Genomic DNA, 71932 nt, shown 5'->3' with positions numbered 1-71932 from the left:
TTTTATTATTATTTATTTTGGTACGTTTTTAAACAACAAACATCTAGACGTCACAACAAGGACAGACATTAAGGGATATCAAATAACTCCATGAAGTAGAAAGAAAAATAAAGTAATTATAAGACAAAACACAACAGCAAACTAAAAAGACAATAAACAACAGCAAAGAGACAAAAACAACAACAAAAAATTACATATACCAGTAAACAAAAAGGTGTGTGCAATGGGGGAAGGTGGGGGGGGTCACGTGACTGGCGCAGAGCCCTGGCGGGCAAAACATAGTGGAAACTCCGTAGAACTTCAGCACTGACCTGTCATTTTCCCACCTGTTTCAAGCAACGATTATTTAGATCACCTCTCAAAAGAAGAAAAACAAACTACACATTTTGGACACTTGCGATCCATATACAGCACCCGCCGCAGTATTTTCATTCAATCACTAAAAACAGCGAAGTCGCTGCCAGAGCTCCAGTTCGGTGATGTTTACATATATCTTGTGGAGAATCCTTCCCCTCACACTGCCGCCAGGATGAAAGCGTAGAAAAAGTACAGACAGTTATCAATTTTTTTGATCTGGATGGGTCAATAATGCTAATGTTAGCTAGCTAGCTAAAGGACCTACACAACCAACTCCAAGCTGGTAGCGTCCACAAAAACAATCCATGTCAGAACGATTATGCAAAGATAACTAGGCTAGTCAAAAGCCCTGTCCGGACGGCATATAAATTACCTGAGGACCCCGGTAATATTTTTTTTACCTGGGGTAATTCGGTAATTTATATGCCGTCCGGACCGACCATGTCAGTGATTTACTCCAGGGACCCCAGTAATTATTCCGGCTGGAATTACCTACTGTGTTTCAGCAAACCCTAGGGTCCTCAGGTAATTTTATTACCGTCCGGATCGACATGTCAGTGTTGCATGATTTCGTGCGCGATATAAACACTAGCATTTCCGGTTTTGACGCTGCACATCATTACGGCTCTGCCTGCTTCACGTCGATCGTGACCTGGTACTAATTAGTTAGATCCCTACTAAAATATGGATGTGATTTGGGACTTTATTAATGACTCCCTTGAATCTTCACCATCTACACCTGTCATCCCCTCATGGCGACCAATAAGAAGAAGAAGAGTGATCAAATCGATCAGAAGAGCCAGGTCTTGCAAGCTGCAGAGATGGGCCACACTTATGACGGTTGCCGGTAAGCTCGTTGATGAACTGCTAATAATAGCTAGCTAGCCAAATAATGTTAGCCAACACAGCCCCACTGTTCTCTACTACAGTGCTACTGAAATAGTCACATGTTGCTCAAATCGGAGGGGAGGGGAATCCTTACCCGTTTCCTTACGTCGTACTCGTATCTCAAATATGAACGTTATCCATGGGTACCCCCATCAGTAGCACTGCAACTGTGGGACAGTTCGGACAGCCCAGCCGTGACTCTGGGCTTATATGTAATGTACATTTTTGTTTAGACAAACGAAGCGATGAAGAACCCACTCGATATCATATCCAACAGTTTTACATTCACTAAATACCTACATTTAGTTAGCAAAGTCGGGTGGGGGGTATTATTCGTTTTAGTGTGAGAGTGTGTGTAGCCACACCCACTCCAGCCGTATTTAAGTAGCCACCTGCGTTTGTTTACAAGTTTACAAGATGGAGGCTGAACCTCTCAAATGCTATCAACAGAATTTCATAAGCAGGCAGAAATATCGACAGTGGGCAATTAATGAACTCCTTCATATTGGACTATACATAATGGGAACTCCGAACGGGAACTCCGAACTCCGAATCTGACGATGACAGAAGACAACAGGATTTCAGACATTGATCTCCACATCAGTTCACTATTCTTGGGACAGTCGTCTGCAGACAGACCTTCTGCTGTGTTCTTGGGTACGTTTTAGTGAGTTACTAGGATTTTGTGTTGTTTACTTAGGATAGCCAAACAGTTATTTGTTGTTTTGTGAGTAAGGTAGCATCAGCCCCGTTGTTAGCATCAGTTAGCATCAGTTATCAGACATAATATGGGAGTTAGAACAGCTTCTTCTGTGAGGATAAATGGCATATCTTGTACCCGAAACGCAAACATGCATGGAGATCTTTTATTCCATCCGGATCGGTCATTAAAATCACTGGGGTCCTAGGGTAAACAAATATTACCGGGGTCCTCAGGTAATTTATATGCCGTCCGGACAGGGCTAAAGTCAGCTTTATTGTCAATCCAATATATGTACAGACATGGATTATATGTACAGTCAATCCAATATATGTACAGACACAAGATTAAAAAATAACTATATATACAAAAAATACTAGATACAGGGCTGCCAAGTTTCACCAAAAGTTTGGAGTGAGATTTTTTGGCGATGGAGCGACCCAAAACTGTGCACGTTTTGGCAGCGGCGGCCCCTCTCTCCCACCCAATTATTTGAATGAATGAATGAATGGTCTTTATTGTCATTGCTATAGTACAGGTACCAAACAACGAAATTTGGGAGGGGTGGCTCCCCTGGTGCTAGGAAAGAAAAGAAAAAAAAAGAAAAAGACAAGAAGGGAAAGGAGCTGGTTTACATAAATAAAGGCTATGTACACTATCCACTATACTATACTGTACAGATAAGACGACTAGGGTTGTCATATTGCACATAGTGTTATTGCACATTCATTTAAAGTGTCGCAGTTTGCAGGCTTGAAATGTACACATGTGTGCCTCAGCACTACACCTGATTTTTTCAATCCAGCAGCTGCCATCAATCCGTCCAGACTGTCCAGGGCCCAGAACCTAGGTCTTTGCTGTGTTCAGGGCCTGGATGGCCCTGGGGTAGAAGCTGAGCTTCAGTCTGTTTGTCCTTGCGGCCATGGTCCTGTACCGCCTTTTCGAGGGCAGCCGGGCAAAGTGTTCGTACCCAGGGTGGGTTGGGTCTCTGGAGATCTTGGAGGCCTTCCTGAGACAGCGTGTGTTGTACAGCTCTTCCAGAGAAGGGAGGGGGGCGCCGGTGATCTTCTGGGCTGTTCTCACGACTCTCTGTAGCGCATTTCTCTCCGCGGTTGTGCAGCTGGAGAACCAGTTGCAGATGCCGTAGGTGAGGATGCTCTCCACTGCGCCGCGGTAGAAGGTCACCAGTATCTCCTGCTTGCTGTGTTCCTTCCTGAGGACTCTCAGGATGTATAGCCGCTGTTGTGCCTTCTTGATGGTGGCTTTTGTGTTGTCCTTCCAGGTCAGGTCATCCTGCATGTGCACCCCCAGGAATCAGAGGGTTGAGACTCTCTCCACGCTCTCTCCGTCGATGAGCAGGGGCTGGATCTCGGACTTTTTCCTCCTGAAGTCTACGATGATTTCCTGGGTCTTTGACTTGTTCAGCAGCAGGTTGTTAACCTTGCACAGCTTGCTCAGTTGCTCTACCTCATCCCTGTACGCCGCCTCGTCCCCCCCCCGAGATGCATCCCACCACGGTGGTGTCGTCTGCAAACTTTACGATCTTTACGATCAATCACCTGATCTCAACCCAATCAAGCATGCATTTCACTTGCTGAAGACAAAACTAAAGGCAGAAAGACCCACGAACAAACAACAACTGAAGACTGCTGCAGTAAAGGCCTGACAAAGCATCACAAAGGAGGAAACCCAGCATTTGGTGATGTCCATGTGTTCCAGACTTCAGGCAGTCATTGCCTGCAAAGGATTCTCGACAAAGTATTAAAAATGAACATTTTACTTACTGTATGATTGTTAATTTGTCCAATTACTTTTGAGCTCCTGAAAATAGGGGACTGTGTATAAAAATGGTTGCAATTCCTAAATGTTTCATACAATATTTTTGTACAACCCCTTGAATTAAAGCTGAAAGTCTGCACTTCAATTACATCTTGATTGTTTCATTTCAAATCCTTTGTGGTGGCATACAGAGCCCAAATTATGGAAATTGTGTCACTGTCCAAATACTTCCAGACCTAACTGTATATAAATAAAAGAATGTCAATGACCCCAGGTGTGGGACTTTATTAGGTCAAACAGGTTTGAGGGGTCAGGCAAAGGACTTGGTGGAGTCAGGCAAGGGTCAGGCGATCATCGTTGTAATCCATGGAGCAGGGCAGGAACCGTGGTGCAAGGTGCTGGGCTGGAGGTGTCCATGGTGCTGAGTGCCCACTGATGAGCTAAATAAAACATTCTATTTCTGATGAGTCAACAGCACTAGGGCTCCTTCACAAAACCCTTACTGGAATCTTCATACACTCTGTGAATTAGTCTTTACTTTCTGATGAGTCAACAGCACTAACCCCATCCAGTGCGACATGTAGATAGCATATATTTAGAATATGTAAAATGCAAACACCAGAAATGCAAGAAAGTTTGAGGTATACCAAATGGAATTAATAACAAGTGTTACGACCCTTCTGTCTAGAGTAAAATAAGGGCCTAGGGTAGAGTGCACAATGTACAGGTGTGTTGCAACACAAATGCCCAAAAAAGTGTACAAGGGATCAAATCAATTCAAGTTTTATTTGTATAGCGCATTTCTTACAAGATGCGACTCAATGCGTTTCACGTAATGACAGATGTTCAGTGTCCAGTGTAGTGTAGTGTTCAGTGTTGTGTCCAGTGTCCAGTGTAGTGTAGTGTTCAGTGTTGTGTCCAGTGTCCAGTGTAGTGTTCGGTGTTGTGTCCAGTGTCCAGTAGTGTTCAGTGTTGTGTCCAGTGTCCAGTGTAGTGTAGTGTTCAGTGTTGTGTCCAGTGTAGTGTAGTGTTCAGTGTTGTGTCCAGTGTCCAGTGTAGTGTTCAGTGTTGTGTCCAGTGTCCAGTGTAGTGTAGTGTTCAGTGTTGTGTCCAGTGTCCAGTGTAGTGTTCAGTGTAGTGTCCAGTGTAGTGTAGTGTTCAGTGTTGTGTCCAGTATCCAGTGTTGTGTCCAGTGTCCAGTGTAGTGTACAGTGTTGTGTCCAGTGTAGTGTTCAGTGTTGTGTCCAGTGTCCAGTGTAGTGTAGTGTTCAGTGTTGTGTCCAGTGTCCAGTGTAGTGTTCAGTGTTGTGTCCAGTGTAGTGTAGTGTTCAGTGTTGTGTCCAGTGTAGTGTAGTGTTCAGTGTTGTGTCCAGTGTAGTGTAGTGTTCAGTGTTGTGTCCAACCCCCAGTGGTCAGACACGGACAGCTCCGTTGGTGGCCAGTCGTCCCTCTCCTCGGGACCACAGCTCGGCGCCTGCAAAAAGTCAGCTCTCAAAAACAAGAAAACAAGCAATAAAAATAGGGGGATAAGTAATCGGTAGACATCTGAGAATGTATCTATTGTGAACTTACAATAGTAATACTTAATTACATTAAGTGGTTGAAGACAACGCGGCGTTTTTTAGCCCTGCCAGCTGTACATCATTATCTTTGTTTTGTCACTATTTGCACTTCTGGTTATATGCATAACTGCATTTTGTTGTTGGTACTTGTACTCAGCAATGACAATAAAGTTGAATCTAATCTAATATCTCTCTAATATCTCTGATAACGCTAAACCACATAGGATTACCCAATTAGCCAAGCCAGATGAACAAAACTACGTGCGAAACAGCCGCGTAACACATGCAACAACCTAAATAATAAATACACATCTGAAAACTATAACATGTTCATTAATAATATTTCGAAATTCTCACCTGAGCTGCATTTGCCATTGTATTTGTAATTCTTCTTCTTCTTCTTCTTCTTATCAATTGCGTGTTCAAATTATTGTTCGGTTAATGTCCTATAAAATGTCGCCGTGTTTGTAAGATCCTTCAAAATCTCACGGTTTCTCGCGGTTACTTACCGACGCGCTTACGATGACGCGCTCCAACCAAATATGGTCCATCACGTTTCCGGGTGATAGATTTGATGTCTGCAGCTGGACCCTTCTCGCTTTTTGCGTTGCGTTGGATCCGGAAGTAAACCGGAAGTAGTTTCTTGCCCGGAGCTCTCGCCTCAGATTTTAAATCCTCAATTTTGGCCGCCATTGGCTAAAATCTGTAATTTGGCTCTACAAGTGTTAATATGTTTTTATATGTTTTCAGGCGAGAAAGTAACCATATATATTCACAAAATGTGTCCAGTTTATCAAAATAACCCGTTTATATATCTGATCTGACGTTTTTTTCCCCACTTCTGTGGGAAACTTCGCTAGCAACACGAGTAGAGTTGTTGCGTCTGCATCGCACGTTGAAGTACGTCAAGTCCATCCCAACAGGTTGCGCCAGAACGACGATGACAATGGCCCTGTGTGCACGCAGCGTTAGGGTTAGGGTTATAGACATGCCAGCATGTACCAAGTCGACGTAGCACCTAACCCTAACCGTAGTTTTCCCACATGTACCGTCTTCCCACATGTACCGTAACAGAGAAGAGGAGAGCATTCACATGCAGGGAGGGCTGTCGGCACAACGGTCCGTCGGCATAATTGATGGGTCACCGGGTCATCTCCTCGTCAGTTAGTGCACCCGATTGCACAGCAACTATCCAGCATTTTGTCAAACAAGTAATTACTTGGTAAAAATCATGTTGCCGTTCTCGTTTTTCTCAGGTAGGTTAATCAGTATATTGCGCCTCGAATGGTTTTCTAATATGTAATGCATTTTCGAGTTTTATTTCCAAAACCATTGCTGTGTCCTGATTATTTATTTGAATGCCCTGTTCGTGCAGGTCTGCACCGACCTTTTCCAACTTGTTGTCCAAGGATTCAATTGATTTTCCCATTGATTCAATTTTGCTTGAAAGTTGATCTATTTTATCCACTTTGGATGATAACCTGTTTAGCAAGCTGTTTATTGGATTCCAGCACTTCTTCCATCAATTCTTGAGGTCTTTCCATGTCTTAAGCAGTTTTGTTGCGCATCATTTAGAAAAGTTTGGTCTTGTCGGATTCAAATGAGAATAATCTCAAAACGCTAAACATTGCTGCCCAACATTGCTGTAACCAGAAAAAATAGATATAGCTCATTCCAAGAGTTTATTTTTCCCGAGACAGAGCCTCTCTTGTGCCCTCCCCTCAGCCATCTTTTTTAGGTGGCGTAGCGGGTTAAGCGTTGACCAGGGTCCCCGGTTCGATTCCGGCCGGGGACATATCCTGCATGTCATCCCTCCTCTCTCTCTCTCACCCATCCTTCCTGTCTAAATCTCTACTGTATCTGTCAATAAAAATGAAAAATACGAGTGGGACTGCCCCACTCAGAAAAAGAAAAGAAGAAGAGTAGCCCAAGAGCCAAGGACCACTCGAGCAGAGCTCCAGAAAGACCTGAAAGCAGCAGGTACAGTTGTAAGACTCCATTACTGAAGAAAAGCCATGTTGAAGCTACTTTGAACAAAAAACTTTTCGGCAACAATACGATGCACCATGTTTGGAGGAAAAATGGCTCTGCATATGATCCTCAAAATACCATACCTACAGTGAAGTTCGGAGTTGGAAGCATCATGGTATGGTGCTGTTTCTCTTCACATGGTACTGGTGGAATCCAATTTATCGAAGGGAAGATGAATGGAGCCATGCACCGGGAAATTCTTGAGAAAAATCTGTTGCCATCCACCAGGATGAGGATGAGGATGAGACGCAGGTGTATCTTTCACAGGAGACTCTCAATTGGTTCAAGAGGAAGATTCACCAGCGGGCCCCCCGGAATCTTCAAGATTTAAAAACTATCTGTGTTGAAGAATGGACCAAAATCCCACCTGATCACTGTGAGAGATTAGTCTTTTTGTACAGGAAGGGTCTCGAAGCTGTCATTGGAAACAAAACCTTCTCCACCAAATATTAATACATTTCAGTTAGCATGTTCAATACTTATTTTGTGTGTCATTCCCCTTTATTGCACATAACCTTTTTTATGGATTGGAGTGTTCCAATTTCTATAGAAGATTCTAGAGATGCACAGACTACACACCTGCTATCTTTCCAATTCATTGCATTTAAATTAGGGGAGTGCACCCTCTAGTGTTTATAACTGAATGGTTTGCATCCTCTTTGCCAAGGTCAAGGCTACAAGCCAAGGCCACAAGGCAACAGAGCCTTTTGGACATTGTTTCAATAACAGGACTGTTGTAACACCAGTGTCAAAATTTACGTTTTTCAAAATTCTTGGTCAATCAGTGAACCCCTGACTGCTCCAGAGTGTTTGGAGTCGTAGCCATCGACAACATCTATACTCACTCATCTGTACTCACTCATCTGTACTCATCCCTCGCCATGCCACAACGGACCCCATGTCTGGTCACAGGTCACATGACCCTCAACAGAAGGGAAGTGGAGGTGGAGACCAACACACATCTGCACCACACAGCTATGAGAACACACGCACACACACACTCACTCACACACACACACACACACACACACACACACACACACACACACACACACACACACACACACACACATCTGCAGCACACAGCATAGAGAGTTGGTCTCTCCACAGGAGTCGACCCACATGGACTCCAACTGCACAGTTGTGTCCTGGTTCCAGTCTGGCTTTGGTTATTTGAGTTAGACCGAGTCAAAGTTGTGTTGGGGGAAATACAGCTGGATCCACAAGTCTGCTTAGTGTTTGTCCAGCCTGGATCATGTTCTGTTTTTGAACTATGGAGCTCACTAGCGTTCTGTCTCCACCCTTTTTCATTTCCGTTCTGACAAGTTATACTATATACTCTATATGTCTACTATATACTCTATATGAAGTTCTACTATATCCTCTATATGTCTATATACTCTATATGTCAATGTGTTCATACCAACTGCCCAATTCAAAACACTCTAATATTTATAAAAACAGTAGGGTTGTATTTTAAAACAAAGTAAACTCAAATGATGTCATGTGATAGCAGAACCAGGGGGGGTATTCCATCAACGTCGCTAAAGGAAAATCCAGGCTTATTTTGACAAGACTTATAATAAATAAGCCTGGCTTTTCCTTTAGCGAAGTTGATGGAATACCCCCCAGAGCAATTAAGCTTCACTGAAGATGACCAATGAAAAATATAAGCAATATTGATTTGGCAAAAGTTTGGACTTTCCCTTTTACTGTCTATAAACTAATTCGAAATGTTTTACAAACCTCAAAGGTATACCTTAATATAAAGTGTTACAAACATGTATCCACAATAATAAACAGATGTTGTTGTTTTTGTTGTTGTGATGTTCACCAGAACACCCCCCCCCCCCAAGATAAGTCAGAAAAAGCTTTCAGAGTACAATCCCCATCAGGTCAAATAAGGAGTTTAATGGAGAATAATGAGAGAAACAGGGTTCATATGAATGACCCGGGCAGAGGGTTAGGGTTAGGGAGCTGCAGAGAGAGCAGAAGTCAAGTGCTAGTTCCCCAGCTGGGGGAAGATAAGGGGGATGAGTCTTTCCTCTGCCAGCGGGGCCCCTGATAGGAGCGGGCACTGGGCTTGGCAGCACATGATAAGCCCAGTCATGCCATCCTGTGGGCCTTATCACCCCAAGCAGCGCGCCTTGGCAGTTAGTCCTACGGCCAAGGAGTGTTTATGACATCGGCGTCAGTCTGTCTTGCTGTGCTTAAAAACTATGCCTATCAGTGTGTGTGTGTGCGTAACCTTTTATTGTAAACCAGTGTTCTGAAAAACGGCATATTTATAGTACACCGAGTTTGGCTATGAGGTTTTTTCGCACTGGTAGTAGGAATACTCACACACAGTATGTATTAAAGCTCACGTCGAGATGTAATCTGGGATGTGGATAGTGGAAAATCTGATGGGATCTGATATCATAGTTACCAGAGTGGAAATGAGGAGGAAATAAAGACATGACGCCTCTCCCTTGCTGTTGGTTGGTTATGTATTGAGTAAGAGGAGTGAGAGAGACATACATACATACAGACAGACAGACAGACAGACAGACAGACAGACCGATATAAACTGAGAAAGAAAGGGAGAGAGCTACATTTGTGTGAGATGTAAATACATCTTTGACAGTGGGAGCTATATCTGATCATCTGTCTGTCGAGACTATGGACAGTTAATTTAGTCTGAGCTGCTATCGTGCCCCATCATCATCTCTCTGGGGTGGGGAGACAGGAAGCTGAGGGAAATGCTGATGACCATTAGAGAAAAAAGGCTGCAAGCACAATCTGTTTGAAACTGTCCAAGAAACCAAGTTTAATCAGATGGATACATTTCTAAGTGACAATCTGAAATACAGCTAACCAATAAAACGCTAAATTTGAATGAATGAAACGATCGTTCCACTGTTCGCGATTCATTAGTGGTCATAAACATGGAATGACATCCATTTGCTTAGCAAGCGGAACATATAAAAAAGACGGACAATTGGTTTGACATTGATCCAAGAGTTGAGGTGTGAATATAGCGCAAGAAGAAAAGCTTGCAATGAAAGCAGAAAGTGGCGCCATCACATCATGTCATTTCTGTTATGTTCAATAATGGAGACTGAACTCAGAGCTTCAAGTTGGAACGTGTACTCCATTTAATCAAACACGAGTGTCACACACAACGTAATACGGCACATGTCGTAAAGCCCAAACTGTCGTAAACACAGACGTAACATTTCCCCCCCCTCACACAACCTAGGTGTGATACTCAGTCATGTAATCACGCAAGTACTCGGGCCTGTTGCGTGCTCGAACCAGACGTGGCTCTGGTGCAGCCACAGCCACTGGTGGCGGCTCCACGCCTTGGGGCTGAGCCTGGTAGGCCGGGGTTGCTGATCATCCAACCGTGCGGCTGGCAAGACTGTGGAAGAGGCCACACTCAGCGCTGGGCCAGGGGGAGGCTGCACCTTACGCAGGCGGGTAGCATGCCAGCGAGTGCCGTCGGCGAGCCTAAACGAGGCCGGGCCAAGCTGTTTGCTGACCTGGACAGGGTCAGACCAAAACGACTGGAGTTTGTTGTCCCGATGAGGTCGTCGGATCCTGACCCAGTCCGACACAGCGATGACAGGTGGCCTAGCACGTCTGACCCTGTCGAAACGATCCTTCATCAAGCGCTGGTGTTTGGTGACTGTGGCTTGAACTGGATGGACCGGGGGCTGAGCTAGTATAGGGCGGAGAGAGGCAGCTGGAGCTCCCGCCCCAGCATGAGGGAGGCTGGGGAGACTCCTGTAGTGGCGTGTCGCGTGGCCCGATAATGCAACAGCGTCTGGAGGAGGCTGGTGGTGAGCGTGCACCCTTGTGCCAGGTGGGCCCTGATGCCATTCTTCAGTGTTTGGTTCAGCCGTTCCACCCCCCCGTTCGCAGCAGGGTGGTAGAACGCTGTGCGGATGTGGTGGATCCCTTTACCCACTAGATAGGAGGACAGTTCATGGGAAACCATTTGAGGACCGTTGTCAGTAGTGATCCTCTTGGGCAGGCCCCAACGCGCAAACAGAGCGTCGAGAATGTCGATCAGCACCTTTGCTGTGACCGAGCCCACAGGTGTCACCTCTGGCCACTTAGAGTGGAGGTCGTAGGTCACAACGAGAAAACGCTGGTGATGTGGTACCCCATGCAGCTCGCCGCAGATATCCAGTTGCAGGTGCTCCCAGGGTTGAGATGGCCAGTCCAACGGCTGCATGGGCGGGGGTGGAGCTGGAGCCCTGGTCTTACCACTAAGGAGACAGGCAGTGCAATCCTTGACCAGGGTTTCGAGTTCCCTGTCGATGCCTGGCCACCACACAACCTCACGACAGCGCTGTTTGAGCCTGACTATGCCCAGGTGACCCTCGTGCGCCATAGCAAGGATACGCGCCCGAAGGACACCTGGGACCACAGTGCAGAACCCGCGAGCGACACAGGTGTCATTCCAAACCGACAACTCCTCCCTGATCCTGGAGTAAGTGAGTAGCTCGTCAGGTACTCTTACCGGCCACCCCTGCGTGATGTAGGTTGAGAGTGTAGAGAGGGTGGGGTCATCGGCTGAGGCATCCCGGAGCTCCTTCAGCGACACCGTCTCCTGAAGGGGTGTGTGGAGGAGCTGGACGAGGTCATGCTCAGCCTGGTCCAGTCCGGGGGTCAAGGTTGGGGCTGTGGGTGGGCTGGGGATTGCGCGTGATAGCAAGTCGGCTACCACGTTGTCTCGTCCTGGCGTGAACTGTAGCCGATAGTTGTACTGTTGCAGGCGGTCGGCCCAGCGGTGGAGGCGGAGTGGCTTGTGACCGGTGCCAGACGTGGCCAGGAGGGTGATGAGGGCCTGGTGGTCTGTCCTCAGTGTGAATAGCCGTCCATAGAGGTACATGTGCCAGCGCTCACATGCCCAGAGGCATGCTAGGGCCTCCCGCTCCCCCACCGAGTACTTCTGTTCCGTGGGGCTGAGAGCACGGGAGGCGAAGGCGATCGGTCTCTCCACCCCCCCTTGCAGCTGGGACATCACCGCACCAATGGCTGTGGCAGAGGCGTCGCACGTGACAAGAGTGGGGCTGGCCAGGTCGAAATGCGCCAGGATCGGTGGCGAGGTGAGTTGGGCCTTCAGGAGGCGTACGGCGTCTGAGCAGGCAGACGTCCAGAGCCAGGGCTCGTCATGCTTCAACAGCTTCCGCAGCGGTGTGGTTGTGGCCGAGTACTGTGGCAGGAAACGGAGGTAGTATGCCGTCATGCCTAGAAAGGAGGCCACCTGAGCGGCTGTGGTGGGCTCCGGGACATGATGGATGGCCTCGGTGTTCGAGTGCAGCGGGTACGTGCCATCAGCTGAGAGGCGGAACCCCACAAAGTCAATGGCTGGGGCGGCGAATACACACTTCTCACCATTGAGTGTGAGGTGATGCTTGGCCAATGCACTGAACACACTGTGGAGACGCTCGTCGTGGCTCTCGACGGTGGCCCCGTGAACCACGATGTCATCAAGATAGATGGCCACACCTGGGATCCCAGCGAAGATGGAGGCCATGATCTTTTGGAAGCAGCTGGGGGCGGAGCTTAAACCGAAAGCCATGCGTTTGTAGCGGAAAACCCCTCTGTGAGTGATGAACGCTGTGAGGTTGCGGCTCTCGGGGTGTAGTGGCACTTGGAGGTAACCCTGACGGAGGTCCAGTTTAGAGAACACGCTGGACCCGTAGAACTGGGCGGTGAGCTCCTCTATCGTTGGCAAGGGGTATTTGTCAGGGATGATGGCCTTGTTTACCGCTCTCAGATCCACGCAGATGCGCAGCCCCCCAGACTTCTTCTTCGCCACCACCAGGTTGGAGATCCAAGGCGATGCATTCACCTGCTCAATGATGTCGCTATCGAGCATGCTCTGTAGTTGAGAGGAGATGTCATCGCGGAGAGCCAGGGGGGAGCGGCGGAGGGGCTGTATAACAGGCATCACTGTAGGATCTAACAGAGGCTGGTGGGCAAAAGTGTCGAGGCAGCCTACACCGCTGAACAGCGCAGGCCACTGTTGCTGCCAGGGGATGGAAACGGTGTGAATCTCTGAGCCAGCTGTGTCTAGCAGGGTGAAACCGAGGGCGTTGAACAGGTCGAGGCCTAACAAGTTGGTCCCGTGGCGTGCAACGTTGAACCTGAAAGCCGTCAGTGTCCTCTCCCCGTACTTCACAGGCAGCTGAAAAGAGCCCACAATGTCAATCTTAGAGTTGGCATAGCCACGCAGGGTGGTGGAGGGCAACCCCAGGGGCACATGGGAGAAGAACTGTGTATAGGTCGTCAAGTTCACAAGGGACACTGTGGCTCCAGTGTCTAGGAGGAGCGGCAGAGTGACATCACCAACCATCAACGAGCATGTTTTGAATGGCGCTCGTCCTGAGCTGACATTATGGATGACTGTGGTAGGTGACTGGGAAGCTCTAGCTGGGGCAGACCTGCAGACCTTGTGAAAGTGGTTTAGTCTCCCGCAGTTGGAGCAGGTTTTACCACGGGCTGGGCATGTCTGAGCTCTTGAATTGTGTGCAGAAGAGCCGCAATTCCCACACGGCTGGTGTGGCTGGTCGCGTGACCGAGAGGCCAGTAAAATGCTCTCCCCGCCGCTGGTTGCACTCACGTGGAGGAGGGGCACCTGTAGGCTGTGCGCGCCCTCTGCCGGTGAGCTGGGAGAGGCTGAAAAACTAACTGCACATTCTAAAGCTGTTTCAACCTGGACCGCCATGTTCAGAGCTGCTGATAATGTAAGTTCATCATTTTCCAGTAACAGTTTTTCCCTAATCTTGTCACAGTTCGTGTGTAAGATGAGTTGGTCTCTTATCATCTCGTTCTGCAATGCCCCGAACTTGCATAAGCTCGCCAAGCCCCGCAGATCAGCCACATACTGTGTCACTGTCTCACCTGTTCGTTGGTGTCTTCGTCCGAATATGACGCGGCGGAGAAGAGCGCTTTGTGGAGGGGCAAAGTGTTGCTTCAATAGTTCCACAGCGTCTGTGTATCTCGCCGCAGGGCCAAGAGTTTCAAACACGCGCTGACCCTCCGTTCCCAGGCAATGCCGCAACAGCGCATATTTCCTCTTGTCTGATACATCCTCCAAGCCGGCAGCCAGGATGTATGTTTCGAAAGAGGAAATCCAGCGGCCCCACGGAATCGGTGGTTCTGCCGGGACTGCTAGGAAAGGAGGGGGTGTTGGTAGAGAACAATCAGCCATCGCTCGTCGCCAATGTTATGTTCAATAATGGAGACTGAACTCAGAGCTTCAAGTTGGAACGTGTACTCCATTTAATCAAACACGAGTGTCACACACAACGTAATACGGCACATGTCGTAAAGCCCAAACTGTCGTAAACACAGACGTAACAATTTCCCTTCATTCATTCGGTTTACGGTAGCAAAACAAAAACTGTTAACAGGCACCCTCGCTGGACTGTCAAGTTCTCACAAGGCCTGCACGCAAACTACGCCCCTGGAACAACAGCAAGCCACTGGTGTCCTTCACCACACACAGCAAGGAGCGACAGACCCCTCTTGTCAAGGGAGTAATGGAGGAAGGTGGAAACAGCACAGCCATGGGGAGAACTTTCTCTCTAATCTGCAGGGGTGTAGGAGCTGGTTGGGGGGGGGGGGGTACTAAGGCACCTTATACTTCCCTACATTGTCTTGCAGGGTACCTCAAAGTACAGTATAGGAGGCAACCTGTTTCATTGTGTGTGACCTGGGTTTACCAGAGTGGACGTGGTGGACGTGATCTTTGGCTGTTGTTTTTCGGACAGAGCTTGATGTTTATGAGCTCGACGACCTTCAGCCAAAGAAGGAGGGATAGGCGAGAGAAGATTTGTTCAGCACCAAAAGTGCTGGATTCCGCATCTAAGATGTGTGAATGTTTAGGGTGTTGGTTTCTCAATCAACCCTAAAAGCCGACAGAGGCTAATGTCAACACAATGTTTCCCTTTTCTCGTCAAGAGGGTTCCTTTCAAAAGCTGCCCATGCCCTCTCACACACCCCTAAACAAATGCCCATTAGACAAACACATGTTTGGATAGGGGTCCCAATCCTATAGCAAAGGAAATGGCTAAAGTGGGAGTGAATCTAAACACGATGCATTGCAAGGCGTTCCCATATCCCTAAGCGCAACTGAGTGAAAAAAATAAAAAGCCTCTTGAACAGTTTGAATGCACTTGACACTGTCAGAATTCCAAGAATGCATTTGCAAGTTTTGAGGCAAAACTTAAAATCTGTTTTCAATTTAAACTAGTCAACACATTGTGCCAGGTTAAAGCTGTAGCCTATATATCTTTATCAACAGAATAATGTCAGTGGTCTGATTACTAAACCATATGTGTGTATGGTTGTGGTCTTGAGTAGTTTCTCCCCTTGAATACAAATTTCTCAACAAAAAATTGTTTTTCATGCAAGGCCCATCTATCAACATTCATATTCTTGCATGTGAGCACAAACGGTTACACCCTGAAATATCCAGAAAGCACTGGGCACATTTATAAGCATACATGTCACGGCTGGTATGTTTGCACAGGGGAGAGGTCTAATGCCATTCCAAATATCGCATGAGAGCGAGTTGTTTTCTCTTCATCACCGCACTTGCTGTTGCACCCTGACTGCGTCGCCCCTCACTCTTCCCTCCAAAAACTCAATAAGCCCCACGGGTCTTTACATCTGCTTATCTGAGCCGCTCTGGTAATCTGACACGGACATTCACCAGGCCGGTCAGAAGAAAAAGGGAGCGAACATTCCTTTTGTCCGTCCCTTTAAAAATCTGTTTGCCATTATGCTGTGTCGTACTAGGAGGCAACAACCAAATCCATACGCTTCACTCAGGAATGGTTTGGTCAAGAAAGGGTCAATCACTCCTCATGCCTTAACTCTATCTCAACTGTCGGCAGGCATTGCATTCTGGGTACAGTGGTCTTTGATGTGGGAGAATGTATGCAGGGCAGGGTGAGGCCTCCGAGGAGAGTATGTCAACGGTTCAAGGCTATCTCACTCCTCGTGCTAGATAGATTACAATACTACCTATGCACATACTGTATATTAAATAGTTACCTATCACTACCTCTTGTTCTATTTATATCATGCCCTTATATCACTATTTGCACTTCTGGTTGGATGCTAAACTGCATTTCGTTGTATTGTACTTGTACTCGGCGATGACAAAAAAGTTGAATCTAATCTAATCTCATCTAATCTAATAGGAGGTTTGCGTACACATGCCCATGGATGCTGTCTTAAGTTATTTCCAGAATTTATTTGAAACGATTTACTACACTTGAAGATTTGTATTGTGGGAAAATCATTCCACTTGTACTTGACCAGACATTCTGTACTATACTGAACTTTGTAAACAAGCTTCCATAGGATATCATTAGATTCTTCTAATTATGTTTCTGTCAACAGATATAATTGCACCTGTCTGCTGAAACTGGACAGCTGGAATGTGTGTCGTCAATATGTTTTCTGCCCGTTTATCTTTCCATAGCAAACATAGCTGCTGTCATATCAATTGCATAATCTTTGCATAAAGCAAAACATTTTTGGTCTAAATTTAAGGTTTGAGTTTAACTCGTGATCCCTTGTTCACCAAACAAATCCTATGTCCTCTTCAACCCTTGACAAATACCATGGCGAAGAGCAGTATACTCTGTATCATTTCTACACTAATAGAATGTCAGAATATGCAACATTGGACAATATCTCAACATTTCTCAATATCTCAACATTGGAACTGTAACTCCTCAGCCATTTCCCATGTGCAGAGTCAGACCGTGTCTCTTAGGTTTCTATCACAAGACTGGTGTGTGACACAAGTACCCTTTTGACAGTCATGTGAAAAGCTGTGCATTAAAGCAGCATAATGGTCCTCCATCCATATCCAGGAAATCCCAGAAGTCTCAAATGAATACTGTACCTCCGAGTGCTGCCTCATTTAACAATTAGCATTCCTCATAATCACTAACATGTGGCAAAACATTTACACAAACAGTTTATGTCTGACAATCCATAGAAAAATATACACTGTATTTTGCTGCCATTCCCTGCATTACCCCATGCGAGGCGATCATTCATTCATCTCATCAATTGGTTATTATGTTAGCTAACATTTCAGTGGAGAGCTGTTTATTAGGAGGTAATGGAAACTACGCTTTATTTACATGCCTACCCATGCTGTAATGTGTAAGACAAACATTGCTTCAAATCATTTAGTTTGCGGTTTGACATGGCCCATGAATTATGCCATTGAAACAGACAAATAGACAAGCATTTTTCCCCTCTGATATGTGAATTTCAGTGTTGTTCGCGTGACAAGTAAATTCCCCTTATTTTTCTTCTGCAGCGACATGCTTACAACCAATCTCTCTGGACATCCTGTGAATTCAAAGCCCACTCCCTATATCGTTTCCTTGTCTTTTTTTTGTCCCCCTCGCATTCTGATTTCTAACGGAAGTCCTGGGTTGCAGCCCAATCATTTTAGTTTTTATTAAGATGGGCTGATAGCAGGGCAGGTTGATTGCTGTACGGAGCCGCATGAGGAAAGGGTGGAGTGTTGTTCCTCAATTAGGCCTCATTTAAAGAAGCCTGCATTAGATAAAGCAATTACACATCGCTGCAGGGAGGCCTTCTCTTTAAAAGGCTGCATGACATCAGGATTCACAATAGAGGAAGCCATCGTAAAGGCCTCTCAGATCTTTGATCTAAGAATAATATAGAATGTGTTTATATTTGATAGAGTTGATATGGATCTGACAAAGTATGAGAATGATGGTGGAAAGTAAAGCAATATAAAGACAATATCTATATCTAAGTGGTAATGAAAGGATGAGCCTCTGAACACATCTTAACACATGCACACACACACAATGTTACAATGTGTTTCACAAAGAGGTCAAAACAAATACTACAGTTACTGGTCATGTCCACATTTCAATGTAACAAGGAGAATGTTGTGAGCTTATCGCAAAGTCCTTGTCTGCAGAGGGCTGAGACCTGATTTTGCTTTCGTTATCTTTGTAATTGAGGAAACTAAAAAGTAAAGAAAGAGATGCTTTATCTGTGGGCATGAGAAAATAGAAGAGGTCCCTGGACACTGTAGAGTAACAAAACGACCTCCCTTCCTCAACCAGCACCCTCTCTTACCTCTAACGTACAGTATAGGCTCTCTCTGGGCCACGCAGCTCTAAACCTGGAGCAGCGATGTCTCCGTAGCACAGGGGAGTATTCATGGAGCCAAACACAGCTAATGTCATCAGCTAACTACCAAAATTAGCGTTTCCTTTTGTCCAGTCTCGAACGACCCCCTCTGCTTTTCATACATGGTTATCTATGGCAACGACTGGTTCTCTCCAAGCACGTTGTTGTGCTCTGACGTCAATGAGCACTTTGTCTAAAGGCACAATACAAATATGTCATCATACCTACATTGGGCCTTGAAGTACTACATGACTGTCACTTCCTTGTTCCTCAACCAAACTCTCTCATTCGTCTTCCTCCCTATCATGGGAACATCCTTTACATTACAGGGATGTTTTGATTCAAACAAAAAAGAGATTTTAAAAGGGGTGTGTTCTGTGTACCACAGAAATGTGAAATAACATCCCAGTAGCCTGGGCATGGAACGTGCATGTAACAGGAGAAGTTACACACGCAGCTAACTACCCCGCTCTGCTTTCTGTCAGGCCTGCTGCACATACCAGGCAGGGCCAGGCTTTAAACACGGCACTAAATCCCAGATATTACACCTGTCAAACATCCAGGTGCTGTCAGCTATCTTCAAACAGCCCCAATGTGATCTGTATTGCCATACAAGTGCATGAAGAGGATCGGCTGTTGGCATAATGTTGGGGGGTTTTGACGATGGAATGCAAGCTTTGTCAAGAAGTCACGCAGTCATACAAATCATGCAACTGGGGTCTAAGCGATTGTTGAGCTTCAAATGGCAATGATTGATCAGTTGCTTTCCACCCCGCCACACCAACCTGCAAACCTTCGGGGACAGAGCCTTCAGTGTGGCAGCACCCACCCTTTGGAACTCTCTCCCCATAGTGATCCTTACCCTGGACACCTTCAACGCCCCTACCCTGGACACCTTCAAATTAGTCCTCAAAACCCATCTGTTCACCAAGGCCTTTGGCCCATAGTTTTGTTTTGTTGCGGTCGCTGTCTCTGTGTTTTCTGTTCTGTCTGTCTGTAAAATGTGTAAAGAGTCCTTGGGTTCCGTGAAAGGCACTATATAAAACCAAGATATTATTATTATTATTATTATTATTATTATTATTATTAGTTGATGATTAGATGACTGTATTGAGAGAGTTGCCTTTGTTTGAGATATGTCCTTGGGCATATAGTAGTAGTACGTGACTTCAGTCTGTGCAGCTTAAGTTCTCTCCAGCTGTTAAATGTGTGTCAGGGGCATGCTTTAAACATACATACTGGAACATATAGGATATTCTAGCAAAATTAGTACGTCCTTCACTTAAATAGCATACAGGGGCAGCTGTAACATAAACAAGATGATGGTTTTGCGATTGTTCCTGATTACCAACATCTAATGGGCTGATTGCCCGCCTGCCTTGGCTTTCCTCCTGGGCCTCTTATCAGGGTGCACAACTGTTCCCCTCAGCTTGGGTCGCAGGAAACAAGGGGCGGGGTGCTTTTCAGGGGGTGGGGTGTGTGTGTGTGCAGACAGGACAGTGAGGGGGGACGACAGGCGGAATCTCCACGCTGCAAGGCACCGCAGTGTGTCCTGTCCATTCCGACCCCCCCTAGCCCACCCCCGCCCCCCGGTCCACCCCCCCGGTCCAACACGGGTGTGTCAAAGAGACTTGTAAAGGCCCGGCCTTGTAGTCACCCCACCCCTCCCAACCTCCACACATCATTTATTACACTGTCTCCAGGACAGCTTAGGCCCCCAGCAGCAAGGCCTGCTTTCCAGGGCTGGGACACCCTCTGTGTGGGACCCCCTCTGTGGGTTTAGGCTTACTTAGGGGCCAAGCTGATCATATTTGATGTTGATATGTTCTAATGCTTTGGTCCTCATGTCAGGATCTGATGTAATGATCAGACTTTTCTTTAAAATTGAATACATTTCCGTGCATTGAAAATCAATGACACATCGCTAGTCAACTAACACAGCTTGTTTTGTGAGCCTGCTAACAGTGTAAAGTAGTGTTATAATTAACTAGGTAGCAGTGGGGATTACTCACCCAGTCAGTTTCATTGCAGTGTTTTGGCTTGACTAGTGAGTTTGTGTTGTGATTCATATTTCTGTATTTCCGTAGTTCCGTGTTTCAAAAGAAAAGTCAGAATATTTTGATTGGTTGCCGATATGCGGACCGTGAGGTACAGCTCTCAAAGCCCTCAATGACATCAAACTGAAACAGCAGATTCTAACAAACCCCTAGAACAGCTGCCAATGCCAAGCAGTCTGAATGCTACAGATGGGAACAATGTCATGTGAAATAGGCTGACATCACTTGGAGCCTACATGTAATCCTTCTATGTGTGTTCACTTTCAGGCGTGGTCCTTTCTCATGTCTCAGTAGAGGGGGGCTGAGCCCAGGGGCTGTTGAAGGTACGTTTGTTAAGCAGCTGCGGGGCTGAGGGGGCATGAGGAGGCCTGGTCAGTGATGGATGGACCTGGGGTCAGGGTTGCTAGATGGGACTGACAATTTCCAGCCTAACCACAGTCTAAAAAACACTAAATACACTAAAAACCAGCCCAAAACCTATATTGTCAGAAAACCACAAATTACTATTGGGCTGGTGCCCATCTCCTGCCCCTATACTGTATGTCTGTTGCCAATGATGTTTGTAAAATAAAATAAAAACTGCACATTGTAGGCTATGTAGCTACTATGGTGTGTGTTTTAACTTTACTTTTTGTAAAATGTTATAATTTTGATACCGCCTAAAGGCTATTTATCCAGCCCAACCGCCCAGTGTGATCAAAAGTAGCCCATTCGGCGGTAACCCGCCCCATCTGGCAACCCTACCTGGGGTGGCTCTCATTGAGCAGACCGAAGTGGATCACCTCTCAGAGGCTCTTCATAGGTACCGCTGCTGAACGCCTAACAGGAGGACCCCATTCTTACCATTAAAGATGTAGCAAACTCAAACTCAACTTCAGTAATAACAGTTTAATAATAGTTTTCTGTGGGGTGGGATTCTGTGGGGTGGGATGATACAACCTGTAAGATCCTGGTTGAATGAACTCTCCTATTTGTTAGAGGAAGGAGATGAGATGTTGCCAGAATAGAAAATACATGGGTGAAATATACATTAAAAGTTTAGGAAAGAGTAAGGAGAAAGACCTGGTGCTGAAAAATAGCTGCTGATCTTAAAATTATGGAACCTTCTCAGAGGATTATATTTTGCAGCAAAAGTACAGACCACCACATGCCCATTTCTATAAATATCTTTAGACTTTTTTTCTTCTTGTTTATTTGGTTCTATTTGTGGGTGTTTTCCTTTTTCTGTGTCGTTGTTTCTCTTTTGTTGTATTGTTGTTATTGGTGTTGATTGTTTGGCTGTTTGAGTTTTATGATTTTAGTGCCAGGATCCGTATGTATCCGTTGTATTTTGAGTAAAACTGAATTGTATTTTGAGAAAAACCGAATTGTATTTAGAGAAACTGAATTTGAAAACTTAATTAAAATAATGAAAACTGAATTGAATACAATTCAATCTGTCAAATACAATTCAGTTTGTGCTCAGATTCAATTCAATCTGTCAAATACAATTCAGATCTGTCAAATACAATTCAATTTGTGCTCATATTCAATTCAATCTGTCAAATACAATTCAATTTCTGCTGGCACTAAAATAGCTCCATAACTTTCTCTCAGTAATTTGTCTCCAAACACACACAACTAGAGTGTATAGAACCTCCACTAACACAAACAGCTCTGCAGGGGAGGGGTCTGCAACTTGTGAATCACTTCTCTGTCCATTCTCACTCCTCTAGACAGGGGTTGATAAATCAGACACAGAGTTGCTCAACAGTCACACTGCGGTTCCTCTCCAGGGGAACTAAGAGAAACAATGTTCTTGCCGAGGTCTCTGTGGGAAGCTGTGTGGGTTGTGGGAAGCTGTGTGCATTGTGGGAAGCTGTGTGGGGTGTGAGTCTGTTAGACGAGGGCCGCAACCCCCTGCCCACTCTCCCCCACCCTCCTCTAAAGAAGGCATCGGTGGGTTGCATCACAGTTTTGAGTAACAAGGACTTGAGCCTGGGGGCTTTTTCTGTTTTCTTTTCTGGACTCATGTTTCTGCTCATGTTTCTGCTCATGCTCGCTCCGCCCCACAACACGCAAGAATCCTCCAGGTAATAAAAACTGTGGTGACCCCCACGTAGTACCAGGGGGATCAACACCATAACCACGCACAGCTGCCCCACATCCCCCAATCAGACAGATGGCCCAGGGAAGAAATCCACAGGCTCAACGTTAGCCCAACGTGCCACACCTGTGCCCCCTCACAGGAGGCACACATAAAGTGTGCATTCGTAAATTCGTCAGAGCGCACACTGGGTTCAACGTCATAATGGAACCAAGTAATTTGATTGGACAAGAGGCAATCACATGAGACGCTCCGGCGCTCACAGAGTGAATTTACGAACGCAGCCAAAGAGCAGTGGTGCTGACACATGGAGGGGGGGAGAGAGCTACGAACGGAGAACACCAGTCGACTGGGTGAGAGCCGGGCTCCGGGCAGCACAATTCTGTGACGAGAGATATTAACGTGTGTTGTCTATCACCAGACCGGTCCTGGCCATAGGCCGCCAGTGAGAGGGAGAGAGAGCCCAGCAGCAATAGAGGGGAGCCTGTAGCTCCTCCAGTCCCCACTCACTGAGCCACCCCTGTCGACCCTCTGACCCCCGGCCTACAGTGTGCCGAGGCCTGTACCAGGACTATATTCCAGACATTGTTTAAGAAGAAGTCTAAAAGCACTGAAGACTTAAAAATCGAGTTTAAAGGATGGATTGAAGTGTTTCGTTTGCCGGTAATCAGTGTTGTGGCTACCACCACCACCGCGTAGGACCGGGGATAACAAGCACAACCAAGGTAGAAAGACACACAGACGACAGGGAGTTGCAGTTCAGCCCCAACCAGACGTATTTTAATCAAAGAACCTCTCAACAAGAGAGTTAACCAGTAAAAACATGGTCAGGATCACTAAACAGCATTCCTATCACCACACAGCAGCACTCCAGAGTCCTATGAAAGATGACTTGACAACTCTGGAATGTTGGGGTGGCCCTTTGACCTTCACACTGAGAAGCATGAGGTCTTTCAGAAGTGTGAGGCCTCATCGTGCAATGGTGGAAATACTACTGGTCTTCTCAAGGGAGGATACAACGGAGGATAAAACGATACACGATACATGATACAGACCCTCGCATGAGAAAAAGAAAGAGGCCATACAAACTAGTCAGTAAATTGGACAGCTTGCTTACCAAAAATATAAACATCAAGAGCTTGTTACAGACAGTTAGAGCATTACACTTTAGCTATCTGGCTCACATTGCTTACAGGCGGTGCTAGTCTATGGATCTGACTTGCATGCAAGCCATCCATAGTGCCAGTGAGATTTTAACACAACCATGCATGGCTGTATTATCACCGTAGCTCCAATAGCTAACATTAATAAACATTTTTGTTTTTTATTTTTGGGGGCGCTTGGTGGCGTAGCGGACTAAGCGTTGACCACGTAACCGCAGGGTTCGCGGTTCGATTCCAGCCACGGACATATCCTCCATTTCATTCCTTCTCTCTCTCTCTCTCTCACCCATACTTCCTGTCAAAATCTCTACTGTCTCTATCACAATAAAAAGAGAAATATGAGTGGGACTGCCCCACTCAGAAAAAATAACTTAAATATATGTTTTGACACAATAAGAATTTCAGGGTAGTAAAACTGTCGTCACAACCCCTGCAGTTGAGAGGCCGTCAGAGCTGTAAATTACTGAACATGAGAGCCCATTATGGTAATCCTCCATCATTCTCCTGCTCTCTACGCTCTTTGATCCCTCTGACATCCGACTAACCCCCCTGCCATTTCACTGGGACTATCATCAGGTCAGATACGTACGTAAGTAAAACTGCATAAATCAACGTGAAGTTCAGTGCAGAGAACATCAGAGAGTTGTGTGCGCCCTGCAAGTTGCATAATTGTTAGAGAGGATTTGAGACAAAGGATGGAGGATTTTTTTTTTGGGGCCTGATGACTTGTTTATTTTCCACAGATCTGGTGTTTTACAGTTGGTTGTGAGCGAACACAGATAATGCTTTAATGCTCTTCCTGGAATGTGTAGTTCACAGGGAGTTTAGATTAAGATAGTGAATGGGTCCTGATAAAAAAAAAAATACTCGCCTGTTCTCTCTTTGGTGGGGGGGGGGGGGATCTCTGTGTGGCCCTACAACCTCCATGCGGCTACTCGCTCTATTTTCTGACGTACTGTAGTATATAGTCAGGCGATAGAGCTTGTGCTGATAGTAGCTTATGCTGAGTTTTTTTTTGGGGGGGGAAGGTAGAAACAGAGATGGAAATAGGGTAGTCAGCATTCATTTGAAAAATGACATTAGTAGAGTATCAATTGTAATACCACCTACTGTAGTGTCCCATTGTGGCCACCATAGCCTGATTTAATGTCATGACAAGTTTGGTCTTACCTGACCATCTGCACCCCCCTCTCTCAGGATACAGATCCAGCCACCTCCAGCCCTGCGGCTGGGATGAAGACAGCCACACCCCATCCACAGCTAACAGCAGCCAGATCCTGCTACATACTAAGGTCAGCTTACAGCTTAACTGCTCCTCCTGAGACATCTACTACCCCCCAGCACTGTGTCTCCTGAGACATCTACTACCCCCCAGCACTGTGTCTCCTGAGACATCTACTACCCCCTAGCACTGTGTCTCCTGAGACATCTACTACCCCCCAGCACTATGTATCCTGAGACATCTACTACCCCCCAGCACTGTATCTCCTGAGACATCTACTACCCCCCAGCACTGTGTCTCCTGAGACATCTACTACCCCCCAGCACTATGTCTCCTGAGACATTTACTACCCCCCAGCACTGTATCTCCTGAGACATCTACTACCCCCCAGCACTGTGTCTCCTGAGACACCTGCTTCCCCCTATACTGTGTCTCCTGAGACATCTACTACCCCCCAGCACTATGTCTCCTGAAACATTTACTACCCCCCAGCACTGTATCTCCTGAGACATCTACTACCCCCCAGCACTGTGTCTCCTGAGACATCTACTACCCCCCAGCACTGTATCTCCTGAGACATCTACTACCCCCCAGCACTGTGTCTCCTGAGACATCTACTACCCCCCAGCACTATGTCTCCTGAGACATTTACTACCCCCCAGCACTGTATCTCCTGAGACATCTACTACCCCCCAGCACTGTATCTCCTGAGACATCTACTACCCCCCAGCACTGTGTCTCCTGAGACATCTACTACCCCCCAGCACTGTGTCTCCTGAGATACCTGCTTCCCCCCTTGTACTGTTTCTCCAGTGTAAAATAAATAAATAAGAATAATAATCTTTCTTTCTTCTTCTAACATGACGACTGTCAATGGCCCCTGGCCTGAGCTAGATTACTCTTCCTGCTACGAGTGGTGAATTGATGATTCACTTGCTTAGTCAAATGTATCGATTGTAAGTCGCTTTGGAATAAGGTGTCTGCTAAATGTCAAAAATGTCAAAAAAATAAAAAGTGTAAAAAGCTTCCAGCCATCACCAGTTCCCCAACAGGGGCCTGAGTGGAAAAAAAAGATATACATTTTGAGAAGAAACAACTACTTGTTTAAAATGAAATGTGATAAGGGACCCCCACTGTGAGAGGTTAAAACGTGCACACTCCACAAACAGTTCTCAAGCTGCTCCTGATCAAACTACTGCAAGATGAATGACCCTTGCAAATATTGTCAGTGCTTCCGAAACCCGCAGTTGAAAAGAGAGCTGCGTGACGTTTATATCCAAGACTCCATCTAAGATCCCTCACATCTTAACTTTTCCATTTGAAGTTTTTCTTTATCACAGCCAATCATGCTGCATTTCCACCGGTTTTGAGTAAAAATTCGGTGTGTTAAAATTGGCACCCATTTATAAACATTGGAATTCAGCCAAAGGAACTCTGTTTTTCACATTACTCTGAATGGCAGCTGGAGACCGAAAAAAGCCTGCTTTCTTTCTTTTATCCAACCATTAGAAACACTTGATAGAGGGAACGTTGAGGGGGGTGGGGGGGTTACCTAACATCTCTCAACATGTGGAAGTGATTTCCAAAGTGGTCTGGGAACATGTCCACTACTCTGAGCTCCAAGACAAACACACAACGCGTCACTGGCAGTGTTTGAATACGCCGCTCATTCATAAGGCTCTTAAGCTGCTTTATAGAGACGTACCTCTGGCCTGGGGTCGTTTGGTAGAAGGCCTCAGATTGTTTCCAGAAACAGGCCTGCACTGTGGGAACCAATTACAGAGTAACAACCTAGGAGAGGTGGGGCAGCTGAAGTACGACTGGTTGGCGATGGGAAAGATTTCACTGGGAAAAAGCTGCTGTCTGGAATCCAAATTATGACAATTTCCAAGTAGAACAAAATCATGCTTATGTGACTGTCTATTCTGGTTACTTGTAAAAAGAAAAATATTTTCCTTTTTTCTTATTACAATTATTATTATTATTACTATTATTATTATTATTATTATCATACTGTAAGTGGCAGGCCATAGACCAAATAGGATCTAGCTTGTAGCGCATCTGCACTGCAGAAAATGTTTAATTTCCACCTCTTATATTATTGTATAATATATCAAATTAAGTGAGTGATGAAACCAAATTAAAATGTGCATTTTCACTGCACCTTCATGCCATTTGCAAAGACTTTGGCTAAATTCTGTCTCAACGTGACGCAATTACATTCTGTACACTTGAAGGATAAACATATTGGGCTAAGATACCACACAAACCTACACCAACATTTGTCTGACAATGACAAAAGAGAAGGAAAAAGCTCATTAACCGTTCCTCTCATGTCCAGTCACTGGCACGGTGTCATTACTGTGGTGTTTTGCCCCCTTTCTAAAAAGAGTAAACACCCTCCAGAGAGGAAACCCATCCCCACGAGCAAAGTGCAGGAGGGGAGTGACCACCGAGCTACCCCATCCTGCCTTCTCATTGGTCCTCACACAACCTGCACCAATTTAAAACCACACGCCAGTTGCTCCCCTCCCAACACATCACCCACCACAAGCCCAAAAAGATAGAAGAGCGAGAGAGTGAGAGCGAGAGAGAGAGAGTGAGAGAGAGTGTGTGTCAGAGAGAGAGAGGCATAGCCAGAGATAGCCAGAGACAGAGAGAGTTAGTTGGTGGAAGATGCCTGCGTATTCCACCAACATGAGGTGGAAGTTCCCCATCCTTGCCTTGACTCTGGAGATTATCACCATCATCCTGTTTGCTGTGTTTGTGGTCTACGATGATGGGATGCCAGATCCGCATAAAGCCAAAGGCAATGAGACGCATGCAGTGAAGGAAGACCCTTTGAGACTCTACCCCAGTAAGTGCACCATGGGCTCCTCGCTGGAGGCACAGTTGGAGTGTATGCTGTGGGTCATGTGTAGTGTGGGTCACCATGTTGTGGGAGCTTGGCTCCTCGCTGGAGGCACAGTTGGAGTGTATGCTGTGGGTCATGTGTAGTGTGGGTCACCATGCTGTGGGAGCATGGCTGAAAGAACACATTCTTCTTGATGCCAGCTGTGGCTGCAATTTATCACAGGGCCATGGAGTTGAGAATGCTATTATTATATATTGCAATAAACAAAACAAATCCTCTGTCACCTTTAGCTAGTAGTAGCTATTGCTACAGCTTTTCTGGATCTAGTATTGATGGCATAATATGAAGCACAGTAGCTGGTATAGACTTAATGCATGTCTGCTGAGAACAATCAGAGAGGTCATGTGTTAGTATGGTGGATGCGTGTCACATGTGCCCATTAACGAGCACAGAGCTAAGAATACCCACCAGGGAAAGGGCCAGGTGCTCCAGCTCTCAAACAGTAAAGCAACTTACTCTATCTCTTACTGTGAGGGTGCAGACCAGCTGGCCACAGATGGAGAAGGGTTAAGGGGGGCAGGTGCGTGGCTGAACTGAACGGTTACAGTGGAACATGTCCTGCATGTGCACTTGCTAGAGTGAAAGACATTTTTGGTAACCCTTCATTTGGAGCATTATTCTTAGGACGTCCACCACCATAGCATCTTACAGATGTACTAATGGAGCATTGTGAAAGCTAGATAATAAAGGAAAAAGGCACAAGCTATGCACAACATTTAATAGCCTCTCATGCCTTTTTGATTCGTGATGAGTTCCGTAGTTCTCTATGACTGCATAAGTTTCCATAAAGGTTATAATGGCTTAATAAGGCTATACAGCAATATACTACGGCTATACTTCATGAGAGGGAGCTTCAAGTAAAGTGTTATGACATTTCTATGTTGGTTAGGGTTAGGGTTAGGGTTTTGATTAGTCAAAAACATGACTGAGGTTGTGCTTGCATGTGTTTGTATGAATTTGTGTTTAGAGGCTACTGTAATACAAAAAAAAGTAATGGCTTTGCAGTTGAAATGTTTTTATCAATTTTCCAGCAGCACCATACTGGGTGGAGCAGGTCTGACCCATAGAGATTATATTCGGGGGTTTTTTGGGGTTTTTTAAATAAAAGAAATATATTTTAAAAATTAAATGTGTTTTTAGGGCATTTCTGCTTTATTAGGACAGAGACCGTAGAGATTGACAGGAAGGATGGGTGAGAGAGAGGGACGGGTGAGAGAGAGGGGGGATGATATGCAGGATAGGTCGACGGCCGGAGTCGAACCAGGGACCCTGCATGTGGCTGCTCCACCCAGCTGCCCCGATTAGCTTAGTTCTTAACATCTGCACATCTTCAAATTCATAATTGTACTGTAGAGGGTTATAGCTGTTCTAATTAAACCACTATATACAAAGATAACATCCAAAATTAAGACATCATTCAAAATAGTTACATAGTAACAGCAAATATTAAAGCAGTTTTTTTTCCCTAACCTAGAAATGGCTTTATTAAAAATGTCTCAATTATTCTTCAGTCCGAAAATAAAGTGAATCGGGGAAGACTATGAGTTGCATGCGAGGTCGTCTAATATAGAACATTCCAGACGTCTGCAATTACAGGTTCAAAGCAAAGCAAATAAGCAGAGGAATGTGATTTGGACATTTTTTTTCCAAGCTTGGCTTCATCATCATATCAAGGGACAAATCAGTGTTGAGAAAATGTTATTGAGAGGAACCTAGTGAAGGGGGGACTCTGTATTATTGCTTGTTGTCATAGAAAAAAGGGACTTCAACATCTTAAACACCGAGCCCACTGGGGATTCCCTCTCTCACCCAAAGCCATGGGGGATTACCTAACATTAGGCCAACGTGCCCATCCCAGACCCTGCCACCCTACTCTCTCTGCCCCCTTGCTACTCTCTCCAGCTCACCCAAAGCCATGGTTGGATTACCTAACATTAGGCCAATGTGCCCCTCTGAGATCCTACCACCCTATGATGTCACCACAGGATCAAATGTTCAGGTTAGAATAATAATAACTTTATTAAACAAAAAGAAACAAATGATGTCTCCAATATTGACAAACCAGCTGGAGACCGTTGTTCCACTGTTATATTCTAGAGGTCATACAGCCGCTTGTCATAAAGTTAGGAGAGTTGTGGCCGTGTGCATACTGTCCATTCACTTACGGTATGCCCCATCACTCTTTTAAAAGTCATCCGTTGCCCATTCCCCATAGACAGGGGTCAATGCTTTCTTTACCCTTGATCAGTACCAAACAACAGAAAATAAAAACAATAAGAATTACATACCTTCTTGATAATAAAGTCAAGTCATTTTATTTTTTATCTCTCACACTCTGCAGCACAGAATTCATTTCAGGGAGTTGATTGGATAGATTTGAGGTATTTATTTATTTGTTAACGGATGGGTGCGGGGGTCTGACCAGTGCCAGGGGGTTATAACATATCCTATGACTTCCCTGGGGCTTTGCCTAACTACATCCTAATGAACTAAACTAAACTAAACATCAGATTTTAATCATCCTGATACAGTGAGTACAGTCTCCTCGTACACAGCAGAATTCATGGATTTCTAATCCGAGGATATCTGTTTAGAAGCTAAACTTCCTTGTTTACTTATTGTCTCTTATGACTCCTCCACAGTGGAGAGTAGTGGTTATAGTGCGGTAGACACGTTTACTGGTAGAACGTACAAAGGCACATTTTCTGTACAATGGAGACAATGGCCACATGGACTATGCTGCACCTAAGACCAGCCACCGCCCCCCCTCCCCTTTTCAGGTCCTATCCTGACACCTCAGCTCACCACAATGCTAACCTAGACCTGGGGAAATGAGGTCTATTGTGTGTGAACATTTCCACAAACGGCCGCACCTTGATGTTCTTTCCAGATGAGGACGACGAGGGCCCCATCGGGCCTGAAGACTGATCGCTTCAGGGGAATTACTAGCCAGTCTCGTTTCCTGTGGACCAGGCACATGTCAACTCGCCTGTTGTGATGGAACAGCACAGCTGGGTGTGAACAGAGCTTGGAGAGGTGTTGTTTCTACCGGTGGACACCTCCTCTGACCCCCCCCCCCCCCCCCCCCCCAGGACCAGTAGAACTAATTCCTACCTGCTCATAATATTATATCATATATACCATATTTGTCAAAATAGTGACAATACCACCGCTCATCAGTGATCAGACTTTGCTGAGGTGCTGGAACTGAAGAGTATCAGAGTGAAAAATAACAGCATTCACACACTCAAATCTGTGCAAAAGAAAATACTTAATTGTGCGAGCTTTCGGTCATAGACCTTCTTCAGGTACAATATTTTATAAATATATTTAGATAGAGCTCACATCCTGTTGTCTACTGAGGGGGCCAGAGCCTTCATATAAGGAGGCTAAATCCACTTGCATATCTAAACATGGATATATACGTTAATAATCCAGACACATTCCAAACACCCCCCATCCACAATTGTTAACTGAAACGAGCAGAGAACATTTTTGCCAAACTCAGGGGTGCCCTCTCTTCCTGAGACTCGCTAATAATATTGCTTAGACTTCATGGTGAAGAGAATAGAACAGCGTGAGACTGCAGACACGTCAAACAGGGTTAACTGGGGGCCTTTTTTCTCAGTATCCCATTCAGAGCCTTATTGAATTGCTCTTCCCTTATTGAATTGCTCTTCCCTTGGACATGTATGGATTCACAATTACCCTCTCAACGGTGGCCAGTGTCAGTGACCAGGCGATGAATCAATTGAGCAGAAAAAGGCAGAATCAAATAAAATCAAAGTATACAGTACGTTCACCACAGCTGTTTAACGCCTAAGGTTTAAAGTTGTCAGACCTTGGCCTACATACAGCAGCATATTCATCTGATTCAATAAGTGGTTTTCTTCTTGTCACCATCCACTTTTTTAGTGTGGAAAAAAAACTACTTACAAATGTTATCAATTTGACAGTCAACCTTTACAGCACTGACCTCTGACCTGTCTTTCCATTGGTCCCCAGTGTTCCAGGATGTCCATGTGATGATCTTCATCGGCTTTGGGTTTTTGATGACCTTCCTGAAGAGATATGGCTTCAGCAGTGTGGGTGTCAACATGCTCCTTGCCGCCTTCGCGCTCCAGTGGGGCCTCCTCATGCAGGGCTTCTGGCACATGGTAGATGGCAAAATCAAAGTCTCCGTCCTTGGGTAAATATCATACAGCCACTTGTAGAACAGTCAAAAATGTATAATCTGACTTTCAATTCTAATGTCAACAATAACGCTTGTGCCCCCCCACACACCTTCTCTCCCTCTCTCTAACTTTATCTCTTCGCCTCTCTCTTCATCTTCCCCTCCCTTTTTTTTCTCTCTTCTCCTTCTCTTCTTCCTCACCCCTAAAAGAATGATCAACGCAGACTTCAGCACGGCCACAGTTCTGATCTCGTTCGGGGCGGTTCTGGGTAAGACCAGCCCGGTGCAGCTCCTCATTATGACCATCCTAGAGATCACCATCTTCTCCCTGAACGAGCACCTGGTGGCGGAAGTCCTCGAGGTTAGTGCACAACAACACACACAGGGGCGGCTGTGGCTCAGGAGGTAGAGCCGGCGTCTAATGATCGGCGGTTCGGACCCCGGCTGGCCATGTGTCGAGGTGTCCTTGGGCAAGACACTGAACCCCAAATTGCTCCCAATGAGCGGGCCGGCGCCTTGCATGGTAGCTTGCCGCCATTGGTGTGTGAATGTGTGTGTGAATGGGTGAATGAGAGGCCGTTGTAAAGCGCTTTGGAATAAGGCGCTATATGTCAGACCATTTACAACATTTCACAATCATTTAATCTGAGTTTAGCGATCTCATGATGATGAAAGGTAGACAATACTAAAAATGTACTGGTTTGTGTCATTAGCAAAGTCAGTCTAATGGGCCACACAATAATGTCTTAGGGAGTAACTCGCAGAGGGGGTAAAAAGGGTGTAACATGGACCAATAATTATGTGATTCTTACACCCCCACAGGCCAGTGATACTGGAGCGTCCATGATAATCCACGCCTTCGGGGCCTACTTTGGGCTGGCGGTGGCCCGTGTGTTGTACCGACCGGGTCTAAGAAACGGACATGAGAATGACGGGTCTGTCTACCACTCTGACATGTTCGCAATGATCGGTAAGACCAGGTCACACTACTAAAAGTCCTCATACTCAATGCAATTAAAGCAGTGGATTTTGTTTAGAAACTAATGTCCTTGATGAGAGATATTATGTAGGTTTTTTTACGTTTACATTATTACGTTTATGGAAGCCTAATGTTAGATCAAATTTCAGGACCCTCCTTTCATGACTTTTCCTAGATATGTGCGTTCCACCACCCAGTATCCTTACATTTTCAAAATCACAACAGGATAAGCAAGAATTAAAGGTCTTTTGCAGTTTTTCTGTGTAGGAGGCAGGCTAATTTACAAGACGCGCCAACTAGTGGTCTTTGTGTGTATGTAGCAGCTTCCCATTGTAAAGACTATAGTCATTTGACCTCCAGAGGCGGCTCTTATAGTAGGTAAAATAGGCACAGCTGTTCTAGTGTTAAACAACTGATTCTTCCTCATACCAGCAAAGTGACTAACACCACCTAGTGGCCATAGTGATATTATTACTATATATACAGTATATCACCAATGTTGTTTCTTCTCAACATAGATTCTAATCACGCAAACCTAATTTTGTTAGGTTCCCCACATATTAAAAAATAACCCTCTTCCACAGGTACTGTCTTCCTGTGGATGTTCTGGCCTAGTTTCAACTCTGCCATTGCTGAACCCGGCATCCCTCAGTTGACAGCTGTGGTGAACACCTACTTCTCCCTGGCCGCCTGCGTTCTTTCTGCCTACGCCATCTCCAGCCTGGTGGAGCACAAAGGAAAGTTGGACATGGTGAGTCATCACATATACTCAAACACAAAGAGCGGTAGATCATATAAAAGCCTTAAAGCATATATGATGGGTGGTATGTGGGCGATTGTGGCGCAGGAGGTAGAGCCAGCGTCTAATGATCGCAAGGTCGGCAGATCGGCGATTCGAGCCCTGGCTGGCCACATGTCGAGGTGTCCTTGGGCAAGACACTTGGGCAAGACACAATAACCCCAAATTGCTCCCATTGAGCAGGCTGGCGCCTTGCATGGTAGCTTGCCGCCATTGGTGTGTGAATGTGTGTGTGAATGGGTGAATGAGAGGCCATTGTAAAGCGCTTTGGAATAAGGCACCTTATAAATCAGTCCATTTATATACTCAAACACAAAGAGTGGTGGATTATATAAAAGCCTTAAAGCATATAAAAAAACATATAAACATCATTACTTCTTTATACTCACATCCAGCTAAAATACAAATCCATGGCATTCAGCGCTTCTTAGTGTAGTTCCTGCTCTGAGCTTCAATGGCAAAATACAACTTCTCCAATAATTATGTCAAGGCTATAAAGCAAAGCTCCTGTCCAGTTTGTCTATGATGCCCAGATGATGATGACGATGATGATGATGATGATGATGATGATGATGATGATGATTGTGTTTCTCCTGTAGGTCCACATTCAGAACGCCACCCTGGCTGGAGGCGTTGCCGTGGGAACCTGTGCTGACATGAACATCGGGCCGTTTGGTGCCATGCTGATCGGGCTGGTGGCCGGGATCATCTCGACTCTGGGCTTCAAGTTCCTCAGTGTAAGTCAGAGGTCAAAGGTCAAAAAAATATTACAAATATTTTAAAAATTGTAAAAAAAAGAAAAAAAAAGAAAATAAAAATAAAAAAACACAAAAGAAATCACCAGAATGAACACAGGTTTAGCAGTCAAATGACTTTTTGAATAAAAAAGGTTTTTAGGCCTGTCTTTAAAGAGTCCAGGCTCTTCTAGTAAAACAATTTAAAAAAAAATATGTGTCGTCAAAGATGGCTTGAAATATGACGAGGTGGGCGGGCAGCAAAAACTGCCAAAAAAACCAAACTGTTTTTCTTCTCTGCATTTCAGCCCATCCTGGCATCCAGCTTAGGCATCCAGGACACCTGTGGTGTCCACAATCTGCATGGCATGCCTGGTGTCTTGGGGGGGTTGGCGGGCATCTTGGCTGCGGCTTTACAAAAGAAGGACAAGTAAGCCTCATCCATACTGCATGCTTCATTCAGTCGAGCATTATGAAACAGGAACGATTCTAGACCTTTGCTAATGACAATAATATGAGCCCATCAGGAGTCATCATTAACATAACACTCCATATGGTCAACCAAACAACTGTGACTGGAGGTCCTTAACATAGTATTGTAATCTGTCTATATACTGTAGCTAGTTTTTTTATGAATTATAATCAGTTATCACAACAAATCTCACAACCTGGGACTCCTGGCCTGTTAATAGTGACAACATTACCTGTTAATAGTGACAACATTACCTGTTAATACTGATGACATTACCTGTTAATAGTGACAACATTACCTGTTAATAGTGATGACATTACCTGTTAATACTGACAACATTACCTGTTAATACTGATGACATTACCTGTTAATAGTGACAACATTACCTGTTAATACTAATGACATTACCTGTTAATACTGACGACATTACCTGTTAATACTGATGACATTACCTGTTAATAGTGACAACATTACCTGTTAATACTAATGACATTACCTGTTAATACTGACAACATTACCTGTTAATACTAATGACATTACCTGTTAATAGTGACGACATTACCTGTTAATACTGACAACATCACCTGCTCAGTGCTGATGTTCTCTTTCTTCTCACACCGTTCCTTCAGAGTCAGCGCTAGCATGCAGGCTGTAGCCTTGGCCTCATCCCTTGGGATTGCCTTGGTGGGAGGAGCCTTAACAGGTGGGTGGAGCTTGAGGCAGATAATGACAGTCATTCAGTGGTTATTTTTCAGTAGTAATTTCTACAAGGATATTTTTCTTCCTAGAGCTTGAGGCAATAAAGCACACATTTAGTTTTCTGTTTCCATGCAGCAGTGAAACATATTGAATGATACTGTCATTTTTTCTATTCATCCAGGTCTGATAATGAAGCTTCCAGTTTGGGGACAGCCCGCTGACCAGAACTGCTTTGATGATTCAATTTATTGGGAGGTAAGAATGTGAGAGACATACTGTCTAAAAAGAAACATGACTACTACACTGACAGTACACTACACTACACTACTATGACTACTACACTAGTACTACTACTACTACTACTACTACTACTACTACTACTACTACTACTACTACTACTACTACTACTACTACTACTACTACTACTACTAGGCAAGGCAAGTTTATTTGTATAGCACATTTCATACAACAGAGGTAATTCAAAGTGCTTTACATACATTATTTAAAAATACAGCAAGAGGTGCATAGTAAGAAAATAAAAATTACAATGAATAAAAGCAAATATAAGAAGTAAATAGATAAAACATTTAATAAGACAATAGTTAATGGAAAAAAGACATTGATAGAAGTGTTTGTGTTTAATCATAACTGCTGCAAAACATGAAGGTTATTAGCTTTGATTTAAATATTTTAAGGGTTTGGGCCTGTTTGATTTCTTCAGGGAGTTTGTTCCAGGAGCATGCAGCAGTGTGACTGAAAGCTGATGCAACGTGTTTTGTTTTTACTCTTGGAATGATTAGCTGATTAGTCTCAGCTGACCTTAGGGACCTTATGGGAATATAGGGTGGGAGGAGATCTGATATGTATTTTGGTCCAAGACCATTTTGAGATTTGTAGGAATTGGTGTAATGTGTTCAAATTTCTTTGTTTTTGTTAGGACCCTAGCAGCGGCATTTTGGATTAGCTGCAATTTATGAACAGCTCCTTTAGATAGGCCTGTTGATTTAGTTATCGAGTTCATGTGGCTGTTGAAGTTTAGATCGGAGTCTAGAATTACACCAACATTTCTGACCTGTTTTTTAGTTTGAAGAGAGAGAGAATCAAGTTTTGCACTGACTTTCGATCTTTTGTCAGGTGCACCGAATACAATTATCTCTGTTTTGTCCTTTGTCCTAGTTGGAGGAAGTTTTGTTTCATCCAGGCGTTTATTTGCTCAATGCAATTACAGAGATTGTCAATGGGACTACAGTCGTTCGGTGAGAGGGCTATGTAGATTTTAGTGTCATCCGCATAGTTGTGGTAGGCAATGTTGTTCTTTTTTATGATGTGTCCCAATGGAAGCATGTAGATATTGAATAGAAGGGGGCCAAGGATTGGCCCTTGGGGAACCCCACATGTCATTTTAATTTGGTCAGATACAAAGTTGCCAATGGAGACATTGTAGCTGCTGTCCTGTAGGTAGGATCTAAACCAGTTTAGGGCAGTGCCCGAAAGTCCTACCCAGGTTTTTAGTCTATCTATTAGAATGTTGTGGTCTACAGTGCCAAAACTGAGATTTTTCCGGATGGGTCTAGGCCGTTCTTTTTTAGTAGAGGCATAACTGCAGTTTCAGGGCTTCAGGGAAGATTCCTGATGAAAGGGAAGTGTTGATTATTTGTATTAGTTCACCTGCTATTCAGCTAAATATGTTTTTATAAAGCTTGTTGGCAGGACAAGGGCACAGGATGGTTTAAGACGTGACATGATTTTATCTAGGGTCTTGTAATCGATGGTGTTAAATTGTGACATGGTTGTTCTGTCCACCCTATTTGGGGTTGTTAATGGGGACATGTTTTTCATGCCTGACACAGAAGAGCTAATGCCTTATCTAATGATTTCTATTTCATTGTTAAAAAAGGATGCAAGCTCATTGCATTTACTAGTCGAGTGAAATACTACTACTACTACTACTACTACTACTACTACTACTACTACTACTACTACTACTACTACTACTACTACTACTACTACTACTACTACTACTACTACTACTACTACTACTACTACTACTACTACTACTACTACTACTACTACTACTACTACTACTACTACTACTACTACTACTACTACTACTACACTGGCAGTTTACATTAGGGATTATTATTATTATTATTATTATTATTACTTCTCTTGATCTCTCCTAAACTTTCATTATCCTACAGTTGAATCTAACATAAACAGAAGAATCCTACAGTAGCTACAGTAGATAATGTAATATAACGTAAATATAAAGTACTGTATAATCTTAGGGATCACCATGAGTCAATTGGCATACAATCAAATGGAATCAGCATTGTGCGTTTTGTGTGACTCACTGTCATGTGATTCTCTTCTAGGTACCTGAGGAGGAGGAGGAGAACGAGGAGAGTCTGGCTCACGGAGACCATTCCAAGAACAAAGCAGAGGTCTAGAGCTCTGGCCCTATGCTGCATAAACTTGACCCATAGGCCTACCCCTTTCAGCTAGACATGGGAAGTGAGGAATCATGAACCAGTTAAAAAATTCAACATGACGACACTTCAAACTGTCAATTTGTCAGTTTTATTTACACCATTTGGAGTAATTGACAAATTGAGAGTTTCAAGTCATGTTCTTGAATGTGTCTTTAAGTGGTTCAGGCTACCTTATTTACACAAGTCTACTCCAACTCCAGCAGCAGGGAAATGTTAGCCCAAGTTGCACTTTCTCTGTGTGACCAAACTAAGTCCTCGTTGTCCATAGACTTGCATCAAATATAAGCTTTTTAGAATTTCAACTGATGAAGTGAAAGAGACGGGTGTGTTACACCGAAATGTATTGTCAGATCTAAATTTAGATGCCATTGAGGTCATTTTGTGAGCTAAAAGAAATCAAGTTTGCCCAAACTCATTTCAAATGTTACATGCTTACAGTGTTTATATATTTCAACAAAAAGAAGTGATGTTTCACACCCTCAGCTGTATTGAACAAATTGTTCTTTCACACATTCTGAGAGAATATATGCCTACTTTCAGGGATTTTTTTTTACACTGAATCTGATGACCAATAATGTACCACAGTCCTGAGCCAGTGTGGAAATAGTAAAGCATTGCTGACATTCTTGCAGGTTTTCTCCCAAGTTTGTTTTATGTTACAGTTCAAATGTAACAGATGCTTGTTTTTTTCTCAGTTGTTACTTACATATGTCTAGTAGTGTATAGTTTCTCTTTACATTCTTATATGCTGCCATCCAACTGACACAGCTGATATTGTGTGCTATTAAGTCTAATTTCATAGAGAAAATTAATTGGGCCTGTAAAGTCAGGCTCACTCACTGGAGCCCATTCCTCCTGTGAAGCAGGAGGAGGCCCAGGTCTCCCTCAGATCTGAGCTGGGCAAGGATAGACGCTGCATAACGCTCTGTGTGTGAATCCAAATACTCTAAAGTGTCTTCCATTCTAATGCCCTGTAGCTTCCCTACTAAGGTGAGGTGAAGTGGACTACTCTGCCATTATGATTTCACTCACCCAGTACTTTTTAATATACAAAAGAGTCCCCTTTTACAATGCCCAATGGAATATGAAATGTTTAGAGCATAAAACCAGCATTATGGGGCATTGGAAGTGAAGTCACTGAGAGAAATACTATAAATAAACTTTCTTTCTTTCTTGTGTAATCTCTTATGTAAAGTATCGTTTATACATAAATGGATATAGTCCGTTTCTCTGAAACCCTGTGCCTCAAAAGACTAGCAGTACCCTAAGGCTGTTGCAGATAAAACAGAATGTCTTGATCTTAAACCATTTTGTTCTATACATCTAAATTGTTAGAGTGCCTGAGGAAAACACAGTAGTTCCTGTAGAGAGCAGGGGAAGATGAAACAGACTACAGATAGATAGGTAGGTAGATAGATAGATTTGTAGATTAGTAGGCTAGGTTTATCAGTTGCAAATAGTATGTGTGATTTAGGAGTAGTGCTTAGAACACCAGCAGTCAAGCTTTCGTTTGGTGCTTGACAGAGCTTTTTTATTTGTTACAGAAAATGAATTTGTATTATTATTTGTTAATGTATACAATACTAATACTGTCATTTATAAATATGGTTTTATACAATATATCAGAGTGACTCTGTGTATTTGTTCCATGAATTCCACATCCACAGTATGCACATTTTTTCCAATTTTGAAAGTAAATATTTGTGAGTCCAGGTGCTTCATTTATAGAAAGTACTTTGGATCAAATTTGGTCTTACCCATGTCGTACGTAGAAAACCACGTCAACGTAGTGATTTATACAATTTCAACGTGAGTCGATTTGACCGTGGAAACGATCGTAGCTCTACGTCGGGTATTGACCTTGCGTACGCACATTACCTACTGGTTATGCGGAGTTATTACAGGCATGTGAGCCGCACTGCCTATACTGTAATTCATGCGAAGTGAATGTGGCTCGTAATAAAATTAACGATGTTGTTATCAGCCGAGAAAAATTGTTTAATTCAAGATTTAAAGGGAACTGATTTATGATTGTATTTCAGTCTTTCTTTATATCCCTCCAGAGCTGTCAATCTCCCCTTCAACATGCCTAGTGCGCTCCACAACGGACCTTGCCCGGCCACGCGCTAAATTATACTGGATTATTCTTTTCACCTGATAAGAATAAGACCATTATATTATTACAGTATAAGCAGCACTCAAGTTGAGGGGGGGTGAGGGGGGATGGCATCCGCCATGAAATAAAAACGGTCAATCCACCACCTCCCCTGATTTTCTTTTACAACTTGAGTATAAGCATTTGCCTGGTTAGTTGTCATGATCAAACGTTAAATCACCCTTCTCTGCCCTCTCCCGCTTCCAGACGAACGCCTACCCTATATTATAGCACTTGGCTTAATTCAGCCGCTATAATTGAGCCGCTATTCACCTGCTTTCAATTTAAAGTATATTTGGTATTTATAGAAGGAAGCACGTACGCAATGTTAAACAAGCGCAGCTCGTTTTATAAATAATGCTTACGTCCGTTTAGAAAAATGTGCTTACGTGAAAGTCAAAGATGACGTTCAAGTACTTTTTTATAAATGAGGCCCCAGACTCTTACACACTAATTCGAGTGTGTGTGTGTGTGTGTGTGTGTGTGTCAAAGTCACCTCCATCCTCTATACCTGTTATTGTCATTGATAATTATGTTTCATGCAACTTACTACATGAGAGGCGTCCTTGGCTAGGTGTTTATTCAAGTGCTTTACCACCAATCACCTAATGATTTGAACACATTTCATACTGTAGTTATACATGTCCTGTAGCCTATGTAAGATATTTCTGGATCTGTTCATCTGGATTGATTATAGAATCAATCCATTTGATTTGGTAATAGATTAGACTTTCGCGTCTAATGATCGCAAGGTCGGCAGAATGTGGTTTTAACCCCAGCTGGCCACATGTCGAGGTGTCCTTGGGCAAGACACTGAACCCCAAATTGCTCCCAATGAGTGGGGTCGGCGCCTTGCATGGTAGCTTGCCGCCTTGGTGTGTGAATGTGTGTGTGAATAATAATAATAATAATAATAATAGCTTAGATCTATATAGCGCCTTTCTCAAACCCAAGGACGCTTAATCAGATTTCATAGTCAGACAGACAGAACAGAAAACAAAGCAAAGAAACAAGACAACAAGAGTGACAAATCTAGACTAGGGGCCAACGGCCTTGGAGAACAGGTGGGTTTTCAGGGCTGATTTGAAAGTGTCCAGGGTAGGGGCATTGCGGATCACTGTGGGAAGAGAGTTCCAGAGGGTGGGAGCTGCCACACTGAAAGCTCTGCCCCCGAAGGTCTGTAGGTTGGTGTGGGGAATGGAGAGTAGGTCCATGCCTAGGGACCGCAGGTTCCGGGAAGGGGTGTGTTGACAGAGAAGGTCAGTGAGGTACTGGGGGGCACAGGCGTGGAGGGTTTTGTATAGGAGGATTTTGTACGTGGTGCGGGACTTGACCGGAAGCCAGTGAAGGTGAATGAGGGTGGGGGTGATGTGCTGCCAGGGCTTGGTGTGGGTGAGGACCCTGGCAGCTGAGTTCTGCACATACTGGAGCCTGTCTAGGGCTTTGCTGGGAACCCCGAACAGGACTCCAGGGGTTTCGGCCACGGAGTCAGTGAGGGAAGGTCATAGTCTGGCGATATTTCTGAGGTGAAAAAAGGCGAATTTGGTGACAGATTTTATGTGGGACTGGAAGGAGAGGGTGGAGTCCATGATGACGCCCAGGTTTCGGACATCGGAGGATGGGGAGATAGAGCAGCCGTCTACCTCGAGGATGAACCTTCCAGAGCAGCGCCTTGGGTGCCACAACCATGAGCTCTGTTTTCTTACTGTTGAGTTTGATGTCATCCAGGTTTTTATTTCATGGAGGCAGTTGACAAGGGACTGGGGGGGGAGCGGAGAGAATGGGGTGGAGCTGAGATAAATTGCATAGCAGTGGAAGTTGAGGCCATGATGACGGAGGATCTGGCCGAGGGGGAGCATGTAAATGGTGATGAGGAGGGGTCCGAGTACAGAGCCTTGGGGCACGCCTTGATTGACCAGGGCTGTGGGCATGGGGTCCAGTGAGCTGGTGAAGGTCTTGGCCAAGGTGACCAGCTTGGCTACTTGGGCAGCGTCCACTGGAGAGAAGGAGGAGCAGCAAGGGGCACGGCGTTGGTGCGGCGTTGTCATGTGGCTGGGGTGCGGGAGGAGCGGGAGGGGCTGGTGCCAGGAGCTGCTGGTGGATGGAGTCAACCTTTGAGTGGAAAAAGTCCAGGAATTTGGAGCAGAGGTCGGGAGCACCAGGGGGGTGGGGGGCATCAGGGGGGTGGAGTAGACGGTTGATGGTGGAGAACAGTGTTCTGGGGTTTTGCTGGGAGCAGATGAGACGGGAGTAATATAGGGTCTTAGTGTGGGAGAGAGCATCCTTGTAGGCTGTCACATGGTCCCTGAAAGCCAGGAGGTGGACCGTGAGGCCACGGGTGAATGGGTGAATGAGAGGTAGAGCGTTTGTAAAGCGCTTTGGAATAAGGCGCTATATAACTCAGTCCATTTACCATTTACCACTTTTGAATTCACAGTTATTACTCTTTTTATTAATTTTGTTCTTGTTTAAAAGGACACTACTTTATCGTCTTACCTGCCAATATAATAAAAATAAATAAAAAATGTGCCAATATAATTTTTTAAATAATGATATTTAATATATATATATATACACACACGCAAGGTATCTGGTGTAAATATTTTCTGGTGTTAATAAAAAACCTGGAATGTAATAAAAATAAATTACATATAAACATTGCATAATTGTCAGTCAACAAACCAATTCAATCTTCAATCTAAAGTTGTTGTTTTTTATACTACTTAAAAGGTCTCGCCCGGTCGCGAATTTGCGAAACCTAGGATAACCCAATCAGGTAGCGGTATTGCCCTGCCTTCCCCTACCATCCTAGGTTTCGCAAATTCGCCGCCCGGTCATGGGTCATCACTCGTCATGAGAAAAAAAGGTTCCTGTGAAAATGATCAATGATGCATTGTGGGATACAAAATGTCTCCTTCTTTACGCCAGCTGGCCACAATGTTATGTTTACTGTCAATTAAGGCAATAATAACTTGATGATTCTATCGAGGTCACTCTGAGAACCAGTGTCTTAGTTATTCTACATTAGTCACCACATTTGGAGAACATCAAACACCACAATGGTAAGTAGCCATGCTAAGCTAAGCTAGCTGTGTCCGTGGAGCATCTGTGTTGTTGCTAGCAAGCTAATGTAGGAAGATAGTTTCTACGAACCACCTGAGATGAATATGTTCCCTCTTCAAGTCATTCGGGTAGTCTGGCAATCATTGAGGACCAAATAATTAACATCGTGGTGGCACACATTTCACTCTTCGCTGGTATTAGTAATGCTATCAGTTGATAGTTGTCAGTGTGGTGAGCTCTCATCGTAGAGTAGGTTTGTTTCATATTGCAAACAGACTTGCACCAGAAATTGGGCTTTTTGCTAGTATATACCTTTTTGTATTGTCTTCGTGGTAGTCCTCAAAAGTGAACTCCAAGGTGAGAAGTGAGTCCAGCAGCAGAATGGATGACACTGACAGAAGAAGGTCAACGTCATCATCCAGAAGCAGAGGTACATGGTGTGCCATGTGATCACGTTGTGTGTTTGAACCCGTGCAGCTTCTCATCATGGCCATCTTAACATTATCACCAGGTAATATATTGTACCGTTTTGTTTTTCAATGAAGGGAAAGAAAAAAGGAAGCGGAAACGCAGCCGCAGTAGATCGTCCTCATCCTCCTCTTCCAGTTCATCATCTTCATCCTCGTCATCGTCCTCTTCCTCCTCCTCCTCTTCCTCATCCCACTCTTCTTCCAGCAGTAGGAGTAGCTCCAGCAGCAGCGGTGAGTGGCTGTGTTTACTCTGGGGTCGTAAATATATAAAAATGTACAATAATCAGAACCTGAGAGGTGCGTCGTCCTAATGACTCTGTCCCCTTTAGATTCCCACAGCAAGTCCAGGAAGCATTCCAAGAAGACGAAAAAGGAAAAACAACATAAAAAGGTATTTTTCAATGTGTTCAGTACAAGGCTGTTTGTGTTCCCTGACATAAAGCTGTGGTGAAATATCAAATGTGTGGTGAAATATCAAATCTACTTCCTAAATTTCGTTGTTTGGTACCTGTACTGTAGCAATGACAATAAAGACCATTCATTCATTCATTCATTCATTCATACTGTGCACCGATAGTTATGTGTGCTCTGTTTGAACACGGAACAGAAAGGGAAAAAGGAAAAGAAACATAAAAGAAAGAAGGTCAAGAAAATGAAAGCAGAGGATGCCACCTCTGGACCTGTTAAGATCTCCAAGGTAGAATACATTTACACGGCAACCTGTTTGATATCATGTAGTAGACCATCTAGTGGTTAAAAAGCTTTTGACGTTTTCAAGTGAATGACCTGCCTTTCAGTTCTTAAAGGAGAGGAAGAGAAGCGGCAAACGCAGCATGATTTCAGGGAAGAAAATAAAAATGAAACTGAAGAAGTCAAAGAGAGACAAGCAGGTAATTCTCTTTGAAAATGTGCACTAATCTATAAGTAGTGTTGGTGTGTGAACAAGTGGGTAATGTGCTGCTGTATTATAAACCCCTCCAAAAAAGTTCGGAAACGCTTTTTTTGTTGATTATTCCTCCCCTTTAATAATACCAATTGGTATTGTATTTTATATCATTGGAAAGCCCGATTAGTCACCTTTACAACGAGGTACAACTTGTAAGGATCATACATTCATGGAATGAGCAACACAGCTAAACGTGTGGGTAGCGGCCCAAAAATATTTGCCAAAATCCCCTATATTCTTCTGTTGGTATTCACTCTCGTTTTGAGTTGCTTGGTGGATTGGATGATTGCACTCTCCCACAGTAATAAGGAAAAAACAACACATATTGGCCATTTTTACACTTTATTAATTTTACATTGTCAGGGACCTCAGTAGTGTGTGGAAGATCCATACGCAGTCACAACAGCTTGGCACCTCCTCCTCATGCTGGTCACCAGCCTGGTCACACACTGCTGTGGGACAGCATCCCATTCCTCAACTAGGATTTGCCGCAAGTCAGCCAACATGGTTGCGTTGGTCACTCTGGCACGTACAGCACGCCCAAGCTGATCCCACAAGTGTTCAATTGGGTTGAGGTCTGGACTCACGGCAGGCCATTCCACCCTCTCCACTCCCAAATACTGGAGGTGCTCTGTGATGATCCTGGCTCTGTGGGGGCTCATTGTAAAGGTGACCAATCAGGCTTTCCAACGATATAAAATACAATACCAATTGGTATTATTAAAGGGGAGGAATAATCAACCAAAAAAGTGTTTCCGAACTTTTTTTGAGGGGTTTATCTTGCTCTTTTTTTCCCAACAGAGGGACAAAAACCGCGCAGAACTGCTTGAGTTCCTGAATTCAACAGTCTAATGCCAGTTGGGGCCGCCGTCAGTTGCGTTCCAGAATCTATCACTTTCCAGGACAGATCTCAGGGAAAGACAGCTCCTTGACATTGCTCTGAAAGAAAAATCACCCTAAATGATCACCACAAGATATGTGGGTGGGATGTGGCCAGATGTCTCAAAATGGCAATAACAGCCATGTCTTGGACTGGAGACTCTTGTGCAAACATGTTGCTGTCACTCACCGTGGCTGTTGGCCCCTTCAGACTGGATGTAACTGAAGTCTTCTTTGTGTTTGATTTTTAGAGATGTATTTTTTACTATAATCTCAAAGGAGCCCTTTTCCCTTCTCTGAGACTGCCAGTGTGCTGCACCACCATGTATGACTGGACAGGGTCGAACATCTCAGTGTCGCAGTGATTGGAGACAACAGTCATCAGCAAACAAGTGATGAACCAAACCTTTAATGTAAGCTTTATTGTAGTGTAATTCAACATTTAAAAAAACAGTCTGATATTGCATTGTGTTTAATAATGATCTATGTATTTTAGTTGTTTTGAGAATGCTGATAACACGTCAACATTTCGTTGTTACCCCTTGGATTTTTTCTCTTTTTTTTAACAGAAATTCCTGTAAAGTTTGTAAAAAAAAAATCAGTTTGACTTAAAACCGGATGACATGCTGTAATTCTAATACGTTTTATTTGGATGATTAAGCACGACGTTTTTATATTTTGTGAAGATTACTCATGTAGCTAACTGTGACGGTCAACCAAGTTAAACTTCTTGAGAGTTTCCACAATCGTGATGTGAAGACTTCAGCTCTACAATAAAGCATCCATTCACTTTGTGTATGACTTACTGCGGCCAATATGAAAGTATGTACAGGCACAGTGTTTCTGAGTCCCTGCATTGTCATTGTCAATGTTCTTGTCTCTGCAATAGCCCTGGCACCTTGACCCTGGATGCTGAATGGATAAAGTAGTTCCGGCTTACTCTTTTAGAAGTTGCTGTAACATCCATGGAAAGAATAAGCTGTTTTCTGATAAAACATAGCAGAATAGAATTTAAGTGAATGGGAAGAAAAATAATAGTACAAACATTTCTTTTGCCTTCAGGCCATAATGAAACACAATTTTAATTTAAGTGTATATTCAGAAATGACTGATTAGTCCTTCTGTATTACTTTTATGTAGAATATCTTATTACATTGTTAGGATTTAAGTACAGATGGTTTGTGTCATGAAAAAGGCATTGTAAAAGGAAATACAGGACACAGCTTGGTTTTATCTCCTCAAGATGACATACTGCAAAGGTTCGGAAAATATCAATAATAATAAAAAGAATAATAATAAAAGTATTGAGGCTCTATTCAGATTCACAAGGTAAAAGCTCCTCATAGTGGATCATATGCTTATTGACTCCACACTGGGAGACACGTGTCCATATCTCTATCCAGCCTTGTGCAGAACACGCTGAGGTCCCGGAAGTCTACTCCTCTCACAAGCTGTTACCAACCCCGCTGTACCAACACACTGTCCAGTGCATGCCCTGATCGTCAGACCACTTTGTTGCCAAGCACTTTGTGTCTGAAGTCAGGCATGCTCCACACCCTCTGGGCCCTGTCGGCAGTCTCCAGGTCCCTCTCCACATCCTCCGACACAGTCTTGACCTCGCCGAGCCCACCCCCGGCCCCAGTGGCTGTGGCTGAGGTCAGGCCCACGGTGCTGCCGAAGGGGTTGATCTTGACGCGGGACTTGAAGTTCATGAGGGACATGCTCATGGTGCGCTTGTTGTCCCACTGACGGGTGAGCCTCTGCACCTCCTCGTCCTCCTTAATCCGGTCCAGAGCCTCAAGGAGGATGGAGCGAAACAGGCCCGACACCTCCTGCACCTCCGGCTCATTCTCCGTCACCACCTGACGGAACCTGGAGGGAAATAAAAGTCCCGTCTGTCCTTACTAGAGCCATGTAATGTACCAAGATAACTGAATGTCTAATTCCAACAATAGAATGACAAAAATACTAAGCTTTAATACATTGAAATAGTACCTCTAATAAAAAAGAAAAAAAAATCTCGAGGAGAGAAACAGTGTGGGTGTCTGGCTATTGAACACTGTTGTCATGGTGGGGTCAGAGAGGGTACACTTCAAACTTGTGGGAGGAGGGGGTGAATGCTTAGTATAGTACATACTGTAGCCTTTACCATCATTGTACCATAGCACAATATGATATCACAAAAATGATATCACAAATAGAACAAAACCATTTGACCCAAAAAGCCTGTTAACAAAGCCCCACTCTTCTTGACTCTGTGCCTTTGTGACATCAGCATAGCTCTCAAGCTCCTAAGCCTGCTACTGGTAATGGCCGAGCCCTCGAGCAGCCTGACCTGTCTGGCAGTGAGAGGCAGTGCTGCCAACCAAAACCACTTACTCCTCCCAACAAGAGGCTAAGAAGTCCTCTGGAGGCCTTTAAATAGAAAGTGGAACCAGCCTCCAGGCCTGTTCTCTCTCTCTCCTCCAGAGCCCAGCTGTAGACGGTCACAGTGGGTCAGTCAGAGATGAGAGCGTGGATAGGTCCGATTTACCTGAGATGGCGTTTTTTGGGTGTTTTTCCCACATCATGTTTCTTGCTGTATTTTAATAATGTATGTAAAGCACTTTGAATTGCCCCTGTTGTATGAAATGTGCTATACAAATAAACTTGCCTTGCGAACATCATGATTTTATTCATGAGTGTAAAATCACTGTCCAATATCTCAACTCTCAGCCGTAGCAGCTGATATTGTGCAAATTATAATTATGACATCATGACCCTGAAATAATTATCCAATGTTATGTGTGTGATTTGGAGATGATTACTCTACAACAGGCAGAACCTCCCAGTCTCTACATGTTCATGTGTGGTTTTCAATTAGCACCATTGAACCCTCAGGTAACACCTCTATAACACTATAAATGTGGAGGGACTGACAAATTAGATCAGAACAACCAATCAACAGCATCACCTTCATCCCAATCAGACAAATGATCTCAGTGAGTCGCCCGAGCCTGTAGTAGGCCTAACGAGCTGGCCAATTAACACTAGACCAGCCGTGCCTTTTTTAACTACTATAAGAGCCGCCTCAAATGACCATAGTATTTATAATGGGAAGCTGCTACTTACACATAAAAACCACTAGTTGGCACGTCTTGTAAATTAGCCTGCCTGCTACACAGAAAAACTGCAGAATAGCTTCATACTAGCTTATCCATGTGATTTTGAACATGTAAGGATACTGGGTGGTAGAACGCACATATCTAGAAAAAGTCATGAAAGGAGGATCCTGAAATTTCATTGAGTGCAAAGATATAAACCCCTCAAAAAAAGTTTGGAAATGTTATTTTGGTTGATTAATCCTCCCCTTTTATAATACCAATTGGTATTGTATTTTATATCGTTGGAAAGCCTGATTAGTCACCTGTACAACGAGGTACAACTTGTAGGGATCATGCATTCATGGAATGAACAACACAGCTAAACATGTGGGTAGCGGCCCAAACATATTTGCCAAAATCCCCTATATTCTTCTGTTGGTATTCACTCTCGTTTTGAGTTGCTTGGTGGATTGGATGGTTGCACTCTCCCACAGTAATAAGGAAAAAACAACACATATTGGCCATTTTTACACTTTATTCATTTTACACTGTCAGGGACCTCAGTCGTGTGTGGAAGATCCATACGCAGTCACAACAGCTTGGCACCTCCTCCTCATGCTGGTCACCAGCCTGGTCACACACTGCTGTGGGACGGCATCCCATTCCTCAACCAGGATTTGCCGCAAGTCAGCCAACATGGTTGCGTTGGTCACTCTGGCACGTACAGCACACCCAAGCTGATCCCACAAGTGTTCAATTGGGTTGAGGTCTGGACTCACGGCAGGGCAGGCCATTCCACCCTCTCCACTCCCAAATTCTGGAGGTGCTCTGTGATGATCCTGGCTCTGTGGGGGCGAGCGTTGTCATCCTGGAGGATGGAGTTAGGTCCCAGAATCTGGAGATATGGGATCGCCACTGGCCCCAGAATATCATTCCTGTCAATTAGGTGCCATTCAGGTGCCACACACCTGTGACTGACATACACCTGCCAGCACTTGAAGCTCAAAACGAGAGTGAATACCAACAGAAGAATATTGCAGGGGATTTTGGCAAAATGTTTTGGCCCGCTACCCACACGTTTAGCTGTGTTACTCATTCCACGAATGCATGATCCTTACAAGTTGTACCTCGTTGTAAAGGTGACTAATAAGGCTTTCCAACGATATAAAATACAATACCCATTGGTATTATTAAAGGGGAGGAAGAATCGACTGAAATAACGTTTCCAAGCTTTTTTTGAGGAGTTTATATAAAAAGAAAATACTTGATATTTGATACTCACAGGGTCAAATGACCCCACCCATGGCTGTTCTGGTATTAAAGGGAGAGAAAGTTGGTTTGGGAGCAGCGAGGGTGATCAGTGTGTATATATACCTCAGTATGACAGTATGTATATGTACCTCAATATGACAGTATGGATATATACCTCAATATGACAGTATGTATATACCTCAGTATGACAGTCACAGCATGTATATATACCTCAGTATGACAGTATGTATATACCTCAGTATGACAGTCACAGCATGTATATATACCTCAGTATGACAGTATATATATACCTCAGTATGACAGCATGTATATATACCTCAGTATGACAGTGTATATATACCTCAGTATGACAGTGTGTATATATACCTCAGTATGACAGTATATATACCTCAGTATGACAGTCACAGCATGTATATATACCTCAATATGACAGCATGTATATATACCTCAGTATGACAGCGCCACAGTAGGAGGGATGCACCTTGCAGCAGAGTTCCTCCAGTCCCAGCCTCTCTCCGGCGCGGATGTCGTAGGCGTTGCGAGGCGTTGTGACCAGCCAGCTGTAATCCACGCCGGACTGGATGCGCTTGTACTCCTTGTCCCTCTCACGCTGCATCCTCTCCGCCTCCTTCAGCTGCCAGCTGAGCTCCAGCATCAGCGTGTCTGTCACCACGTCCGCCGGGTCGCGCCGGGGGCTCCGGTAGAAAGGCTCGTTCCAACCAAACCACGAGGCCATCGCTCTGTCCCCCCACTCACTCTGTGCTGAGAGAGAGGAGAGAGGAGTGTTCACCTAACTACAGTGCTGTGAAAAAGTATTTGCCCCGTTCCCAATTTCGTCTGTTTTTGCATGTTTGTCACACTTAAATGTTTCAGAACCATTTTATTTATTTATTTTATGATTTATTTATGGGTTTTTCAGTTTTATAACACAAACACACAGGTACATCACAAACATATCAACAGAAAACAAAACAAACAAAAAAAAAGTAAACAAATAAAGATATTGATAAAAGAAAAACAATTACAACAACAACAACAATATATATTATCAAAATGAATGCAAAAGTAAAAGATTAAAAAATAAATAAATAAATAATAGTACAAATGTCAGATGTAGTTGGGTAGTTAGGTCAAGGTCAGGTGGGTAAATAGGTCAAGGTCAGATATGAAGGTAGGTAGGTCAAGGTCACTGCTAAGTCAAGAGAGGAGGGATAAAGGTTTATCAGTTGGACATAGTGCTTGACCAATACGTACATTGCAATTTCAAAAATCACTGACCTGAAAAACCATACCAATAGTAAAAAGGGGAATGTACATTTGACGATGTAACGAAAATAAATAGTTAAATAACCCTTTAGAAATACGATGACCTGACAGGAGATCAAATAACTGTATAAAGTACAAAAAACATACAAAAACAGTACAAGAAAATAAAGATACATATAAAATATAATAACAATATGCTTGTTACCAACAAACACATATTCAAAACAAAACAAAACGTAGGCCTAAGCCAACTCCTAAACTCGCCGTTACGAACAAGGCGAGTAGCGGGAACACTTAGATTAACATCCGATTGGTTTGCAGAGGAGCGTGTTCCAAATATGATTAAACAATACGCCACAATGAACTGGTGATACATCCGAATATATACATACCAATAACAGTAAACAGTAGAGAGGACAGTAAACTCACGTCAGTATCCTTTAAGTTCCAAGCACATCCAAAAGTGGGAAAGCTTAACCACGATCAACATCCAACGACAGCACGGCAAAAAATACGTTATTGGTCCCTCAAAAAGGAAAAATAGGATGTCCTCACGTTGAAACACATGTCTATGTCAAATCAAAAAAGAGTGAGGTGTAGCAGTCTCTGTACATTATGTCCAAAGGTAGGAGGTTCAAATCTCCCCCCCAAAATAAGTGCAGCAGACTTTGTAGAATATAGTCCCATAAAAAAAAAATGGAGAGCTAGAGAGGGACGAACATAAAAATAAAAGTTCGGATTCGGGTGTGCCTTGCTTAGTCAACAAGAATGTTCATTGAAATATGAATGAATGAATGAATGAATGGTCTTTATTGTCATTTATATAGTACAGGTACCATACAACGAAATTTGGGCGGGGGGGGCTCCCCTGGTGCTAGGAAAAAAATACTAAAAACAAGAAGGGAAAAAGAGCTGGTTTACATCCACTATTCTATACTATACAAATAAAACACTGTGCTGTACTCTATGCTATGCTATAAATATCCTAACATTTCCTATCTCTTTTTTTTTTATAAATTAGTTTTTCAGATTTTATCCCTTTTTTCACCCAATTTGGTAGCCAATTGAACCCAACCTAGCATCCAATTATCCCCTGCCTATTGCGAAGGATCCGCCGCACGACCCCGTGGCCGGCAGTCCCAGAGGAGGCCGCCAGGCAGACTAGCTGACTGGCTCCTCGAGCCCAGCACCGTTATTCCGGCACCCAGGGGGCGGTGTTGCGCGACGGATCCTTGTCCGGAAATACTCCTATACCGCCCAATATGCCGCTCCCCGTGTGTGCCCCAGCCATATCCGGATCTGGCGAGCTGGGATTCGATCCCAGTCCCCGGTGGGCAGCTTGCACTAGTGGCCAGTGCTTAGACCGCTACACCACCGCGGGGCACACATTTCCTATCTCTGAACCTTATGTACCCGAGGGTTGTCATATTGCACATAGTATTATTGCACATTCATTTAAAGTGTCGCAGTTTGCAAGTTTGAAATGTTCACAGTTGTGTTTCAGTATTGCACTTGATTACAATCTAGTAGCTGCCATCAAATTGTCCAGGGCCTAGAACCTAGGTCTTTGCTGTGTTCAGGGCCTGAATGGCCCTAGGGTAGAATCTGAGCTTCAGTCTATTTGTCCTTGCGGACATGGTCCTGAACCGCCTGCCCGAGGGCAGCCGAACAAAGTGTTTGTTCCCAGGGTGGGATGGGTCTCTGGAGATCTTGGAGGCCTTCCTGAGGCAGCGTGTGTTGTACAGCTCTTCCAGAGAGGGGAGGGGGGCGCCGATGATCTTCTGGGCCGATCTCACGACTCTGTAGCGCTTTCCTCTCTGCGGCTGTGCAGCTGGAGAACCACACGCAGATGCAGTAGGTGAGGATGCTCTCCACTGTGCAGCGGTAGAAGGTCACAAGCAGCTCCTGTTTGAGGTGGTATTTCCTGAGGACTCTCAGGAAGTAGAGCCGCTGTTGTGCCTTCTTGATGATGGCTGCTGTGTTGGTCTTCCAGGACAGGTCATCCTGTATGTGCACCCCCAGGAATCGGAGGGTTGAGACTCTCTCCACGCTCCCTCCATCGACGAGCAGGGGCTGGACCTCAGATTTTTTCCTCCTGAAGTCCACGATGATTTCCTGGGTCTTTGACTGGTTGTTAACCTTGCACAGCTTGCCCAGCTGCTCCACCTCATCCCTGTACGCCGCCTCGTCGTCCCCCGAGATGCAGCCCACCACGGTGGTGTCGTCTGCAAACTTTATGATGGAGTTGCTGGGGTGGACGGGGGTGAAGTCGTAGGTGTAGAGGTTGTAGAGGATGGGGCTTAGCACGCAGCCCTGGGGGGACCCAGTGCTGAGTCTGAGGGCTGTGGAGGTGTGGGAGCCCACCCGCACCCTCTGGGGGCGGTCAGACAGGAAGTCCTTGATCCATGCACAGATGGAGTGTGATAGTCCCAGGTCTAGTAGTTTGGTCACTAGCCTGTCTGGAAGGATGGTGTTGAAGGCAGAGCTGAAGTCCACAAAGAGCAGTCTCGCGTAGCTGTTCCCCCTCTCCAGGTGGGATAGAGTGGAGTGGAGAGTCGTCGCGATGGCGTCCTCTGTGGGCTCTGTAGGCGAACTGGTATGGATCCAGGTTGGGCGGGAGGCGTGTGACTATGTGGGCCCGGACCAGTTTCTCAAAGCACTTCATGATGATTGGTGTGAGTGCCACCGGGCGGTAGTCGTTTAGGCAGCTCACCGTGCTTTTCTTCGGGACTGGGATGATTGTTGAGGTTTTCAGGCAGGGTGGGATGGTGGCCTGGGACAGGGACTGGTTGAAGATGTTGGTGAAAACCCCGGCCAGCTGGTCGGCGCAGTCCCTCAGCACCCGTCCCAGGACGCCATCCGGCCCTGAGGCTTTTCTGGGGTCCACCGCCTTCAGCACGCGTCTCACTTCATGCTCTGTGAGGGTGAGGCTGCTGAGAGCTGGAGAGAGTGGTGTTTGTGTTGTGGTTACCTCCGTTCGCCCCTCGTCGAACCGGGCGTAGAAGGAGTTCAGCTTTTCCGCCAGCAGGGGGTCGTCCTCCGCGGCTGTGAGCCTGTTGGCTCTGAAGTTTGTCATGTGCTGAACCCCCTGCCACACTCGCCTGGAGTCGTTGCTCAGGAAGCATTCCTCAATCTTCTCTCTGTGGTCTGCCTTGGCCTCCCGGATGCCACGGTCTAGGTTAGCCCTGGTGGTGCTGTACAGCAGTGTGTCCTTCGCTGAGTAGGCGTTGTCCCTCTCCTTGAGCAGTTTTCGGACCTTCTCAGTCATCCATGGCTTCGTGTTGGGGTAGACCCGGACACGTTTGTCCACGGTGGCTGAGTTGGTGCAGTTCACTATGTGGTTCAGAACCGACGACGTGAACTGTTCCAGGTCCTCATGCTCATATTCCTGCCATGAGGTGTCATTCAGGCAGATCTGCAGTGGAGCGGACCCTGCTGGCCAGGTTCTGACAGTCTTAGTGGTGATGGGAGCACTTTTCCTCATGGGAGTGTAGGCTGGGATCAGGAGGATGGACACGTGGTCAGACATGCCTAGATGAGCTAGCGGTCTAGCCTTGTAAGCAAGCTTGATGTTGGTGTATACCTTGTCCAGTGTTTTTTCTCCTCTTGTTGCACATTTAACATGCTGATAGAACTTGGGTAGTACTACCTTCAGGTCAGCATGATTGAAATCCCCCGCGATGTGTACTGCTTGAGGATCCGCGCTCTGTCCACCACTGATGACGTCATATAGCCGCGCCAATGCTAAGCTAGCATCTGCGCTTGGTGCAATGTATACAGCTGTTATGTACACCGCGTTGAATTCCCTCGGGAGGTATGTGGGTCGGCATTTAACAGTCAAATATTCCAGGTCTGGGGAGCAGTGGCTACTTACAGTTTTTGTGTTTAAGCACCAGCTGTCCTTCGTAGATATAACGAGGCCGCCTCCGCGCGTCTTCTCGCTAAGCAAAGTCCGGTCGGCTCGGTGTAAAGTGCGGCCTTGTAGCGAGACCGCAGAGTCGATAATGGAATCGTTGAGCCAGGTTTCTGTGAGAATAATCACACAGCTATCCCCCACGGTGTTGTTGGAAGCAACCTGCAGTCTCAGTTCGTCCATCTTGTTAGCTTAGGGATCTTACGTTGGAGAGGAATATACTCAGCAAAGCTGGTTTATCCGGGCTTCTCCTTAGCCTAGCTAGCAGGCCTCCCCTGCGGCCTCGGCGTTGTTTACGGTCTCGACGCCGACGTTTGCGTCTCAGGGACGGGACTGTGTACCATTGTTCTCCCGGTAAGCGAGCGATATCGTGTGGGATCCTTTGTTGTTTCAGGAACTCCGCTGTTACTGTCTTCTCGTTTTGCGCACCAACTTCTAGTAAGTCTAGTCTGCTGTAGGTACTATTTACACAACAGTTCCCTATAAGTACTGACATAAAAATGTACATACAGCTCGCCAGACCCGGATATGGCCGGGGCACACACAGGGAGCGGCATATTGAGCGGCCGCTCCCGAGGGCGGTATAGGAATATTTCCGGACAAGGATCCGTCGCGCAACAGCGCCCCCGGGGTGCCGGAATAACGGTGCTGGGCTCGAGGAGCCAGTCAGCTAGTCTGCCTGGCGGTCTCCTCTGGGGCTGCCGGCCACGGGGTCGTGCGGCGGATCCTACGCAATAGGCAGGGGATAATTGGATGCTAGGTTGGGTTCAATTGGATACCAAATTGGGTGAAAAAGGGATAAAATCTGGAGAAAAAAAATAAACATTTTTTTTTTAAATAATGTACATACAAATGTACTTAAAAACGCAAAAAAAGCACCGACGTCGGGAGCCCTTCCAGCCTCGCGTGCGAACGCGCCGCCATCTTGAATCACTCACTGATTACTATATGACGTGAGGTATCTTAGTTCCAAACATAGGAACATATAGCAAGCCCTTCATGTATCAATATGTTGTTGATAAAATGCTTCGGCTTGTGCAGGTGAATCAAAAAAGTGGGTAGTGTCATTGAAGGAGACCCGCAGACGAGCTCGGTATATGAGACCAAACCGTATCCCTTTCTTGTAGAGAGCGGACTTGATGTTATTGAAAGCGGCTCGTTTCTTCGCAGTGACCGGGCTGAAATCCTCGTAGAATTTGATTGAATGTCCCTGGTAGGAAACATCGCAGTGTTCTCTGGCCCATTGAAAAACCTGCTCCTTTTCCATGTAGCGGTGGAATCTCACTATGACCGGCCGCGGGCGCTCGCCCTGAGGGGCCTGGACCTCAGACTCCGGTGAGCGCGGTCAAGCTCTGGGGGCTCAGGGAACGAATCTGCACCCACCACCTCGCGGACCAGGGCTGACATGAACTGCCTAGCATTTTCACCCTCTATGTCCTCGGGTAAACCCACCACTCTAATGTTCTGCCGTTTGGAGCGGGATATCAGATCCTCCACTTTAGTTTGAAGCGAGTCATTCTCCGAGGTTGCAGAGGTTAGCTTCACCTGCAGAGTGGACACATCGTTCTCCAACCCCGTGATCCTGTCACTGTGATCGGTGAGGGCAGTTTCCATGTCGCTAATGGTGGAGCTATGCGTAGACACAGTGGAGCGAATGGAATCCAAAGATGCTTTGAGCTAGAGATGTCAACAGGGAAGCTTCCAGGGAAGAGGTAAGCTCTGCTGCCAAACTTTTCCGTGACTTTTCAAGTTCTTTGATGGGGTGTCGATTGTGAGGGGGGCTGAAGCTAGCATAACGCTACTATATGCTACTCACGCGCCATTTTGGTGGGATCAGGCAGGGATGGCGAAGTCGACGTTTGAGTAATGTTTTTACCCGTTGCTCGTGAAGTCTGCCTTCTCATCTTATCAAGTTGTGGTCTAGGGTTGTTAATAAAATAAGATATATAAAAATAAATACTGAAAAGTGGCTTTATGAAAACGGATATGCAAAAGGAAATGGAGCACACGCACGATGCGACTTTCCTCTACATCACTCAACCGGAAGTCTTCAGAACCATTTTTTATATTACACAAAGATAACCTGAGTAAATAGAAAATGCAGTTTTTAAATTATGATTTCATGTATTACGGGAAAAATGCTATCCAACCCTACCTGGCCCTATGTGGAAAAAGTAATTGCCCCCCCCTTAACAACCAACCGATTAAACACATTTGTTTGAAAGCTGAGTTCAATTTCACAAGCCACACCTAGGCCCGATTACTGCCAGACCTGTTCAATCTAGAAATCACTTAACCCTCCGGTTGTGTTCCCGGTCAAATCTGACCGAGAGCAACTTTCATCAATCATAAATATTGTGTTTTACATTTGATTGCCTCAAGGCCTTATGATATCCTCCACACTAGGCATTTGAACATATAAAATTGCTGACTAACCACTGGCATTGAATTTTGAGGTTTTAGTCAACTTTGTAACATCGGTGGTGTTTCCGGTCAAAAATTACCGCCATAGGAAATTAATGGATAACACAAGTTGTAACAAGCTACAACATTCCAGGATGTATCAGACCTGTTCAAATACCTCATATATAAAGTTTGACACATTTCAAACTAAACAATTAGGTGTTTGTTATGGGAACCCTTCTCTTTCCCGTGCTTATTTGCCCATCCGAACCAGACCTTCCAGACTAAACATTGTTTAGTCTGGAAGGTGTGGTTCACCTGGGGTGAAAGAGAAGGGTTCCCATAACTCTGGAAGGTATGGTTCTGATGGACACATAAGCACGGGAAAGAGAAGGGTTCCCATAACAAACACTGAAATGTATCAAATGAAACAGGTGTTTGTTATGGGAACCCTTCTCTTTCCCGTGCTTCCCATCCAGTTATTCAGGTTAACCAATAGTCTACATTGTTTATGTCTCATCAAATTTTGCACAGTATATGTTGAGATGTTGAAGAACTGATCCAATGTGTTGTTTGGCAGAGATATATAGAGTTTCAGGGTGTAACTGGCCTTCTTATTTGAAATTCTCAAAAACGGAAATGAAATATTCAATTTCTACTGTGTATTTAGTCACATTACAGTAATTTGGTCATATCTATGTTCATTTCTTAACATCTCACAGGTCTCAGCTTTCACCAGGTACCAAATTTAGCAAATTTGACCATGTAGTTTTGGAGATATGAAGCAGTTAATCAGACCGGTCTAATTAGACCGGGAACACCATGGATGGGGGGGCAAACATGAAATAGAGCCTGTCTGACCAAGTGAAGTAGCCTAAAATATCTTATAAAGCAGCACATGATGCCTCGATCCAAAGAAACCAAAATTACTCCAAGAGCGCAACGACGACTCATCCAGGTCACAAAAGAACCCAAAAGCTAAAGAACTGCAGGCCTCACTTGCCTCCGTTAAGGTCAGTGTTCATGATTCCACAATAAGAAAGAGACGGGGCAAAGATGGCATCCATGGGAGAGTGCCAAGGAGAAAACAACTGCTGAGAAAAAAGGACACAAAGGCTTGTCTCACATTTGCCAAAAACCATCTTGATGAACCTAACATTTTGGGAAAAAATTGTGTGGACTGACAAGTCAAAAGTGGAACTTTTTGGAAGGTGTGGGTCCCGTTACATTTGGCGTAAACCTAACACAGCATTCCAAAATAAAAACATCATACCAACAGTCAAACATGGAGGTGGTAGTGTGATGGTCTGGTGCTGCTTTGCTGCTTCAGGACCTGGACAACTTGTCATAATTGATGGAATCATGAATTCTGCTCTCTACCAGAAAACCCTGAAGGAGAATGTCCGGCCATCAGTTGGTGAGCTCAAGCTCAAGCGCACTTGGGTTATGCAGCAGGACAATGATCCCAAACACACCAGCAAGTCCACCTCTGAATGGCTCAAGAAAAACAAAATGAAGGTTCTGGAGTGGCCTAGTCAAAGTCCAGACTTAAATCCGATTGAGATGCTGTGGTATGACCTTAAACAGGCAGTTCATGCTCGAAGACCCTCCAATGTGGCTGAATTTAAAAAAATCTGCAAAGAAGAGTGGGCCAAAATTCCTCCACAGCGATGTGAAAGACTCATTACCAGATGTCGCAAACGTTTGATTGCAGTTGTTGCCGCTAAGGGTGGCCCAACCAGTTATTAGGTTTAGGGGGCAATTACTTTTTCACATGGGTGACTGATAAATAACTCTTTGACTTCAATAAATGGAATAAAATTGTTTTGATGATCTGAAACATTTAAGTGTGACAAACATGCAAAAACAGACAAAATTGGGAAGGGGGCAAATACTTTTTCACAGGACTGTACATGTGGGCCTCTTGTGTTAAATGTGGGTAATATTGTATTGTAATATTGTATTATGGTGTTCTGTTGATATAAGGCTGGTAGTTTTGGATCAACCAGGTGACCATTGGAAATCACACTGTACTAAAATACTTAAGTTATTCTGTTATTTTATGTTTTGACCATACTATATATTATATGGTACACTCAGCGGGTTCAATCAAGGATGTTGAAATCACGGACGGCATAGCTCACTATGGCGCATGCCACGTAATCGCAGGGTCCCTAGTTTGATTCCGGCCATCAACCTATCCTGTATCATCATCCCTCCTCTTTCTCACCTGTCCTTCCTGTCAATCTCTACTGTCTCTATCCCAATAAAGCAGAAATATCTCTCTCTCCAACTGTCACAACTCCGCCCCTGGCTCATCAGCCTTCTATCAGTGGTGCCAGGTGTGGCCGTTTAAGACCGCGACTGGCTCCTACTTAAGCTCTGCACCTGCTTCCAGTCAACGCCAGATCGTAGCCATTTATGGTTGGTTCCAATGCTCGTACCCTCTATTCTACTCGTTACCCGTTACCCTAGCCTAACCCTATTCTCCCTGTTCCCCGTTGAAGGATTCCCTGCCTGCCGACCTCCTGCCTGCCTGACTACCCTGCTTCCTGCCTGACCCCTGCCTGCCTGATACTACTCCTCCTGCCTGATCCTCTGCCTGCCTGCCAACCATCCCTCCTGCCTGACCCACCGCCTGTCTGACGTCCCTTCCTCCTGCCTGACTACCTGCTACCTGTCTGACCCCCCGCCTGTCTGCCGACCACTCCGCCTGCCTGATCCCCTGCCTGTCTGACTACCTGCCTGCCTGCCTGATCTCCTGCCTGTTCTACCAACCTCCAGCCTGCTTCCCCTGATACCCCTACCCTTATAAATAAATTACTTTTATTGCTGTACTACCTGTTCTCTGTTGTCTGCTTCTGGGTTCCACCCTCTGGTCGTGACAGTACGATCTGGCCATGTCAAACCCAGCAGACATCGAGACAGTCCGTCAGATGGTGAATAGTAATTACACCGTGTTGGAGAAACACGACTCCCTCCTACAGGAGATAGTGGGAAGGCTCCGTGACATGAACACAACTCTGACCAGTTTCCAGGGCGAGGGAGTAGCCGCCGCCACTGTAGCGTCACACCGACCGCTCCCCAGCTCCCGCCCGCTCCAGTGATCCGAGAGCCCCGGGTCCCCACGCCGGATCGTTACGACGGCAAACATGGTTGCTGTCGTTCCTTCCTCATGCAGTGTGAGCTAGTGATGGAACAACAGCCTACGTCTTTCTCCACGGACCGGGGCCGGGTCTGCCGGGTAATCAGTCTCCTCCGTGGGGTCGCTCTGGAGTGGGCGTCGGCGCTGTGGGAGAGACAGGACCCGCTCACTGCTTCCTACTCAGCTTTCTCCGGTGAAATGAGGAGGATATTCTATCATCCGGTCCGGGGCCAGGACGCTTCCAAACGCCTCCTCGCCCTCCGTCAAGGTACTCAGAGTGTTGCTGACTATGCAATTAGTTTCCGCACCCTGGCAGCTGAGAGTGGGTGGAACGACGCAGCCCTCGTCGCGGCGTTCACCGGTGGACTCGCTGAAACCATCAAGGACGAGCTGGTGTCACATCTCGAGCCCTCCAACCTGGATGGATTAATCTCCCTGGCCATCAGAGTGGATAATCGCCTCTCCGAACGGAGACGGGAACGCGGAAGTCGTCCCCCCATTAGCTTCGTCACCCGGCGTGCTTCAGCTATTCCAGACCCAATTAATGATTCTCGTTTTTTTCAGCCCAACGTCACACCTAGAGAGGAGACGTCCTCTGTCCCCGAACCCATGCAGCTTGGTCGGATGCGTCTCAGCCAGGAGGAGCGCCGCCGGCGTTTTGAGAACAACAGCTGCCTTTACTGTGGGGAGCTCGGCCATTTCCTCTCCACCTGTCCCACTCGGCCGTTAAACCGGCAGGCTCGTCAGGAGAGGGGAGGATCCTGCATAGACTACAGGGGGCTTAACAACATCACTGTCAAGAATACTTACCCTTTACCCCTCATGAACACTGCTTTTGATTCTCTCCAGGGAGCCACAGTGTTTACGAAGCTCGACCTCCGCAATGCCTACCACCTGGTTCGTATACGAGAGGGGGATGAGTGGAAGACAGGGTTCAACACCCCTCTAGGTCATTTTGAATATCTGGTCATGCCTTTTGGCCTCACTAATGCCCCTGCTGTTTTTCAGGCCTTAGTTAACGATGTCCTCAGAGACATGATAGGCCATTTTGTGTTTGTTTACCTTGATGACATTAAAAAAAATTCAAGGGACCCAGTCACCCATGTCCAGCATGTTCATCGGGTGCTCCAGCGTCTTCTCGAGAACCGTCTCTTTGTGAAGAGGGAGAAGTGTGAAATTGGGTTTGCCAATTTTTATAGGCGGTTCATCCGCAACTATAGCCGTGTCGCGGTCCCACTCACTGCTCTCACTTCTACTTCCCGTCAGTACCTGTGGACCCCTGAGGCTGAAGAGGCCTTCCTCGACCTTAAGACCCGCTTTACCTCAGCACCCATTCTCATTCAGCCGGATCCCTCCAGGCAGTTCGTGGTGGAGGTGGATGCCTCAGACATCGGGGTGGGGGCTGTCCTCTCCCAACGTTCCACTGACGGTAAAGTCCATCCCTGCGCCTTCCTGTCCCACCGTCTCTCTCCAGCGGAGAGAAACTATGACGTTGGGAATCGTGAGCTGCTAGCCGTGAAGCTGGCGTTGGAAGAATGGAGGCATTGACTGGAGGGCTCGGAACAACCTTTCCTCGTTTGGACCGACCACAGAAACTTGGAGTACATCCGTTCGGCTAAACGGCTCAATTCCCGCCAGGCCAGATGGGCGTTGTTTTTTGGCCGTTTTAATTTTTCTCTAACTTTCAGGCCGGGATCCAGGAACGTGAAGCCCGATGCCCTGTCTCGCCTGTACGACAAGGAGGGTGAGACCAGCACATCCCCGGACACCATAATGCCGGCCACCTGCGTGGTCGCGGCCGTCACCTGGGAGATTGAGGAGGCGGTCAGGACCGCTCAGCAGACTCAGCCCGACCCTGGAAACAGTCCTCCTGGTTGCCTATTCGTCCCTGACACAGTGAGATCCCGAGTGCTGCTATGGGCTCACGCATCCACCCTCACCTGCCACCCTGGGGTGAGGACCCTGGCGTTCCTCCGCAGGCGCTTTTGGTGGGCTACCATGCCTGAGGACACCAAGTCCTTCGTGCTGGCCTGTCCTGTGTGTGCCCGGAACAAGTCATCCAACCGGCCCAGTTCTGGCCTACTGCGCCCTCTGCCCATTCTCCGTCACCCCTGGTCCCATGTGGCTCTGGATTTCGTCTCTGGTCTGCCGATGTCTGATGGTAAGACAGTTATTTTGACTGTTGTCGACCGTTTTAGCAAGTTTGCCCACTTTCTGCCCCTGCCCAAGCTTCCTTCCGCCAGGGAGACCGTGGATCTGTTGGTGATGGAGGTGTTCCGGCCCCACGGCCTACCCACTGACTTGGTGTCTGATCGGGGACCACAGTCTACTTCCATCAGCCTGACTTCTGGGTTCCACCCTCAGACCAACGGCCAGGCGGAAAGGGCCAACCAGAAGCTGGAGTCCACCCTGCGCTGCTTGGTGTCAGCAAACCCTTCAACCCAATTACCGTGGGTGGAGTACGCCCACAACACCCTGACTACCTCGGCCACAGGTATGTCGCCCTTTCAGTGCCTTTATGGCTATCAGCCTCCTCTGTTTCCATCCCAGGAGGAGGAGATCCTGGTTCCGTCCGTTCAAGCTCACCTCCGCCGCTGCCATAGGACCTGGCATCAGGCCCGTGCCACCCTTCTTCGGTCCTCTGGTCGTTATCAACGATATCGGCGTGTCCCTGCTCCCAATTATGCTCCCGGGGACAAGGTATGGCTCTCCACTAGGGATCTACCGTTGAGGACAGAGTCTAGGAAATTGTCTCAGAAATTCATTGGTCCCTTCATCATTGAGCGGGTGATCAACCCCATGGTCATGCGCCTCAAGCTTCCCCGTACCCTCCGTATCCATCCCTCCTTCCATGTTTCCCTCCTCAAACTTGTGTCCTCCAGTCCCCTGTCTCCTCCAGTTCCCGACCCACCCCCCCCCAGTATGATTGATGACCTCCCTGCCTACACCGTCCACCGCCTCTTGGATTCTCGTCGCCGTGGTCGAGGGTTCCAGTACCTGGTGGACTGGGAGGGTTATGGTCCTGAGGAGAGGTGCTGGGTCCCTCTGCGACATATCCTCGACCCTACGGTCGTCCGGGACTTCCACCGCCAACACCCCGGCAAGCCTGGTGGTCCGCCCAGAGGCGTCCGTTGGAGGGGAGATACTGTCACAACTCCGCCCCAGGCTCATCAGCCTTCTATCAGTGGTGCCAGGTGTGGCCGGTTAAGACCGCGACTGGCTCCTACTTAAGCTCTGCATCTGCTTCCAGTCAACGCCAGATCGTAGCCATTTATGGTTGGTTCCAGTGCTCGTACCCTCTATTCTACTCGTTACCCGTTACCCTAGCCTAACCCTATTCTCCCTGTTCCCCGTTGAAGGATTCCCTGCCTGCCGACCTCCTGCCTGCCTGACTACCCTGCTTCCTGCCTGACCCCTGCCTGATACTACTCCTCCTGCCTGATCCTCTGCCTGCCAACCATCCCTCCTGCCTCACCCACCGCCTGTCTGACGTCCCTTCCTCCTGCCTGATCCCCTGCCTGCCTGACTACCTGCTACCTCTCTGACCCACCGCCTGTCTGACGTCCCTTCCTCCTGCCTGATCCCCTGCCTGCCTGACTACCTGCTACCCCCCGCCTGTCTGCCGACCACTCCGCCTGCCTGATCCCCTGCCTGTCTGACTACCTGCCTGCCTGCCTGATCTCCTGCCATTTCTACCAACCTCCAGCCTGCTTCCCCTGATACCCCTACCCTTATAAATAAATTACTTTTATTGCTGTACTACCTGTTCTCTGTTGTCTGCTTCTGGGTTCCGCCCTCTGGTCGTGACACCAACAGCTATAAGCCTGACTGCAGCAGAGGCAGAGGTTTCCTCAGGACAGGCTCTCATCACAGATCTAAATGTATTCCCAAAAGGGAACAGAGAGAGTTGTTCACACCCACACACTCCTGTTATCCAGGTGCCTGTTACAGGCCTTTATCAAGTAGCAGCTGTACAGATGAGTCAATCACAACCAGATTTTGTGGGTCCAACCTGTTGGCATGATTATTGTCTCTGGGTTTCTTCCTAGCCACTAGGTCAAATATTTGACACAGGTGTTGTGCATCGGCTAATTAAGTGATGTTGTTTGAACCCTTTACCACTGCATCCACTGCATTCACTAAAGTCTTCGCTTTATGCCTGAAAAAGGTCTATGACCGAAAGCTTGCGCAATAAACCATGTTTTTTGCACAGATTTGAGTGTGCGGATGCTGTTTTTTTTGCCTCTGGGTTTGTGACTTTATTTTGTTATCCACAATGAAATACAGAATGCAAAGGGGGCTGGCTGTAGCCTAGAGGTTAGAGAAGCCAGCTAACGATTGTTAAGTCGCTGGTTCGATCCCCGCCTCAGGAGGAGCTGTGTGTGAGCTGGCGACTGGAGGGTTGCTGGCATCATATCTAAGGTACCTACCACTGCTGTTGTGCCCTGGAGCAAGGCACTTAACCCCCAATTGCTCCAGGGGCACTGACTATAACTGCCCTGTGCCTAGAGCAAAGAATACACTTTGTTGTAACCTATGCAATGACAAAAAAAGGTTGAATCCAATCATTGACATGTGTTGGATTTGTATTTTAGTTCTGGTAGATGAACTGTGTTCATGTGTTGACGCATATAGTATAAAACAAAGAGACAGCTCACGATTAGACTCAAACCTTTCATTAGGGCAGTGGTTCCCAAACTTTTTCAATCAGGCCCCCCTTGGGTAATTGGAAATATTTTCGAGCCCCCCCTAACCCGGTTCCCACCTAGATTGATATAATTAATTGTATAAAGTTGTAAAAACATTACATTTTCTCTTCTAATAATAACAAGACACATACAGTATATCCAACTATAGTTTTATATTTTATTATGGTTTGAAAAGGAACATAAGTGCTTGGCAAATGATCCTGTGCCACTGAAATATTCAACATATCAACATTAACTAATTTCTACTGCATCACTATTCTTACTCCTCACATTTCTATCACAATTACGATCAATGACTTGTGTGTGCTTGCTTTGCCTTGCAAATCTTCTCAAAGCGGGGTTGTTGTTTTGAGACTGCCACTCTCAGTTCATTCTCAATGTTCAACTTCGACCTGTATTTGCTTTTGATAGCAGCAACAGCAGAAAAGCCTATCTCACACAGGTACGATGTTGCAAAAGGCAGCAGTATTCCCACAGCTTTCTGTCCAATGAGAGGGTAGTCCTTCTCCACTCCAATCCAAAACCCAGCCAAAGTCGTGGATGTGAACTGCAGCCTCATGGTTGACTCTGAAGTCATGTCGATGTACTGTTCCTCTTCCGCAGTGCTGAACATGGCAGGTGGTGGTGCAACAAATGGATCTCTAATCCAGTCGTATTTGGCACTGTCATCCACAGAGAAGTATTTCTGGAAGCTTTGTTTCAGGGCTGAGATGTGCTCTCTCATACATGGAACCACTGTGCTCTGCAGCTCATTGGTCTCGATGAATGCCTTCAGATTCCCAAATGAGTCGATGTCCCCCTGTTCAAGTCTCCTGCCCCACATGTCCAGTTTCCGTGTGAAAGATTGTATCCTGTCTGCCAGATGTGGAAGGTGTGTGTTGTTGCCCTGCAACTGTAGATTCAATTCATTGAGCTTCTCAAACATGTCGCTTAGGTAGGCCAATTTCATGAGGAAGTCTTCATCATTAAACTTGCTGGCAAGTTCGTTCCCTTCCTCCTCCAAGTAGATTCGGATCTCATCTTTCAGCGATAGCACCCTGGACAGCACCTTTCCGCGAGAGAGCCAACGCGACTCGCTGTGAAATAGCACGGCTGTGTGCTCGGAGCCCATCTCCTCGCACAAAGCGGAAAAAATGCGAGCTTTCAGTGGTCTTGTTTTTATGTAATTGACGGTGGTGATAACATGAGACAAAACGTCATTCAACTCTGGACTCAGCTGCTTTGACGCGAGTGCCTCCCTGTGTATTATGCAGTGAGTCCACACTGCTTTCGGTGCAACGCGCTTGATGAGCGTCTGGAGCCCTCCCCGTTTTCCTGCCATGGCCTGGGCACCGTCGGTGCATATCCCCACACAGTCCTCCCATTTCAGATCGGCTTCACTCAGGTATTTGTCTATGATTTTGAACAGTTCATCAGCTGTTGCTCTGTTTGGGACATAGTTGCAAAATAGCAAATCCTCCTCAAACCCTCCGCATCAATGTATCTGACATACGCTATTAACAGACAGTCCTTGTTACTATCTGTGGCCTCGTCTACCTGGAGCGCAAAGCGTTGGTCTTTTATTTTCTCAACAAGCTGCTCTTTCATGTCTTCTGAGATGTCATTGATGCGTCTCGCAATAGTGTTGTTTGACAGGGGGATAGCTTTGAGTTTTTGGGCTGTTGCCTCGTCTATCATATGTGAAACCATATCTATTGCAGCAGGGAGTATTAACTCCTCAGCGATGGTGTGTGGTTTTTTAGACTGGGCGATACGATATGCCACTTTGTAGGAGGCAAGTTGAGCATTAGACGTAACAGATGCTGTTTTAACGAAACGGCTCTGCTGACCACGGTATTCTTGGAGTTTTCTCTTGAAGAAATCGAGGGGCTTCTTCACATCAGTCGGGTGTGTGGTCTCCAAGTGACGTTTCAACTTGCTAGGCTTCATGCTTTCTGCCGCTAAAGTTTTGAGACAGAGGACACACAGTGGTCGTTCCTCCGCACCGACCACATTAGACGTGAAGCCCAGGGAGAGGTATGTATCGTCATACTTTCTTGACTTTGGCTTTGGGACGTTTGTCATGGGCTCCTTCGCTTTTCGTTTAGCTTCTGGCTCTTTCATAAACTTATCCATTGTTGTTGTTGCTGCTAGATAGCTGGAGGAGGGAGTGCGCGCGTCAATGACGTGAATGGAGCGCGCGTCAATGACGTGAATGGAGCCCCCTCGCTGCCTCTTTGTTACAGTTTATGGCCTGCGCTCCATTCAGGTTCTCATTTTTATCATCCAACGCCCACAACACCCCTGATGGTAACCTTAAGCAAGCAGTGTTTGTTTACAGCTCTTGTGTGTGCATTTTTTCCCCCTCCCATTATTTCTGCGGCCCCCCTGCAGTACCCCCGCGCCCCACTAGGGGGTCGCGACCCACAGTTTGGGAAACGCTGCATTAGGGTAAGATGAGATAAGTGCAGACTGTCTTTTAATCTTACATGAGGCTTACAGTCTGCACACCTTGTCTGCATTAGGATTTTACATTGATTTCATCAGCATGTTCTGTAGTTCATTATGAATGTACCTTCATTCATCCCATGCCACTCTCTCAAACCTCAATATAAGGTCATGTAATTATTGATTATTCATGATAAGCTCCCTTACAAATGTTATCAGTCTTATGGAGACCTTATTGTTATTGAGACTGTATTTCTCATATGAGAAATATGAGAGTTTATGAATAATCTAGCCTATAAAGCAGTTGTGTCCCACTCTTTTGTCCTGACCTCAATGCTGTTGTAATAATAATAACCCACTTGTATGGATCATATTCAGATACATAGGAAAAGAATAACTGAGAGTTTCTAGAATGTATTTGTATTATTTTCATATGGTTCAAAATGGTTTCATTTTCATATGGTTCAAAATGTTCGGATCCTGCTTGGTCTGTAGCTATAGTGCTTTCTCTCTGAGACAGAAACGTCATACCGCACTTTGAAATTATCCATAATTCCAATTTGGAATTCGGACACATTCTCATAATGCCCAATATCTCGCCTAACCCGGTTGAAAACTCATCTGACATAGAATAGATACTATTTTACATTGCCCCCATACAACTTAGTAGCAGCTTACCTGAACTCTTGTTCGCCTCGGACTCCGTGGTAAATGAACTGAGCGTGCTGGAGATATGTTACTGCCTGTATCTACAACAGACGGAGAAATGGATGTTGTTAAAAGACGTGGAGACGCTGGCACACACACACGCTGATTATTACCTTCCTGCTTGTGGAGTCTCTGAACCCACTCTCCGTCTTATAGTGAAACCCCCACCCTGTGTACACACACACACACACACACACACACGCACACACACACACACACACACACACACACACACACGCGCGCGCGCACGCACACACACACACACGCGCGCACGACACACACACACGCGCACGCACGCACACACACACACACACACACACACACACACACACACACACACGCACACACACACACACACACACACACACACACGTGCTGGCCTGTTGTTACTTGTTCCTGGAGGTTGGGGGCACTGCTGTCTCTGTGGTTCACAGTCTCTGATGAAGTGCTCACGCAGCCCTTAGGGCTCACTGTTGCCATAGCAATGATCCTAAGCCTATTTGGCTATTAGCGGAGAGGGAGGCAGAGACTGCATGAGAGGGAGGGAGATAAAAGGATGGGGGTTATGTCAGAGAGAGAGAGAGAGAGAGAGAGAGAGAGAGAGAGAGAGAGAGAGAGAGAGAGAGAGAGAGAGAGAGAGAGAGAGAGAGAGATGATGAGAGAGATATTGAATTCTGTATGTGAGCATGACAACATGACAAGATAGCTTAGTTATGTTGTGGTGGTGAGCTGGTATTAATTGCTGTTGAAAGGTTAGCCTGCCGGTCTATCAGTTATCCTCTCCCATATCTAATGAGCTGTGCTCGCACAGTGAATACTTCAGCTGGCGAAACACGGATATGAGCATGAAAACCAGTGGGATAGTAGGGGGGGTAAAGAGAGAAGGAATAGAGGAGTGTGTGTGTGTGTGTGTGTGTGTGTGTGTGTGTGTGTGTGTGTGTGTGTGTGTGCGCTTGTGTGTGTGGGTGTGTGTTGCATGTACAGTAGGCTACTTGTGTAGGTGGGTTTTAGGTTTGTTTGTTTGTTTGAATGCTTGGTTGGTTTACTGTGTAGGCGTGAGCTTGTCGCCTCATGGAATGAACAATTTCTCATGTTCTCCGAATAAGTCTAGGAAGGATAACTAACAACTTGCCTGGTCTGATACTAAAAGAAGGATTGCTTGGCTTGATACTAAAAGAAGGATTGCTATCTTTCCCTCAATCCTCTATCCCTCTATCTTCTTCCCACATAGATCTTAATGATCATTCTTGTCATCCAAGCTATGTTAACATGGCAGTGATACTGTCAGCCTTGTAAAAAAACAACTAGGTTATGATGCTGTGTATCAGTATGTGAAAAACTGCAGCGAGGCCATAGATGACAGATGGTCGGTAAGATCTCCCGCTAATCTAAGCAGATGCCTGGTGTAATCCCCCATAGTAATACCCCCCACGTGGTCGAGGTAAAGAAAGTGGCCTACTTCTTAATGCAGAAGGTGTATGGTGGTGGTGGTGTGTTTCCTTTTGATCGGCTGCCACATTTAGACCTCAGGGACGTGCACTATTACCACTAGAGGGCGCTCTTTGCCACGTTATGTTTGGCACATTTTACTATTTAATGTTTTGTAATATCTCTAAATGCAGTAAACATCGAAATATGATGGCATATGAATTATATAGCATTCCACACTGTCTCCTATTTACCAATTTGTATTGGTAATTGATCAATCACTATTGATTGATGTACTTACATGAATGATTTGAAAGTTATTTTTTCTGAGTGGGGCAGTCTCACTCATATGTTTCTTTTTATTGCAATAGAGACAGTAGAGATTTTGACAGGAAGGATGGGTGAGAGAGAGTGAAGGGATGACATGCAGGATATGTCCACGGCCAGAATCGAACCAGGAACCCTGCGGTTACATGGTCGACACGTTCGTTACGCCTCCAAGCTCCCCTACATGGATGATTTGAAGCTGTCAATCATCATCAATATGCTCGTCAGAGTCAGAGAGACCCAGGAAATTGGAGAAGGAATGAGCTGGGGCATTTCGCATTCCAAAGATTGCAAAGCTCAAACTTGACAAAGCAAACTGCACACAAAACAAATTAAGCAAATCATTGTACAATTACCCACGCTCTTGTTTAACAGGGCACACAAAAGCAACCATCTTTTGTGTGCCATCAACCATCAAGTTATGCCTCTTAAGAGCCAAAAAAGCTCATTGCTTATAGTGTCTGTCTGCGATTCAACGTAGGTCTCCCATTCATACACGTCTGGACGTCCTCTGTCCCTCATAACTGGGGACTACAGTTCCACGTTGACAATCAGGCCTTTTCACTCGTCCACTGAGCATACAAAGTAACACACTCGCCCTCCCAGAGAGAAAGAGAAGGGGGGTGGCAGTGGAGTAGTGTAGCCACAGCCAGGCTGAATAAAGGCATTGTTCCGTTTGTTCAGTCTGGTCCACATAGGCCCCCCCCCCCCCCCCCCCCCTACACCCCCCCTACAGCCGCATCTGTCATTGCCTCAGAGTCCGCCTGCTTGCACACTGAACTGAACTGAACGGGAACGGCAAAGTCACATGTTGAACTGCCTCCATGATTCAGCCACTGGTCACCATGGTGTCAGCTCTGCTCTGGCCCACTCTGTAGAGAGAGAGATGTAGGGGAGGGAAGGAGAGGAGAAAAAAGAGGAGGTGGGCGGAGGGAGGGGTAAAGACAAGGGTGCAGGAGACAATTAGGCGGTAAAGGTGGACAGGGGGAGAGGAAGATAAGGGGAGAGGAGGGAAGGGGGATAGTTGGGAGTGGAGGATGCTGGTGGAGGTAGAAATCTGAGGAATTTTAATTGATGGATTGGAAAGAATGGTATCAAACCTCAGATTTCTACCTCCACCAGCCTCCCTTGATGTGAGGTGACACACTAGAAGAGTGTAAAAAGAACATACATTTTATTTTATTTTTTTAAACACTTTCTTTTTTTTCTTTTTTTTATTACAATGTTATCTTGTGTATCTCTATTCTTCGTTTTTGTATGTTTTCTTTTTTCTTTTTCTTGTTTATTGTCCTATTTCTCTTCTTTCTTTCTTTTCATGTACAGTACAGTGTCCTTTGTTTGAGGAAGACACTTTTAAATAAAATCTATTTAACGACCAGGGCTGTTGATTTAATCACTGTTGACACATTAAGATTATAATCAAGCTTC

General features: G+C 45.6%; 3 protein-coding genes across 4 annotated transcripts; 2 read left to right on the top strand and 1 right to left on the bottom strand.

Moving 5' to 3' along the window:
- Nucleotides 1-27622: 27622 nt before the first annotated feature.
- rhag (Rh associated glycoprotein) lies at nt 27623-39491 on the top strand. 2 transcript variants are annotated; one of them, XR_013937957.1, is made up of 11 exons: nt 27623-27904; nt 31967-32150; nt 32346-32496; nt 32958-33105; nt 33699-33865; nt 34513-34650; nt 34956-35077; nt 35749-35822; nt 36000-36073; nt 38194-39130; nt 39174-39491. XR_013937957.1 is itself a non-coding variant. In XM_080550234.1 (10 exons), exons 1-10 carry the CDS (start codon nt 27724-27726, stop codon nt 38266-38268), a joined length of 1314 nt encoding a protein of 437 aa, XP_080406360.1. In that variant the 5' UTR covers nt 27623-27723; the 3' UTR covers nt 38269-39491. The 2 variants fall into 2 exon arrangements, 1 of the variants encoding a protein (XP_080406360.1); XM_080550234.1 differs by having other exon boundaries at nt 38194-39491.
- A 3897-nt stretch (nt 39492-43388) lies between these two features.
- LOC308157821 (uncharacterized protein) lies at nt 43389-46617 on the top strand. Its single transcript, XM_080531422.1, has 7 exons — nt 43389-43527; nt 43865-43958; nt 44074-44229; nt 44328-44389; nt 44606-44695; nt 44796-44888; nt 45746-46617. The coding sequence occupies exons 1-7, from the start codon at nt 43525-43527 to the stop codon at nt 45794-45796; spliced, it is 549 nt and encodes a 182-aa protein (XP_080387548.1). The 5' UTR covers nt 43389-43524; the 3' UTR covers nt 45797-46617.
- Nucleotides 46618-47325: 708 nt separating this feature from the next.
- rd3 (retinal degeneration 3, GUCY2D regulator) lies at nt 47326-68812 on the bottom strand (the record flags this gene model as incomplete). Its single annotated transcript, XM_080525386.1, has 3 exons — nt 68720-68812; nt 50625-50935; nt 47326-47695 (listed from the first exon to the last, which is right to left on the bottom strand). Exons 2-3 carry the CDS (start codon nt 50912-50914, stop codon nt 47326-47328), a joined length of 660 nt encoding a protein of 219 aa, XP_080381512.1. The 5' UTR covers nt 50915-50935; nt 68720-68812.
- Between the last annotated feature and the right edge of the window lie 3120 nt (nt 68813-71932).

Source organism: Nansenia antarctica (assembly GCF_963989245.1).
Source record: "Nansenia antarctica genome assembly, chromosome: 1".
NCBI lineage: Eukaryota > Metazoa > Chordata > Actinopteri > Argentiniformes > Microstomatidae > Nansenia > Nansenia antarctica.
Note: the sequence above shows the minus strand (reverse complement) of the source record. Positions and strands in the feature narration are given on the sequence as shown.

Bases quoted from the DNA above. Each gene is read 5' to 3' on its own strand.
- rhag (XM_080550234.1), top strand. From the start codon at position 27,724: ATGCCTGCGTATTCCACCAACATGAGGTGGAAGTTCCCCATCCTTGCC. The intron at 27,905-31,966 runs GTAAGTGCACCA...ATTGGTCCCCAG, and splicing joins CCCTTTGAGACTCTACCCCA to TGTTCCAGGATGTCCATGTG. The intron at 33,106-33,698 runs GTAAGACCAGGT...CCTCTTCCACAG, and splicing joins TGACATGTTCGCAATGATCG to GTACTGTCTTCCTGTGGATG.
- LOC308157821 (XM_080531422.1), top strand. The intron at 44,230-44,327 runs GTGAGTGGCTGT...TGTCCCCTTTAG, and splicing joins GAGTAGCTCCAGCAGCAGCG to ATTCCCACAGCAAGTCCAGG. The intron at 44,390-44,605 runs GTATTTTTCAAT...AACACGGAACAG, and splicing joins AGGAAAAACAACATAAAAAG to AAAGGGAAAAAGGAAAAGAA.